The 56,109-nt window shown below is 41.0% G+C and overlaps 1 protein-coding gene across 1 annotated transcript; it reads right to left on the bottom strand.

Annotated features, from left to right (window-relative positions):
• Positions 1-15,747: 15,747 nt before the first annotated feature.
• On the bottom strand, positions 15,748-55,054 carry IPMK (inositol polyphosphate multikinase). The gene is made up of 7 exons (XM_010164839.2): positions 54,921-55,054; positions 54,743-54,747; positions 50,921-51,006; positions 34,292-34,388; positions 27,649-27,821; positions 18,148-18,229; positions 15,748-17,126 (listed from the first exon to the last, which is right to left on the bottom strand). The coding sequence occupies exons 1-7, from the start codon at positions 55,052-55,054 to the stop codon at positions 16,492-16,494; spliced, it is 1,212 nt and encodes a 403-aa protein (XP_010163141.2). The 3' UTR covers positions 15,748-16,491.
• Positions 55,055-56,109: the final 1,055 nt, after the last annotated feature.

The raw sequence follows: 56,109 nt of genomic DNA, 5'->3' as shown, positions 1-56,109 counted from the left end.
AAATAAAATAAAATAAAATAAAATAAACCCCACAGCAACCACACAACGACAAAATATCCAAATTTCCATTTGTTTTAGTGGTAAATATAGCACTTGAGAGCCACGAGCGGGTCGTTCAGCCGGGGGCCCCGGGGGCACAGCAAGGGGAGTGTAATGTCCGCCAATAGCACCGCCCTCCCGGGCTTCGCCACTCCTGAGGGTGCAAAAACCCTGCCTCAAACGCGTATTTTCATCTGAAAAATACGGTCGCAATTTTTACTGAAAAGGTCTTTGGTGAAAACGAGCACTACTTCACCAGGAGAAACAGCACATTTCTTACCATGAGGCATTTCTGATGCAAACCGGGGCCCCTAGACCCAGTCCACCTCACACAGCCTCAAGCGTGATGAACAACCTAAATTACTCTGTCGCTCATGAGGGAAGAAGAACCTTCCTGAGGGCACAGGATGCTTTGGAAGAAACAGAGCTGTCTCAAAAACGACAAAAAAATAGGAGTTGCTGGTCAGTCTCTCTGAGGTATCAGCAGCACAGGAGGATGAGGCAGCAGCCTCCAGGGCCACAGGTAACTCCCACGGGTAAGGAAAAACACCCAGGCGCCAGCTCAGCCTCTGACAAGGCTTTTTTTAATGCTTCTCACCCCACATTTGAGGTTGTATAGCTTCTCAGCAGTCATCTGCCAACAAGAGTCCTCCCAGTAGTTTATAATCATCACACAGCTAAGTGCTGTCTTTTGTCAGCTTTATTTTTAAACATACATCTCAGAGGTTTGTGTCTAAATTTACCTGTCTCCCTTAATCCCAATCTCAAAAACAACTATAAGACTCAAAAGCTGTGAAAATCCACACCTGCTGTCTATATTTTGTAGTTTTACCTACCTTTTTGTTTCTCTCTTCCAGAGAAAGTTAATAGCACAGAAAACAGAGCTAGCCTAGATTAAAACCACTTAAATCTGACCAGCAAAGACTTCAGGAACTATTTGCAGTTTACAGAAGCAGGGGTAAGTGAAACAATTAATTTCCTTATCACTCAAAAATACATCCACTTTCGAATGCTCAACACATCACCCCTTTCAAGCTCAGTTTTGGCTGAGAGGAGAGAAAAAAAAAAAACCACCTCTGAAGCTGTGCTGAAACACTGCACTTACAGCTCCCTCCAGAGCTTCTGTCGCTGTAGCCAACTTGGAAATCATGCTGCAAGCACTAGCAGAGCGGTAGGTAGCTCCCTCCACTTTTCACTGGGAAGCAGAAGCTTCTCTCAACAATTCCTAGCTTTACTGATCCCTTACTCTATTCTTATATTTAATCCTCAAGGCCAACACTGGCTCCTTCAACCTCCCTCGTACAAGAAGCAGACCAAGGCAATGCATTTTGCAAGGGAGGACCCACACCAGCTTTTCACCCATGCACCATCCAATCCCCACAGATTTCCTCTGGGTAGATTTTAAAGAGAAATCCCCATGATAAATGCTTAAATAAAATAAGAACACCTTGTAAGCATTTATCACCCTGATGTTTCCAACTCCATCAGGAAAGCCAACAGAAAATTGTATTTGTCACTAGATGAAAAATAAATAACATTAAATAGAAAAGGAAATACTTTGCTTTAGAGCTTTTCTTTTGTGCTTTGCTGTTTCCCAACAAAAACAAACACAAGGAAAACTGATGACGCATCTGGACTGTGAAGGGGAGATAGGCAGGATGTGGGAAGATCTCACCTCTGCCAGACAGCCCACATCTGTGCCAGGGCACTTTCTTATTTCAGCATTGCATTTTGTGCATTACTGATCTGCTTTCCCAATGAACTTGAGCACTCCACTGCAACATGTCCCCTGCACAGGACTTGGTCAGAGAAGATGGCTGACCAACAACAGGGCATGCTCAGGCCCTCTGTAAACCAATGTAAGGGGGCAAAGCAAAGATAGGAACTTACTTCATATTTTCCACAGACTTCCAGCAACTTCTTCCCAATAGACTAATAAACACCAAAAAGCCAAACTGCAAAACCTGATAGGTTGAGGGCTCTGGGGCTTTTAAAGGAGGGGGATTGCTGCTGGTTGGTGGATGACCATTTGTAGCTGGACCTGAAGCAGCTGTAGCCTATATTTCTGCCAAAATCAACAGAACCACCCTTATCCTAGCTGGGAGAGCAGCTGGTATTGCATCCCCAGCGAAGGCACTTACTGCCTAACAGGTTGTTCAGCTGCTTCCAGAATAATCCCAGACATCAGTGCATTTGTGTACAAAGATAGGAAGAGGCTCTCCTGTCATCGGGAGCTGTATGTGTCCTGGCACTGACACAGAATGGTGTTCTGGAGAGTTTTTGCCTCTCCTCTCTTTAGTGATAAATACATGTTGTGGCTATTTCAAGACCAGTCAGGAAGGAGTGGTGGGAGGGGAAATAAGAGGATCAAAGGAGGAAAGAAAATCAGAATGACTTTCAACAGTCTCATTTTTTTCCACAAATAGTTGTTTTATTTTGCACCTTTCTTAATGATCCTAAGTACTGCAAGCAGCCAGAAGGCTTACAATTGCATTACTATTTTTCCTCCTTTTACAACCTTGTGGATTTCTTTAAAATACAAGCCACTTTCCTTCTACAGTCAGGTGTTTCAGCAGCCTTGTGCCTATGTGAGCTGACATGAGCTAGGGATGACCAGCCCCAGAAACCTTCCAGGCACCTGCTTGTTGGTGGGTGCGGGAAGCATTGTATCCAGAGTCAGGACCCACCTGAAGAGATCACAGAAACTTGAGCAGCTTCATTTTAAGCTCTAGGTGTCTGTAAGTGAACTGTCTCAAAGCTGAGACTGTGCCCAGCCCAGAGGAGATGAGGATGGGCTCTTCTGGCCACCTTACCTCTGTCTGTGCAGCGCCTTGTTGTTGTGATTAATCACTTGTAGGTACCCTGGGGAGGAAAATGCTTTCTCCTCAAGTGGTGGTAGGGGTAGGAAGCTCTCTGCAAGCCCATCCACTGTGAGTGATGGTGACAGGGTCTCTACTAGAGGGGAAAAAGGCAGAAAGCCCCCTCAAGCCTCACTCTGTCTTTCAAACCTCTGTCCTTTCTCAGGAGCTCTCTTGTAGCCAAAACTCAGTCTTTGGTGGTGCAAACCTACAGTGTACTGCATCCTGCATACAAGATGGCCAGGCAAGTGCTGCATGCCAGAGCCCTTCACATCTGTGCTGCTACACAGACATGTAATGGCTTTAAGGCAGCATTGTCAACAGAGAACATGCAAAGAGCTACAAAAGCAATGATTTTGTGAAATACACTGTTCCTAACACAAAATGCAAACCATCTGCAAAAGGGTAAAACCCGGAGCAACTCCCTAAATGAGCTGTCCTAGAACAAGAAGGAAAATTATTCCAAAGCTGCTTCCAAAAGTGGCCGTAAGCCCACCCAGGCTGCTGTAAAGAAAGAAAATAATCAATCCTGTTATTTCAGCTTCCACTGACTATTACACACTAAATAAACAGAGGATTTTCCTTCTTTTTCCTTAATTCAGCAGGTTAACATGATGCTCTCAGGCACTCTGGCCAGGTTTCTGGTCAAAGTCACTACACAGCCAGGCTGCTGTGCCTGCTGCTGGCAAAGATCATGGCCACTGTCCTCGGGGCAAGAGAAGCCATCACAGGGAGCAGCTGGTGCCCTTCTGCTCAAAGCCCTCTCTCTCCACCCTGGCAGGGCTGCTGGCTATAAGCTCATCTCTAACCTGCTTTTGAGGGCCAATTTGTTAAGGAAACTGTGATTAAGGAGCTTTAACTGGGGAGGTGAGAGGATGAAGGCTCAACCAGAGGCAAAAACTAGCATCTCTCCCATATCCCAGCTGCAAGCCATGTCCCCCTGCCTCATCATTGTCCCCTCATTGCCTCACACCTCATGAGGCTGCACAGAGGACTTTGGGATTTTATTCTCATTCATTTCTCATTCAAAACTAGCAGCCTTTCCTCCTGGAGGAACTAGGATTTCCTGTATACATACCTTTATCTTCCAGAGGGTCTCTTTTTTAGTTATGTTATTTTGCAAGGTAGTATAACCCTCGCAGATTTTCATTTAAAAATATATATCTATTACAACCACACAGCTGAGGGAATCATAGACTGATGTCCCTAAAACCACATTTTTTAAGAAAACACATCGATATTTGTCAGTAACACATTTCACTAAGTATGTGCAACAGCTTCTCTTGGGAAAGTGCTCCTGCTTATTATCAGTAATTAATAATTAGTCCTAAGACTATTTACCACAACTTCACTGATGTAAGAGCTCTATTGCTTCTCTATATCTTGTGAAATAATCCTATTAATGTATAGAATGGTTTCTCTAATATACATTTATAAAGTCAAGAGATATGCAGTAGTAAACCTGTCTTGGTCAGGTTCAATGCACTGTCTCCAGCATTTTATTGGGGTAGAGCAGCTCTCTTTATTGTCGGCAGTATCTCAGCTGCTACCGCTGAAGAAAATAGTTGTAGGGGAGAGAAATTCAGGGAGGTTTTAGCAGCCCAGCTTCCCAGCCCCTCCTCATCCTGACCTGCCTCGGGCACAAGACACAGAGCATCTCTAGCACATGGGAACTCTGGTCCTCCACAAAATACTCTCACAATTGACAGCCCCAAAATTTTAGCCTTATTTAACCAAATCTCTACTTTAACCCAAATGCTGTGCACAGAACTGACAAGTGTTGTCACTCCCTTCCCAGGTAACGGGAACACTGATTTTGGGATGTCTCACTCGGCAGCTAAAGATATCGCACAGCTGAAAGACAAATACACAGCATTTTCCAAAGGCTCCTGAAGTACGCTGAGCCCAGCTCATGCTGTCTGCATCTGAATAAAAATAATAACAAAAAGTAATTATCACCAGCAGATGATCCTGGTGTGGAACAAAAATCAAGTCTAATCAGATTTTGATGATGAAAAATGCCTTAAAATTCTTTTCAATTAAAAGAATTGCAGGTCAAAAGCTAAAAGCCCCATGGGGAGTAGCCGTCTCTGCCAGGAGTTTCACAGATATTAATCAGAAACCATCCCAGGGTTTATCTTCCCATGCTGGTGAGATATTCACACCCTCAGTGAGAACAGGGCCACAACAGTGCCTGGAAGTGCAGGGGGACCTGAGAAGCTCTGGGGACTTCCCACCGTGACAGGAATCTGCAGCCAGAGAAAATGCAAAAGATGCTATCTGTCAAAAAAACCCCAATCTTCTCCACATGTAAGAAAGCTGCATGGGATATTTGTTATGTTTAAGATACATGGTGGTGCACGAGCCAGAATTAGTTACATGTTTTGGAAAAAAATGTGCCAATGGTGGAATTAAACACTGTCTGTCAGTGGTGGGTTTATCTCCTGCTACAGAAAAGGCACACAAAGCAGAAAAAAACCCTGAAGCAATGAAAGAGTCTCAGGAGGGTCTCTAGAAACTCTGGAACCAGACAAGTTGAGGAGTATGGTGCCAAAATAGGACAAGAATTCAGCCTAAAAAGGCTTCAGCTCTGAGAAATAGGAAAAGTGTGTGCAAAGCTGAGCTGTGGCCTTTGGAGGTCCATGCAGGTACCACCAAAACTAGTGACAGGGACCCACGCCAGGCTGCCAGCACAGAGCACAGGAGTCACATGAATCAGCCTCCCTGTTCACCCCCACCCTCATCACAGGAGCCCCAGGGTCCCCACGGGGGAAACCTGAAGGCTCATTTCTGGTCTGACCCCCCCTGCAAAGTCCTAATGGGAAGAAGGACACAGAGAATACATCAGCAGTGTGGCCTAATGCCAAATGCCACCGTCCCTGCTGGGTACAAGGGGAACATCCCAAGTCAGCACCCAGCATCACCCAGATAAGCAGCTGGTTTAGGAGGATGCTGCAAACCATTGCACCAACCTCCAAATTCTCAGGATACTTGGCAGTTCTCTGTAGTCAGGGGTGCAGTGTGCAACTGGAAATGGCACAGAATTCAATCAGAGGAGCAAAAAGGTCTTTTCCAAACATACTCCAAGACAAAAGCTCCTACTGACATCCTTGAGAAAAGCAGACCCAAACATTCTTCGTTCAGTAACACCAACCAAAATGCAACAGCTCAAGTTTTTGGTACCAAATGATAGAGCCACTTAAAGGCAAAAACTAAACTCAGTTTTCCACTTTATCAAGAGTCACACGGAATAAATGCAGTGGGCCCCAGGGGGAGAGCCAGCATTGGGATTCAAGGATAACATAGATGAGGTTAAGGGAACCCTTCTGCAATTCCCAGGCTCTACTTTAGTGTGAATAAATCAATGATTTCTATTACTAGCCCATTACACTGCTATGCTTCACCAGAAACAAACCCTTATTTTCACTAAACTTCTTTTATTTCAAGGTACTTAAGAAAAAACTTCCAGTTCCCTGCAAATGCATTCCTCCTCTTGTGCCTGGTTCTCTCCTCCTCTCTTTTCTTTAATCAGTTGTCCATTCTGCTTTGATTTCTGTACTCAGGGAGCTACTTTCATTTAGACAAAGCTAATGTAACTGAGGACTAAAAGCAGCACCTTCCTTTCCTGCTGGTAAAAAACTTTTGCATTATAAAGACATTCTGATTCATTCCTCAGACTTCCCACGCTGGCTGTCCTGCTGACTGTTCCAACACACGGCGCAGTTGCTTTTGTATTGGCAACTACCAGGTGAGATGGAAGCTTTGAAAATGAAAAAGGGTCAATAAAGAAGCGTAAATCAAGGGCATACTCAGGACTTCTGTGTCTTCACTATTCTTCTAGAAGCACACTGGCTTTTACGGATCAAGTGATTTCATCATTTTATTTCTCTGGACAGAGTTTTAATAGTGTTAAAACACTAGTGCTTGTAGTCATGCTGCAAGCAGGTACCAGAGATGAGTCTTGACAGAGCCTGTCTGGTTATCGGCCCTTCCAAGGCACCATCATGGCAGGAGAGAGACCTGGAGCCTCCTTGCTCCAGATATTGGGGTTAAACGGACCTGAAAAGCTACCAGGCTAGGGAAGAAGTCATCAATTCAAGCTGATTAACTGCCAATGTGTGGTTACAGTCATTGGGCTAAATTCTGTAAAAGCCCTGATTGAGGAGGGATGCAGGGGGTGCAGCAGTGGAGATTTGCCTTCTTTCCCTCCTTTCCTTTTTTACAATCGTATTTTCCTCTGTACAATTAATTTGAAAAAGGCCACTGAACAAAAAGTTGCCAGCCCTGGAAAGAAGTGTATTTTACATTCCTCAAGGATACCTCTCCTTCAGTGGCTGCATGAAGGTCTAACACCAATAACAGCTTCACAGTTGTACTACTCTCAGCTATGAGTAAGCAAATGCTAAAGTTAGGTCAAACTTAGGAGCTGCCATTAGCACTGAGATTACTTATATCAGATCCAAGATTTCAGAAAGAGCTAAATCTAAGCTGCTGAAAACCTTCAGGTTGTTTCAGAGGCACCTCCCACAAACCTGTGTGAGCTGCTAGGCTTTAATGAGACCAAAAAATCCAGTTACACGCATTTTGATTAGCTTTAAGATAACTGTAATTTAACAAAAAGGATGTGGATGGGCTGTGATTTTAGTTTAATTTGTTTAACAACAAAAAGCAAAGAAAAGCCCTAGTGCAAACTGCCCAGTTCATGAGTCTCTTTGTAATACAGGACATTTTTCTAATTTGCAATGATAATTACAAACTCATGAAAATACAGCTGTTGACCCAGACAGATTGTAACTGTTGCTTTCAGCTGGATTGCTCTTTTTCCATTTTATTGATTCAATTTCCCTCATACAAACCACAAAAACAGCTTAACTGATAAAAGCAATTATGATATGTCTCAGTTCATTCAAAAACTATGGGTTTAATACCCAAATTTAGTAAAAATCAGATTTAAAAGAAAAGAAAGGAGGCAGGCTGAGGCCATGCTTCCTATTCACAAGAACATTATTTTTCTTTACAAAGAAGGTTGCAAAACACAGTATTAATAATTATTACTTAAGCCTGTAGCAACAGCTGTAGTTTAATGGGTTATTCCAGACTTTTGCTATATGCTAAGGAGCGCAGTGTACTGCTGGAAGAGGGCTCTGATAACCAACCCAGCTGCCCATGATCCAGAGCAACACATTGCACTTTACAGGCTAAAAATAGTGTTGGGTTTGTTTTTTTCCTTTTCCCAGATGGATTTTAGCAGATAAAAAAGAAACAGTAAAGAACTTGGAATAAAACCTAGAAAGAGGATAGGGAGTTCCTGAGCTCAGCACGGCATAAGCAGAGGAGAAAGGCGGAAGATGCTCTGACCACCAGAGCTGGAGAGGAGAAATGCTCGGGATGACCTGAGCGAGGTCCTGGGAGATGCATCATCCCTGTGGCAAAGTGAGACCACAGTGACTTTAAGCAGGGTAAGACCTAACAAAAGGCTGTGTGACTCTGCATGAGGGGCCATCCAGTTCTGCTCCCCATCGATGTTTTGAAAACCGCACAGAGTGTTCAAGCTATAGGAGGACCATTGCTTTGCTTTTATGGCCTTACACAGCAGCACAACACTGTCTTCTGCTTGGATCGAGCAGAGATCCGATACAAAATCCCAAAGTCTTTTGACTGCTACTGAACATGATGTTTTTCCAGAATTACCTCTCCTACCCACAAACTTGCATGAACACGTATTGGAGAAGCCTGAGGGCATATCCTAGAAGAGCCACTACTCCAATTTCGGACTCGTGGTATTTACGAACAAAAGGTTTATGTTGACCAAAGTCTAAGAAGTCAGTATTTTCTTTGTAGCTGTTCCTGGTTTGTTTCTGGCTTTTCTTTTAAAAAGTAATTTTGCAAAATTAGTACTTTGGCACACTATCTATTGGATAGCTTCCTGTCTGCTTGCCCACTTTATATCCACTGAATTTGCTAACCAAATCAAGTTTTTATTGCTCACCACGTTGCAAAGCTTATATAGCTGTGGGAAAATGGGCTGCACACAATTTCTCCACACACTTCATCAACCAAAGTGTGCGCTGATGCCAATTTTTTACTGCCAGTGGTGAGGACATGCAGTGCAGCAGGCTACAGGCTGCCCTACAGGTATGCTGCACAACACGCAGGTAGATTTATTTGCTCTGCTGAGGGTCAAAGTAAGGGTAGAGATGACCAGAGGAAAACGTGTACTGACTGCAGGTATTGTAGTTTCTATTCCAGATTACATTTATCTTCAAATCTTGTGATGACTTAATTCACAAACTAACGTAAGTTAAATTTAGTGCAAGTCTACGTTTGGGGATGGCAGGAAGGACAAAAAATACAAGCAAAGATAGCAAAGCAGCAACAGATAAAGAGAAATGTCTGATATTAAAGGTAAGCCTTCTTAATGTCTAGCAATCCCATTCCCTTTCCACAACCACAATCATTCACAGCTTCCACTGTGCCCAGAAGAGGCACTCGTCCTCTCCAAAATGAGCCAAATCAAGGAGTCAAGACAGCATAAAATTAGTAATTGATGTGTCAGATTTGTTTCCAGCGAAACCCACTCACTGCAGAAAGCCTCAGCTGAGCTGGAAAGGGTGCGGGAACAGATTGCTCAGGGCAAGGTGAGAGCTGGACCATAATGTTTAGCATCCGTTAGCCATTAGTCACGCTTTGTGCAACAGAGAGGGGAAAAAATAAACCCAGTAGCTGTGCTAGCGATGCCCTGCAAGCAGGTCTTTATGATAAAAGAGTAGTAGCTTCACTCTTCACACAGAGCTGTACCAAACAGCCTAAACTCCACGTCCATCCTGGATGGGATTTCCTTGCAGGGGGGCTCTGTGTGGTTCCCCAGTTCCCCTCTGCACCTCCCCACGTGTCATTTTCTTTGTCTGAGTGGTTTCAGCCACATCAGCTCCCCGATACGCATTTCATTGTGCAGCCGTTCAAACCCTCACGTTGGCACAAGGAAGGAGACAGCAGAGAGATGGGGTGACCCCCAACTGGGCGATACCCCACTGACAAGTGATTTGAGCAGGTCACAAAGGAGCATGGTTGTTCCTTCTCTCTAAAACAACAAGGAAATAGGTTGGGTTTTTTTAAGAGGATTCTTCAATGCATAGCCACCATTCAGACTTTTTAAATTTAAAACCCAATAAAAACTAGATCCTCACAAAACTATGTTTCTTGCCACAGTAGTAGCCTCACCCCATTTTTTAATCATTCCTTCTATTCTGGAGCATGGGAAGGAAGGCGGACCCACAGGACAATACTAAGACTACTGAACACATTTAGAAAGCTTTTGGTGTACAAGCAAGAACACATTTCAAAAACAAGCAAACAAAACCAAACAGATTTACAATGAAACCGGCAGGCTGTTCCAGCAGGCTTTCAGAATTAGGGACCTGATTGTGGATGCAGAAGGGCTTGTAATCAACAACATACACAGCCTCTCATAGACCTGTTAAGTGTTTTCCAGGATGAATTTAAAGGATTACAGAAATTTTAGATATACATGTCCTGTATAAACAATTTAACTTATTTACTCAAAGGTGTGGTGTGAAATAAGACTGTGATGCTCTATATTCCAAAATAACTGCAGGCATTGTCTGCAGTACCCCTGAGCTGGAAACTGCTAGTCACTGACACCAACTGTGCCAATGTAATTACAACCATGATGCCCATCAGTTGATTAATTTAGTTTCGTTTTTGCACCTGCAAAGCAGTAACTCTGTTGCCTGCTTTAAAATAGGCAGCAAATTCTTTCATGTACAACTCAAATTATGTCCTCTTTGAGGACAACTTGCAGGATTCTGCTTTACAACACAGAGCACAAAGTGCCACTTTTCCACATTTTCATCTCTGTTTTCCTTTTACTGCCCAACTATTCAGCCTCTGAAAGGCCAAGGAGAGAAATCAAGTCGGCTTTAACACTCTTAAGCTGTGATTTTCACAGCTTTCTATCAAACATTAAAGGCAATCTTGAGGTTTGATTCTTCTAGAGTAAAATAGCCATTTTCTAGTTGCTCATCAAGGCCTGAATTGTCCCATATTTACGAAAAAAACCTTCCCTCCCCCCCCACCCCCCATGTCTCAATTAAGGGGATGGCTTCTTTTCCAATCCTCTTTCCATTTAGAAAATCACTTCCTAGCAGAGAAGGTTTTAGGCAAAAGACTGGTGGACTACTATGGAGATGGAATACAACACTGACCAACAATCCACATGCAACCCAACAACACACAGACTTTTGTTGAAAAAACAAGTTCTACCTCGTGTTTTTGCACGTGGAGTTGGATTTTTTTTTTTTTTTTCATTTTATAGAGGTGACTCTTGTGTACCAAGGCAGGTATTCCCAACAAACAATAGCAATGGATACCATGACAAAAATATGGTGCTAAAGCAAAACTGGTAAATCCAAGGTAAACACCCATTACATAGCTCACAGAAAAGAGGAAAAAGGGATTAATCAGTGCAGGTACCTTCAAGAAAACTTCTTCTCAACAATCTTCCTGTATTAAAAAGAAAGCAACTATACTTGCAAGTCACTTGCAGAAAATTTTAATAGTTTGCCAAATATACAGCTATTAGGATTACCCTAAATATCACTTATAATTAAGTTACAAAAGTTGGTAGATAGCATAGTACAATGTTCTATAAAATAAACACATGTAATATTAACAATACCCCCTGCAGTCCAATAATGGCAAAAAATAGCAAATGAAATTACAAACACATACAAATTAGAAGAAACTGAATTACGGCTTTAGACACTTGAGTCAAAAACTTGAGACTAGACTAGATACATTCATCCATCAAGCATAATTAATGTAGAATTTTAGATTTTAAAAACAATTAACAACGCTACATCAGGTGCAATTTCACATGCTTTCATTTATCTTCCAGTACAGTTCCCAGAGTATTAAAGTGCCTTTGTGCACTCTAGTTTAATTTATAGTCAGGTGCAATACACATCATATTTGGAAGTTACTTCATAGGTCAGGTTTTTTTTAAAAAATATGGTAACTACTTGAACCAATGCACACTATTCAAACTAAGGTGTTTTTAAAGTACCTTTGTTCTGACTATTTGCTGTTGAGTATCATATAACAAATTAAACAAGTCCACGGGGCCCATCTCCACTAAACAAGACTACAGTGAAAGCTATTTCCTTCTCTGCAGTGTTCATTTACAGAGTGCCATGAACACGGAAAACAGGCAGTATTTGGCCTGTGGCTGCGGAGGGGAATGCCCGTCACAGCAACATCCTACAGCTCGATGAATATGCACAGCATATTCTCCCTGCAAGGTACTTGAAGACTTGTAGCCTTCGGATCTTATCTGTAGCCATTACCTGCACTGCAGAACTCACCAGGTGTCCCACTCAGGGCTCCTTATCAACTTTTACCTCTTCCCACTATGCTACCTTCTGAAACCCAAAGCTCAGTATTAGTTGCAGTAAAAAAGGAAAAAAAAGGAAAACCTGATGCGGTTTGGGTGTCACTCACCTTACCCCCACCACAATGTCCTCTTCAAAACACAGAAAAAAAGTTTCATAAAACCTACTATCCAGTCTCCCACCAAAGCATATTCTCCACTAACATTCCACTCTTACTCTTCCATGTGAAAGAGCACAAAAGGGAAATTGCATTTCCCACAGCATTTGAGGCATTTTGACGGTGTTTTTCAATAGCTGCACTTTAAGAGCAGTTATGGGGCAAGTTTTTTAGGAAATAAAAATTTCATTTTAAAATCATTCCACAATGATGCTACAGAAGGTTACCAGTGGCAAGGGTTGAAGAAGGCACTCAGGAGGAAAGCTTACTTGGAGAAAAAATAAATAAAAATAGGAGGGAGGATGAACAACTAATTGCAACTTTGAACAGCAGATGTGGATGTGAGTCTCTGCCCTTCCACTGTCTTCCTATACTTGATAGTATTTCACATCACGAAGTGAGAAAACAATGACTAACCTGCAAACACCCCTGCCTGACACGGCCAGCGCAGGTGATGCCTGTGCCCCTTCGCCTCTGCTGCTGCTGCTGTTACATGGGAAAAGGCCCATTTTAAACACCACGCAATCCAGGCTCAGATCAGCAGGAGCTCTCTGAGGTGAGGAAGTTTTACTGGGGCTCTAGATGTATAATCCACTAACATTACTTAAAACATCACGTGCACTGAAGTATTTCAAGAAAGTACACACTCTGTTAATCAAACTAAAGGGAATTTGCGATTTCCTATCTATTGAGTACTTTAAAACTTCTCCATTAAACTGTAGGGTTATGGACAAGAATGGTCTGGCTATGCATTATAGCCGAAAAAAATGGAAAAAAATACAAGTTTCACGTGAATCACAACTATAAGTAGAGTCTCTGGTTCATAAAATGATTTGGTTAAAATATTTTAAACATCTCATAATGGTATAATAATTTTCAGTGTAATTTATGCAACAAATTCCACCGATATCCAAAAATACTTTATAAAACTTTATACAATTTGAAGTCTCATTAGGTAAGCCTATACACAATTCTCACAATCACCTAGGTAAAAAGTCTTCAGAAAAATCAGTTCGCAGAGAGTACATGAATGACAATGCTTCCATGACTCTTCCCTTTTGACAAGTGATTCTGCTAAATCAAATTCTTATTGCTTAAAATCAAAACAGACAGGCTTCATCAGTGACAGATACACCACACCAGTCTGGGGAAGGGACCTGCTTTCAGTTTTACAGGACAGAAATACCTAGAAGCCTTGTTACCATTTCCATAAAGATTTCCACGTAACTGCCGCCTGTCCTGTACGCTTTGTACAGAGAGCAAAAGCAGCATCACTGCGAGAGAGGGAGATCGGCGGCAGTGCACACCTTTAGTGACCAGTGTCTCCTTCTTCAATTTCTAATTAATTCTGTAACCTGTTTAATGATTTCTGTGACTACATCTCCAACTATAACTGCAAACAATCTGATCAGGTACAAGACACTAGAAACACCAAATCTCAAGTGTGCAAGAACAATGTGAATATAACGCCTCTGCAGGCTCAAATTCACAGCTGGTACTATGCCCAAACACCTCTACAGCAAGCTTTATTTACACAGCTTCCAATTAAAAATACTGTTATCTCTCAAGCTACATTTTAAATTAACAGAAATGCATCCATAATAACTACTGGTAAAAAAACATGATAAAGTTATTTTATTTTCTTTTTATTTTCAAAATATTCTGACAGTTTAACAATATTCCAGGTGCATTACAAACACTGCCATAGTCAACACAACAATCAATACTTAAGAGCATTCAAACACTGAAGACGTGTATCTTAAAGCAGACAGGAGAATGCACTTATACTAAGAGCATACAGATCATTTTCCAATAACTGACTCTGAGGCAGATGTCTGATTTCTCCAGCACAACCTGGATTAAAATCCAGAAGAGATGAATTACAGAGGATAAAATTTCAGATGTATTTTCTATAAAACATTGTGAATTTAGCATACAAGGCCACTAGCAGCTTAGTCTACTCTAGTGTTGACTATTTATGGGATAGAACAACAAAATCCTAACAGAGAAACCAGCGTCAAAGCAAACAAAACCACAAACACTTCCTAGAATATGGCTTAAATTAGTTCACAGAGTTGGGAATATATTAACTATACGGTGCAATGTAAATGTCAGGTAGGAAAATATACTTCATCTTCCTGTTATCTTCCCCTCAGCCTTCACCATAATTTGTATACAATATTCAACAAAATTATACTGCCCCTCCTGCAGGCATCTTTTTCTCACGCTTCAAAAACATTATATTACTGACGGATTGGTTTCATTCCTGAATGTATTGGCCAATATTAGCTCTACGGTTTAGACAACGTAGTTCTACACATTACATATACCCTGTTTCTTCCAATTAACCCAGGTTCTCAAAGAGCTAAAATTTCAGCTTTATTTAAAACAGCATATTTGTTTGAAAAAGTATTTCTCTCTTTCTGATATAGAAAAAATGTCAAATCAAGAACTTGCAAAGATGTGTACACAAATGAGTGCATAGTGCAGAAGATCATACAGAGAGAGGAGCAAGGCCACGGTGTCATGTTAAGTCCACATGTAAAAGATGTATGTTCCCAATGACCAAATCCATTCTAAAAAGTTTTACTTCTGCGACTTGCTTAAACCCTTAAAATCTTGCGCTATGGATGGCAAGACTCCTCTGTCCCAACTTTTCATGTAGCTGACTACATAGGCATGGTAGGACAGCCACGTACACAGCATACAGAAGAGACACCAAAAATGCTTTGGGTACATCATCCTGATCTCAAATATTCCATATGAAAGCTTGCATTTTTCCTGTGAAAAGGAAGGAAGTGGGACAACTTTCAAATTACACTGCTTGCCTGCATGGCATTTAAAAAAAAACAAAACAAAACAAAAAACCACCTCAAAAACCAGAGCCAGCTTTAGCCCAGGGTGAGTGCCACAACTCTACTGCAACAAACAGGGGTACGTCTGGTTGCTCCAGGGCTGAACTCAGTCTTCCCAGTAAAGGGTCCTTCACCTGTATTGCTTGTCGCTTCCAGTGGCTGCTCCCCAGCAGTGGAAATGTGGAACACTTGTTGCAAAAATACAAGTGGCAAATGGCTAGAGGAAATCTCTGTATGCTTACTCAAAATGCTTTGCTTCCCCATTCAATTAGTTTGCTTTTAAAAGCAATGTTTTTGGAGAAGGGCCATTAGAACAAAGGAGCGAGGCATTTCCCTTAGTCACAACATCAGACACTCCATTAACAGATTGACTTAATCTCCTAAACCAAATTAGTTCCTGGAACATCTCCCGTTTGCATTCCTTTACTCTTTCTTAGGAACAAACTGTTTCTCTAGGAGTTGTGCAGTTTAAGCCCGTTACGATATTTTACTCCAGCATTTTCTTAGCACCTCAACCCAAATTACGTTGTAGCTTGTCTGCGCTGAACATCGGCTACGGACAACCACCAAGAGGGGAAGTGCCCACAGCAGGGTTGAAAGAACAGCAATATCATCCCGTGACATCGAAAAGCACTTTTTTGATACACTGGCTTCCAGGTTAGACTACCGACTCAAAATGGGATTTCTCTCCAAGTAGGGTTAACTCCAGTTTTTCAAATACAGTAAACACAAGAGGGCAGTACTGAGGACATCAATCCTGCACGTTAGCATTTTCAGTCCATTTTCTAAAAACCTGTTAATGGAGATACGGCTCAGTGTCAAGGCTAAGTGGGCAAATGTTGTCTACGCTAAAGTCCTTATGGGAACTAATATAACCCTTGCTTATTGTACAGCTGTAGTCCTTGGATTAAAGCCAACCATATACATTTCATTCTACTAATTTACCTAGCTTGCTTAATCTCCAGTATCCTCATCCTTTCACACTCCCTAATTAACTATCAATTATTTTCCTGAGTGAGATTATAAAAAGTTAAACCCTTCTACCAAAAGTACAAAGACAAATAAAATATAGAACAATACAAACCCAGTTATACAGCATTACAAGTGCAGAAATTCTTCATGTTGTTGCTCTTCTTTATCATTGGCCCCCAGTAAAAACCATAGCAAAGAATTTAGTTATCCAAAATATTTTGAAGTACTGTGATTAAATTCTTCAGACCATAAATGTAGCCCTCATCCTTTGTGTAGCTAGGAAACACATGCGCAAAATCTATCATTCGGACTTCAACGTTTGCGCTTTCCTTGATCTCTGCTGGCATGTGACAGAAAACTTTTTCCAGTTGGGGTATAACGTTTCCGTTCAGATGCTCCTGTGCAATGCACGTGCTGCTTTTCCACATGTTGTCTTGCTCCAAGTTTTCAACTTTTAGTGAGAGCTGACTGTGGTGCCTCTTAGAGTATGCCTTTTTGTGAAGTGCATAAAATTTGGACAAGCCTTTACTTACAGAGGCCTCAATTTTTCCATTCTCTGTAGAATTTATTACATGAATATTATTATTATACTCCAGTATGTCTCCACCTGATAACAGTCCTCTGGGCACTCCTCTCTTCTCTGCCAAAGTGACATCGCTCAACCGCATGGTTGCTGCCGGACACAAACCTTCATAGACAAACAGTAATGAGCTTGCATAAAAGTTGAGTTGCTTCTGGCCCTCAAACCACTTCAAAATTTTTTCAATCTTCAGAATGCTGGCAGCTATCGCATCTTTTCTCAAGCAGTATCCATTGTGAAAAAACTTTGAGATGCCTGCAAGGAACAGATACATTTTGGGATTATTTTCACCTCTGAAAAGATATCAAACATTTTTAATTTCTTTCAAGATGAGAATAGTTCTTGATATGAAGAAATAAGACAGTATTTGCATAGTTTCCTTTCAGGCAATTATTAACTAGATCAGAAGTGAAACAAGGAGCTCGCATACCTTCTGTCACCTCACCTGTATAAGGCTGGCTCTATAATACTACAGATTGGGCTTGGATTGTAAGTAAAATTAACTAATCAACCTATCGATCAAACAGTAGATGAACATGGTTCCTGCTCCCCATGTGATTTCAGCAAGCATCTGGACAGTTTTGGGCAGGGATCCATTACATTCTCCAGGGATAAAGAAGCTCAAGCAGCTCTTTATCATCAGTGACAGAGCTGACAAGTTAGTTCCAGCTCTGGAGAGGGGTGTGTTTGTGCATGTGTCCTTCTATCTCTCAGTGGGGGAGAGATGAACAGACATCAATTAATAACTAGTTTGAAATAGTTATCAGCACCAAACAGCTGTACGATGGTAGCATTTTTATTTACTGTTAATGTAGAGCAACGTATGGATTGACTTCAACAAAGAAGGTCACTTTAACTGAAAGATGCATTTACAGTAGCTTTCTAATAGAAAAGACGGGATATATTCACAGAAGGCAACCAGAGATAAAAATATATCTAATATAAAAACATCTACTACTTCTGAAAGTTTTCTATTTCATTATAGTCCCAAAGCTGCAAAGAAACTGCATTCTACTCCCTTATTAGTAGTAAAAGACACATGATGAGGCAATTCCTCTAGACTACTGCTGTTCAAGCCAACTGCAAACTTAATTTAGGATTGACACGTAGATCAAATGATACAGGGAACTGCTAAAGACCCATCTGGCAAGGGGAGAAAAAGGGACTTTTAAAATGGGAACACACAGACTACTTTCTTCTATACGGTTTTACAAAAAAAAGGAAATAAATGAAAGATATCTGAGAACACCAAATTCTGACACACAAATCCCCTTACCATCCTTTACTGTTTCCTTTGTCAAGCTCCTTCCATAGTGCTGGTTTTGCGTCTCATAGCTGTCAGAAGAGACATGGTAAACCTGCAAGAAACAAGGAGGTAACTCTGTATTCCTTTTGAACAACCAATATTTCTGCAGAGCTCCGAGACACCTTACAGACAGGCTACAAAACCTTTGGTACCATTTACCCCCCACCGCAGATATTGAAGCTATTTGCAGCGGTCAGGACTGCCCTCTAGTGCTCTCATCTGCAAAACCCTCCCCTTCACATCTTGGGCTCCAAGCTACAGATTTCCTGCATCTGAAAGGCGTAATTCTCTTGGCAAAAACAACATATCCATTACAGGAAAACATTTTATATGGCACCTGCCTTGCAAATCAATGCTATGAATATTAAATCACTAAGACATAACAAGCTCAAAAATTCAGTGTAATTTTACAGTTTTGAAAACTATAAAAATATTAAGCGCAGCAGCAAAACAATACGAAATACTTTGATGTGGCCAGGGAGGCTCAGCTCCATGAGACTCTTCTGAAACAATAATTGTTGGCACAAATAAGGTTATACTAAATAAATGACAGCAGTCGAGTGAAAGCTCGGCTCCAGCACTGATAGTGGTACATCATCAACTCTTGCCTGAAAGGGAGGCAACTCATACGGGTACAGTTTTGTCCATATCAGGAATTGTACAAGCTTAACAACTTAGTTCAAAAATGTTTTACACAAAGACACATTTTCTCTCTAACTGAAATAATTTCCACAGCAGAAACATGCCAGCCAGCCAGGCCCAAGTATAATTTGTTTATGAGAGTGCAGACAATTCTTATTTGCAGAAATAATGGTGTTACCAAGCAGGCAGCTGTCTCTGGCAGAAACTCTTGTGCTTGGCACTTGTTCAGACCACCCAACCCTGCAGCACCCATTGCGGCTGCAGCGCTCTGCCCTCCCTTCACCCTCCATAAAGAGAGAGGATCCCACGGAAAACAAGTCAGGGCGCATCGGTAAGAAACGCCCACCCCCATTCCCTCCTTTGGGAGTCTTTTTCTTGCTGTAGCCCACAGAGGCAGACCAGGACAGTGAAATATCAGCACAGAAAGAGGAGAGGTATCTGAGCAATAATTCAAAAGTAAATAAATAAATAAATAAATAAACAAAAATTTCCCTGTTTTCACTGTAGCCCCCCACCCCAAAATATCTCTCCCCCATCCAAACCACAACAAGTCCAATATGAAAACACAGGTCCATAACTCCTGCTTGGCAAAGCAGCTGTGAAGGGAAGTCTCAAATAGCTCTTATCTTGACAAAAAGATAGAAGTAATTAAATTCAGGGTCTCCAAGGAATTAAATCATAGTGTGTAGGAATTGATTTAAACCACCAACCATGAATTGAAGGGGCAGTAAATAATTCTGGTTATTCTAAAGAAATAACAGTTGTAAGCCTGAATGTTTAAACACACTTGGTAGCAGAGACACTTCCCAACTGCTACGATAGCTACAGAAACTGAGGCCCTGGTGTGTGGAAATTGCAGAAGAGCATAGCAGAGGTGAGTTATTCTAAAACAGCATCAAGTATGATCTTGGTTTCACAAAACCAGTCATTTTTTTGCCCCCTCTTTTTTGTTTTCCAAAGCACATAAGAGGTACAGCGTACAACCTAGGAAACCAAAGATTACTTATGTAAATGCTTCAGGTACCAAAGTTACTTTCAATAACATACAAAAAGTTTCAAAAACTTTTTTAAATTTAAAGACCCACAAGACAAAGGTAATTAAATAAAGCAAGAATAGAAAAACCCATATTGCTTAGGAAGAGGATCAAGAGTCTGATGATTACATCTAAGTTTTCACTAGCTCTGTCTTCATTTTAATAACATTAAATACGCTTGTCTAGTTGAGGTCTAGGGGCAGCTTCCTCCATGTACCGGCACTGCAGCACGCTCCTGAACGAATCATCTTGTTTACCAGAACCTTATCTCTCCCCCTACGAGCTAACAGTTTTTGTGACATGGGCACTTGCTCAAAAATGCCGATTAAGATCTGCAAGCTCATTTTGTTTTCCAAAGAAACACTGGAGCAGCACATAAACCCCCTGTGCTTCTGAGCTGGAGCCACCCTACCTGTAATAATCTGCACAAAACCATTCCCCTCAAACAGCTTTCGATATAGTTTTAAAATACCCAGGCAGACGTGCATGTCCTGCATTAACAGTGTGTTTTTAACTAGACAAAATGGCTGACGACAAACTACCCAGTCCCACACCCCAGCAGTGTCATGCATACACTTAACTATCTCGTGAAGACTCAGAACACCCTTGGTTACCAATAGCGTTGAAGGGCAACGTATGCAGGGAATCATTAAAGTGTTCTCCATGTCAGCCAGAGCTGTCTCTGAGCACTGCTTCAAGCCTTTCACAACCACAATGAAGTGACTAATCTTGGCCATTCAGTGATAGCTGGACCAGCTGGAGAGCTGGGCAGAGAGGAACCTGATGAAGTTCAAAGGCAAGTGTAGGGTCCTGCACCTGGGGAGGAATAACCCCAGGCACCAGCACAGGTTGGGGCTGACCTGCTGAAAAGCAGCTCTGCAGAGAAGGACCTGGGAGTGCTGGTGCACAGCAGGTTCACCATGAGCCAGCAGTGGTGTGCCCTCGTGGCCAAGAAGGCCAATGGTCTCCTGGGATGCATTCAGAAGAGTGTGGTGAACAGGTTGAGGGGAGTTCTCCTCCTTCTCTACTGTGCCCTGGGGACTCCACAGCTGGAGTCCTGTGTCCAGTTCTGGGCTCCTTAGTTCAAGAAAGACCAGGAACTACTGGAGAGAGCCCAGCGGAGGCTACCAAGATGATGAGAGGATTGGAACATTTCCCGTATGAGGAAAGGCTGAGAGAGCTGGGACTCTTCAGCCTGGAGAAGAGCAGACTGAGAGGGGATCTGATCAATCCTTATCAATACCTAAAGGGTAGGTGTTGAGACAATGGGGCCAGACTCTTCTCAGTGGTGCCCAACACCAGGACAAGGGGCAACAGGCACAAAAGGGAACACAGGAAGTTCCATCTGAAGATTAGGAAAAACTTCTTTACTGTGTGGGTGCCAGAGCCCTGGGACAGGCTGCCCAGAGAGGGTGTGGAGTCTCCTTCTCTGGAGAGATTCCAAACACCCCTGGATGCCATCCTGTGCAACCTGCTCGAGATGGACCTGCTTTGGCAGCGGGGTTGGACCAGATGATTTCCAGAGGGCCCTTCCAACCCCCACCATTCTGTGATTCTGTGACTATTTGAAACATTCCTGGAAAACCTCAATCCAAATCCAAATATATTAAGCCCCATACTGAAAGCAGAGGAACAGAGACCCAAGTTCAATCAGAAAGACTCTTTCACCAGTTCTTGCTTCACCCTCACCTATCCCCAAACGCAGAGATGGCTGTGCTGTAGTAGCAGAATTTCCTAGTCTACAAGCCTCTTGCTTCACTCTGCTTTTGTTCCCACCTTCACAGCTACTAATGTGCTACTAACCCTTCCCAAAAGCATATTTGCCTTTGAACCAACCTTTTTCCGTATCCCTGTTGTTGCAGCTGTCTGTACTAGCCCATTTCTGCCAAAACAATTACAAGTCAAATAAGTCAAATCTGTAACCTTAACAACAGCCACAAAATTATTAGATAGGAAAATCTCATTTCTTGTCCACCTGCTGCAGCTTGTTATGTGTTTGCTCTTGATTCACACGGAGTTCCACTGTATAGTGCAACATAAAGAACATTCCTTGTATGATCTGCAAAGCATTGCCTTCAAGAAGGCTCCTGCTTAGTCAGTGATTTTTATACGTTCTTACTACACAAAATCAGAGCTGTTTTGGCTGACAATACAGAGGCTCCTCCTTGTGTCTACACGCAGCTCCCATTCGGTGAGGTTTCTGCATAAAGCAAACTGGAATCCAGCATGCTAACAGGTACAGTTTTTTAACTACTAGTAGTAGGGACTCTGTATGTGCAACACAACAAAAAAAATCAAGATGATTAACCGTCGAGGGAAAATCTCTTTGAACTTTCTCAAGCTGCACCTGGCTTTAGTTTCCCCACAAGGTGTTAAGTTATTGCTCCTTGCATCCCCACACATATTTTTGTACCCTTTTTTCAATTACTGTTAGTTCATTTGGCTTTCTTGAACTGTGGGAAACCTTGAGCTAAAATAAAAAGTTGGTCCAATGTGCTCTTTAAAAAAGTGCAACCCTCACAAGATCTCAACAGTGAGATACACAATTTGGCTTTAGGACACTAAGCTGAAGACTGGATTCAAGAAAACAAATATCAAATTTTATGTAACGTTATTTACAGTAATTCAGTATTGACTTCCATGGCGAGGCAGAAAAATACACACACTGTTCAAATACTTATCTGTGGCAACTCCCTAACTTCCAGAAAGTATAATTTAAATGCATATTAATTAAGACTAGCCTGTTTGGTGGAGATACTGCTATCACAAATAAAAATCTCTATTTAATAACTTGCAGACCTCCTTCACATCTGCAAAAAATATTAACTAATCCACTCCATCAAAACTGGAAAAAAATATCTGGAGCAGGCTCGTACAGAACTACAGTGGGGTACCTGCAGAGCGATGGTTAATGCGACTGCAGGAGTGATACGGACTCACTCCTGCGCCGCTGACATTCCCATGCACCGGCCAGTGTCTGGGAAGTGGTTTCCCACAGAGCTCCCAGTGCTCACCCCTGCTCTCTGCATGCCCTGCCAAGGCAGCCCAGGACCTGCTCTTCTAAGCAAGGACACGGGGATTAGAGATACACGCTCTGATGCTGAGAAGTCCAGACTTCAAAGTGCAAAAGGCTGAGCTGTCCACCCCTCGTATTTTTTCCGTAAATATACTTAACTCACCCCTATTTTACACTTACGCAGGTAAAAGCAAGTGACTGTTTAAATATGACACAGTTTCCTGTTTACAGCAAGGCACCTCTGTACTCGTAACTGGCATCTCAAGGTCAGTACCCAGCCTGCACCCAAAACTAGAGCCAAGCGGGAAGCCGGGGGCAAGCAGGCAGCACCCTGGCTAACCCCAGGACATCTGACAGCAGCAACAGGCCAACAACTTCACAGGGGTAACTTCAGCACCAGGCCAAGACCCACACCCACAACTGGGTACCTTTTACCCAGGCCTGATGATTGTCCCTATATAAATATACAGGTTTCCTTCATGCCTGAAGAACCAAGGTTTCTCCACAGTCTCTCAGAGACTGATCCTGCACAGGGAAAGTCTTAACCATGGAGTTTTAACAAGCCTTTCCCCACCCCCCCAAAAGAAAGTAAAGCAAGGATTTGAAGAAAAAAAGAACAAGGGGAAAAATTTTTTAAAATACATTATCTAATTTGACACTACTGCTTTATAGTAATGCTACCCCACTATCACTGCTGCTCAGAACATTTCTTTAATGTGATGGAAGTACACACATCTCTGTTTGCTGCTGGTTTGATAATTCAGTGCAGGAAGGATGCACCCCTGCTCCCCTGTTTCTAAGACTACACTTACATAATATTCTATCTGTTTTGCTTCTTTGTTCTTCTGGTATTTGACAGAGTGCTTTATACTATTCAGTATACCACCAAATGACAGCCTAACAATCAACATAAAGTTTTAATAAGACCCTTACATAAACAAGTTGTAGAATGAAATTATGTTGAAACTAATTCAGTGAAAAAGCAGAGTAATAATCTCCTAAATAAAAGAAACAATGACACTGCAGTTTAAACCATCAACCATCTTAAAAATAGCTTAATATATATGGACTCCCAGAATTTCCTCAGAGCATCTCATCAGAAAAAATTTCTTTTATGCCTCCTTTTTATAAAATGGGAGCGGGGGGAAGGCGATCTCTCATCTACCATCATCAGCTTCTTCCTAACATACAGGAAATCTTATCAGCTGTAAGGATAGAAGCGAACCAGCCATCACATACATGATGAGTCTTTCATGGAAAGAAAAAATTGATGGAAAAAAAAAATACCAGAAGAAAACCCCGTCTGCTAGAACTCGCCCAAGGGGATGACAGATGAATCTCCTGAACTCTACAAGTGAAGTACTTCTGAAACGTACCCTTCAATCCACTAGCAGATACCAGACTCGGAGGAACTGCTGCACCAGTTCCGCAGCACGGATTCAGCACCCTCAGACTGAGAAACAAATGAGCTGAACTCAGCTGCAAGAACTGGGGAGTGAAAGTGGACAGAGAGAAAAGCGGAGGAGATAGCAGTGGTGGCAGCACACAGAGGTAACAAAGCCAGCACAGAGAACCACCCAGAGCCTTGGTTTCCTGCTCACTTCAGCCACTGCAGACACTTATTTCCAGACTCTCGGCGGGGCTTGCTTGTTTGGAGGGGTTTTTTTCAGGGCTTTTGGTTGGTTTCTTTGGATTGCTCTGGGGTTTTTTTGTTTTGTTTGGGTTTTTTGTAGTTTGGTGGTGGGGTTTTGTTTTGTCTTTCTGTTTTCTTAAACATCAAAGCTTGAGTTAGACTTACAAATTTAAAAAAACCCAGTTCTGGTCATTTTTTACTGTGGAAGAGTATGAACCCTAGATGCAGGATTTAATAGCTTTATTATTCCTCCCTTCCTAAATCTTGTTATTAACACACAGAGCTTATGAAAATTACCATGATACTACATAGGGTTCATAAAGAACTCATAGAATGGACTCAGCAACAGTCAGTTTTAAAATATCTTGCAGGAACACGTGCTGTAGATTAGGAAATTCATTTGTAAAAAGAGCTTTGATGAGGTATCTGCATTTCTGCATGCAATAGTTCATAGGCACAAACAATAAAAGTAAATGATGGATTATACTGGTAAAGTTACATAATCACTAGTTTGTGCTTTAAAAACATGTTTCAGAAATATTAGGGATATTTCAATCAAAAGGTTCTGGAAGGAAAAAGAAAACCTGCAATCAGGAACTGTGGATTCTGAACAGACTGTGAATCCAAAATGACATCACAACCCACACATTCAGCTTGTATTCAGCCCCACACAAAATACTCTATTTTTAACACTGCATGCACTGTGAAGACATTTCTGATATTTTTATATGTCTACCACTGAAACCATATTGCAATTTGTATTTTTGCTATTGGAACTGCACCTTAGTTTTCCAACTTACATTTAAGCTCTCACTATTTTCATAACAAAGCTATGTCCTCATCTGTTAAAGAAAGGAACCTCTCCAGTAAAGATGAATTTTTTTTCATTTTTTAAGTGATGCTATTTAAGTGACTGTATGTTCAGTGCATTAAGATGGATATAGTTTAGCATGTGCCAAATGCCAGAACTATGTACATGAACCAAAGCTCTGCTCTACTCACTTCTTTAAAGGACAAACCATACATATTTTGTATATAAGCAGATGACTGCTTATTTATCAGTGCACTAAAAAAGCTGTATCAATGGCTTTTGGGGTAAAAAACAACCTATAACACATTTTTGCTTGTGTCTCTTCATGACAGCTTCTATGATGTGTGCTTTAAAAAACACAGATAACTACATTTTCTACTTTTCATGGCCTTCTCTTTCTTCCTTTTTAAAATAGTAACAGAAACTTAATAGGCAAGCCCACCCCCATGTTAAAAATAACACTGAAGAGAGAGATTAAAACCAAACCCCTCTGCTTTCTGAATTGTGTCATACCATGTTTTGTCCAGCAAACACTAGCAACTTCTGTCAAGCACGGTAGCTGTTAGAGGCAGTAAATGCCTGTACCAGAGAGCATTTTACATTATGGCCAGAATCTTGCAAAAATAAAGCAAGTAGAAAGGCAGAGAACACCCCATCATCAAGAGGTGGCAAGCTGAGCAGAGAAAACGCCTTGTGGATTTAGACTTTTCTAAGCGTTGTGTGAGGGGAGGAGGAACCTTTTGAATTATTTTTGGAAAAAAATTTCCAACGTACAATTTGGTACCAAAGGCGCAAAACAAATCTTATCTAGTTAAATACCAGATAGGAAACAGCAATGCTTGGGGGAACCATCATTATACACACAGCCTGAATTAGGGAATCAAAAGAATTTCTGCACCAGGATAAAGATACCAACAAATGACAATGCTAGAAGCAATAGTCACAAGCAAAAATACACAGAAGCAAGCATTTGTTCCATTTGCACTGTCATGAAACAAAGGATGTGAAGTACATTGTTTTCCACATGAGATAAGAAAGGTTACATAACGACGTAAGCCAAATCCAAAGCTATAATAATCTCCAGCCTTCCTTCTCCATCTGAACTGTTGGACTGGCTTTTGACTCGACTCCCACCTTCTTTCTCATAGGCTTACATAATTACTACTCATGACCACTAAAATTTATAGCTGTAAAAGCTTATCTCAAGACAGAGTTAAGGCTGAGAGCCTAGGCAATTAAGTACAAAACATTACAGAGACATTAGAATTATTTCAAACAATGGTGCAATCTGTGTGCTGTTGCTATCTAACAGCAAAGAGGAAGCTTATCAAAGTCTTCAGCCATTTGCGCTTGTTGATGCAGAGCCTGAGAAGCCCTGGCTTTGTGTATGCGAGAAGGAAAACAAAAATCTCGTATCAAAAAGAAAATTATTCCCGCACCAATCACAGCAGAAAAAAGTACTTTAAAGGTATTGCATCAGGAATTCATCACTGACATCAACATTTATGTTACTGATCCATAAACATTCTGTACAACTTCTCTTTACATTGAAATTTTAGAGTAGTAGCCAATACACAATTATTGAATCTTCATCTTTCTCCTCACCTAAGATAAGGAGATGTAATAGTGGTTGAATGGATTTAATAGTGGTAGCATGGATATCTGAAGGGCCTTATTCATATCAAACTAACCTTCAAATGACAGCTGTTCCTCAAGCATGTAAGCATCAAAGTTTTCTTCTTGTCTTGCCTTTTTAAGTGCAGAATGTAAGCAGCTATTTATAATTACATGCATCACCTCTGAGAGCTAACTTACTCTTCCCTAAACAGAAAAATTACATTTAAATTATTTTGATTTAAAAAACAAACCCCCCCCCAAAAAAAAAATAAAGAAAAATCTGGAGAGAGGAAAGCTCATTATTAAATTATTACAAAGACTGGTTCAGTATGTAAATCTCTGATATAAGCCTAAAAGTAAAAAAAATACTTTGATAATTTGAAATAGCTGCTATGCAAGAAGAGTTAATTGCAATTAAATTTAGTTTCAAATAACTATGTTCTGTCCCAGCCCCTTTCTTGTATACATACACAGAACCCAAGTTGCAAACTGATTCCCAGAAGGGACATGGCCAAGTTAAACACTTGTGAATGAGAGCAGTGTTTTGGAACATATTTCACACAACAGTTGATACCAGTACTACCAACATATTCAGATAACACTTTATTTACATAAAACTCAAGAGGACTGTAATTTGCTAGAAAAACTAGCTGCTGTAACTGGTGTGGGACAACAGGCCAGAGCATAAGTTGAATTTGAAAACAAAACAAGTTCTTACCCTCATGCCAAGTACCAAAAAGCCAATCTCTTCCATCAGCGGGTACTTGCTGACCTGCTGCTGTATCTTCTCAGCTGAAGCATACGGATCGTAACTTTTCTGACCTATTTTTACATCCATTATGCAAGGCTTATTAAACTTACGGGTCACATCTTCCAGTTTCAGATACATATCTGTTAAAAAGATAAAACTTTCATAAACAATAGGTCAGAGCAAAATAGTTATATAATTTCTGCTGAGCTTCTGTGGAGGAAGGAGACTAGTTTAAGGCTTAATATCACGTGAGTACTTTAAGAGTCAAATTTGTCTCTGAACACAGACTAAATCCTGGTCATTGACACCCACGGATTCTGTTGGCATTAAATTCTAAATGCCTTATTGTTCAGAAAATTGTATACAATTAAAGTGTGCTAACTTAGCACTCAAATTCAAATTATTACCCAGATGAAATTCACAAGTAGCTTTTATTAAGCCATTAACATACTTCAAATAGCACATACAAATGCAGGTTACTACATGGCTGGTTTTGCAATGGAGATGGTGCTTTCTTTCTCTGTGTCAAAGGGCTAGAATTAAAAGGAGAGTTTTTTCTTGTGTCATTTTAAAAATGAAATTAACATTTCAGAGTCCTACCCTACAGGGGCCAAAATGTATTTCATTTTTCTTCTTTTTATCCCACTCCCATCTGTACTCATTTCTCATGACACACCTTTTGGTGAAAACACTCCTCAAATCCTAGGCTGCCTTTCATCCATTTCCAAAAGTCCCTTTGGGAAGGTGGGTGGAACAAAAAAAACCCCAAGCCCTTGGAGTGCCTGAAGATGTAAAGGAGCAACTAAAACCTGGTCAAACTGGTTTATGCTTTTCTCCAGTGCAGGTAAGAGACTATTGCCAACATGATCTCCAGCATGGATTGTCAGAATACAAGAAGAAAAACTTAAGTAACCACTTGACTGGCAGGACTCTGCTTGGAGGAAGCGCACACAGATCTCCAGCCCTTGCCAGGGCAGGACACGCACCAAGACAGCACGCAGCATTAACACACATCTCCTTCGCACCAGCTTCTGCAAATCCACCATCCAAAAACAGGAAAGTCTTTCTTTCAAGCACAGCCTATTCCATGAGTGTATTTCTTTGGCTTTAAAGAAATCTGAATACACATAAACATTGTATTACTCCCCATTCCTTCAGCATAATCTAAAATGGGATTGCCAAAAAGAGCAAAACCAGTGCAAGTTTAAAGAGAGAAGAGGGACAAAGGGCCTTGCTTTGACAGCTGTACAGAGAGCTAACAAAACCAGCTGGAGTGAAGATAAGGGAAGAAGCAATGTTCCATTTCCACTTAATAAGTAGAAACAGTTTCTTAAGGGTAAGAAATGAAAGGGACTTCTATTCCTTTAATAAGTCCTACTTAGAGCTTCAATTTTCACACCATCATATTCAAAGGCCCTGATTCAAAAAAGTATGTATGTACCAATCTCAAAGAGGTTTGATTTAATACTTAGATGCCTGCTTTATCTATAAATGGGACTAAACATATTGTTAATGTAAACTCATTCTCAGGAAAGCATGTCAAACCAATACACCATTTAAAAAAAAAATCCAGTCTCTTACTAACTCACTGTCTCAGCTTGCAGTACTTTTCAACGTCCTTTGGGCTACTGAACCAATCTAGTTACAGCAAAAAGAGTTTCGTTATAGACTAGCTCACCCATAAATCAGGTTTGTTAGCTACAACTGCAGGAATAGCCAAGCTAAAATAACTCATACTTAACTTTGAGAAGCCACAGGTAGCAAACATACTCTGTATTTGCTCACTAGATATCCCCTAAAGAAAAGTGAGACAAATAGTCTCCTTACCAGGAGGTGTATTCTGTATCACCTGAACTGCAGGTGCCACTTCTTCTATTCAAAGTTTTTATACACAGCTCTAATTCAGTCAGATATTAGCACAGCTTTTGTGGGGCTTTGGTGAACCACTACTGAATCCAGGGGAGTCCATATAACCTGTCAGCTATCTGTTATTAAAACAAAAGTTCTAAAAATCTAAGCATTATCCTTCACACCTATCTTTTTGCATAACCACTGTAATCAACAGATTCGTGTCATCACTCTAAAACAATCCAGAAAACAAAAACTAAATGAAATTCAAGGTTTTCAGTACTTAGCTCTCAAAAGTATTGAGCCAGAGGTATGCCATGGGAGGTGGGGAAAGAAAAGAAATACAAAAAGGTCTCAGAAAATAGCTGCAGTCCATCACCACCAACTCCAAAATGCTCTGGATTATGTTGTGAGCACCTATGGGCTCAAACTGTTACAAATACAAAAATTGTACAAATTACCACGAAGTATACAAATTGTTTAGATGCAATGTTTTTATCAACCCTAAAATATAAATGAATATAAAGTAGTGTAAAACACCTATTTCCATAATGCAATAAAAAATGAGCCCATAAAAATAACTAACCTAAAAAGCAGAACTTAAATCTCCCCAAACCTAGCATACTTCCCTTCAGACAACATGCAGGCAAGAGAGTTGTGCTCTTTCAATCAAAGGCACTTGTAGAGTACCCATGGTCATCCGCTGTCCTCTACTCCACTGGTCCAAACCCCTCTTTTTAACCAACATCCAGTACCTCCAAAATATTTAAAAGCTCTAAATATCTGTCACTTTTTAGTTCCACATCCATTTCACATCTGTTCAGCTAGAATATCTCCCTTACTGACCTCCTAGAAATGTAACAATTATTATTTTTTAATAATTAAGCATTAAAATAACTTAGGAGCTAAAACTAAGCTTGGGAAATACTAGTTTCTTGGCAAAGCCTCTGAATTATTCAGAAATTGCTCCTCTCACATTTTTTTGAATTATTATTTAAGTTTTCATCACTAGCTAACTGTTAGGTCAAAATTAAGACTATGTTACATCTGTTCAGTGCGCACTCCCACTCTCCAAGAAGCTTTTTGTCCTTGTGGGGAGAGCAATGCCACCACAGATAAAGCATTATACCCAGTTATTTTTTTCTCATTGCAGCTTCAGAAAAAGGCATCAAGTGTTCACCTTTTGTTTTTCCTGGCACTGTTCGGTTCTTATTTGCATTGTGTTCAAGTTCTATGGTCTCCTGAAGCAGACCCCAAAACCACACTATCAGAACGTAGCACAACTTTCAACAGTTACCCCCACAATACCTCACAGCATTACCACTAAGGCAAAGTAAGTTTCAGATTCAGACATTGGTAGGTATCACTGTTCTACCTTTTCAAGCCAGGTGCTCTCATAGTCTTTGAGGATCTGACCCCAAGTGTCCTTCTCAAGGTCATCAACAAGTCTGCGGCTGAGCAAAGATAACCACAACACTCTCCTTCCTCTCTTTGTTTTGTTAAACAAAAAAATGCAGATTTTTCAAGCAGTTCAGATCTTCTAAATTATTATGTAGTACGCTGCTAATCCAACATGCTTCTGAAAGTCACACATGTGCCATCTAAAAAGAGGTTAAATTAAAATCCCCTGCAGAGGAAAGAATTCGTAAGGATTTTTCTGTCCTAGCTTTGGTAGATAATCCTGACTATACATTTCAAGCAACAATTTCATGGTTTCAAGCAAATCTTTCCTTTCTATTTTTCAGTGGCAGGGCAGGAGGCAGGAAGACATGGCTTGACATTATTTACATATTTCATTACAGTCTCAAAGGAGACAAACTGAAAGATCACCAAAATTCAGTGAGTATGCATGGCATGAACCACTGCAGACTTCAACACGTACATGCTGATGCATTCAGTCCTCACTGGAATCAGAAGTGACAAAATAACTTCAGGCATCTGACTTCTTCGCATAACTTACAAGACATCTCTCAAAACATATGAATGAGCAGGGAAAAGCCTCAGTTGCTCCCAGCAACAAGGAAAGAAAAGAAAGGTTTGAAGCTTGCTTATATTTATCTACCCTGTTCTCAGTTTAGGCAACAAAAATTAAGAGCACAGTATGAAATGAGCAACACTAAAGTTATTTAAAAAAAATTATGCAGGGGCAACAAGTAGGCAGCAAAACCTGGATTTGTTAGCAGGAGATATAAAAAGCTTAACGTGGCTCCTACATCTCTATGACAACTTTTCCATTTCTTTATTAATAAACTCCAAATGCCTACAATGCCAGTGAACCCAAAGTTCTAATCAAATTGTCTCACTCATATTTTAGTTCAGCTTCAGGAGATGGAGTGTCACCCACCTCCAACTCCATCTCCTGCACAGCAGTACCAGGCATGTGATTTCGGCATAACAGGACAGTTATTTTACAATTTTTATTGATATTGTGAATATCAGTCCATCTTTTCTGCCACATTTCCCATATTCTCATTTACACTTAATACATTTCATCTCTTTTAGCTAGCAATTTCATACACTCATCTACGCTTGTAGCATAAAAGACTGATGCTTTTCCCTAAATATTTCTCTAAAATAATAAACTCTCTGTTCTCCACCTTATCCACCGCAGTTCCGGCTTACCTGTCACATGGAAACTCAGAGACGGTCACAGATCAAGTTCAGACTGGTCCTAAATCAAGTTACTCTGGGTTTTGTCCAACTACAAGCCTACAATTCATGTCTGTATGAACCTACGCAAACTCTCAACCCCCTGCCCAAGATAACAACTATGATGCTACACTACAAGACATCATTCACCAGAGAGCCCCTCTTCTTCCTTATCTCATAAATAAAAGAACTTTATATGAAACAAGGACACCAATGGCCAACTTTTCTCTGCCCTGGCAAACCAGGCAAGCCATTGTTCCTCTACACAAACACTCTTAAAAATAGATACATAGTTCAGAACATGCAGCAAGCACCATTTGGTAACTGATAAGATTGCTTCATTTAATTTTTTGTTTTTTAGAAGCTGCCTATGCCAAATTTAGCAACAATAAGGAATTACTGGGTTCACTACTCAAAGGTTGTCTGGAGCTGTTCCCCCAGAGTCTGTAGAGTAGTGACTGCCAAAGGAAAGGTCAGGCTTCCAGAGTCAAGACTGTGAAAACCTACAAATACAACCTCAATCTACATTTAAGAACCAGATACCTTTCTAGCAGCTAGATTCCCTCATCTAACGTCACTGGGACACATCACAGCAGCTAAGCACATTGTTCAGTCTTTTGAACCAGAGCTTAATCCACAGTTAATTTAGGGGAACAGGTAACAAACCCATCCCTGATTTCCTCCAAAATAGCCTTGTCCCTCCTCTGTGTGGTTACTTTCCTCTTCCTATTTTTTGTAAACTTGTTTTCCTACTTTTTATGCAGTCTAAATGCAACACTGCTGATTCTTTCACCGATGCACACACACAAATGCATCACAGAGGTCTCCCCTCACATCTGGCATGAGCAAAACTGCATTTGCAAATACCTGCTAAACAACAGATGACTTCCAACGTGAATGGCTACCCCCTTAGCTTTGGATGTATCCAGCACACGTGCGTTCTGTTAAGCTCTATCATCTCCAACGTATTTGATTTCTATCAAGACTACACAAAACTCATTAATACGACAGATAACAGAGTTGGCAATGGAGTGTTTTGTTTGAATGCCTGCCATAGGTGTCTATGAAGAGGGCTCCTGATAGCACACAGTCTTCAAGAAGCAAAACAAACAAAATCAAAAGTTATTCTTCCTTTAAACAGTTATTCCTACTGGCTATGTCTTGACTACTGGTGGAGACCTGCCAAAATTCAGCCCCATGGTGCACAGCGCTAGTGAATTCCCAAAATAAACTAGGGATGTGTTGAATTACTGTATCTTGGCTAGACCACACATTTTTACATCTTAAGATCCTACTGTGAATAGAAAAGAATTGATTTGCAATTTGGAGGGGACATTAAGTGAGCTCCATGACACACATAAAATTATGAGGGAAGGAAAAAGACAGCTCTGGTAGAGCTATGTGAGTTAGTGCCAAATATGAAAATGTGAAGGCAAATCTGAGCCAAGAAAGTTCTGGGCACTACCACAATCCTTCTTGCATTTCTTTTTGCAGAGTTTAAACAGTGCCTTTGGACACCATCTTAATACTCTTTTTGGAAAACACGTTTATCAAGTGACAGCATATAAGCAAAAGAAGACAGTTCTATTAAAGGAGCACAGCACCTAGTTTTGGTGCCCGTGTATTTAAACGGACTCAACGGCATCATCATGGTTTGTTCCAGAAGCTCCATTTCTCCAGTGTGGATAAGAAAAGGCCCCAGAAAAAAAAAAAAAAACAAAACCAAAACAAAACAAAAACACAACAACAAACAAAAAACTGTTTCTGTTTTAAATACACCAATAATATCTATTTTCTCTTGAAGAGCCAATCTTCCAATGGTCCTTTTTCTTCCTCACTCCTAACAAGTTATACAAACAAAAAATTAAGGTGTCGGAGCTTTGTTCTATTCAAACCAGTAAGAGAGGATGATGAGCCTTCCTTCCTTTGGGAGGAAGACCTCAAAGACCCAATCCAGCCAGAGGACTGCAAACTACAATCTGTTGTTAGAGGGAACATTAGTGGGCTACAAAACCAAAGCAAAAAAACCCTATGGAGCTCGCAACTGACAAAAATCAGTCTCCAGAGGATCTTTCCAGGAGGTTTGGATTAACAGATAAAATTAGAACAGTACCATTTGGTGCAGTAGGTGGTGACCAGACACCGAAGTATTTTGGCAGATATTCCCGCAGCTCCAGAAGAATGCTGTCGCAACAGTCAGAGTCATAAACCTGAAATAAATTAGGGAGGGGTAGGGAGATCATAAGTTTAAAACATTCATTTCATACTTCCAATTGTCCCACAATTATAATTTCTTACAGTTTTTGTTTTCATATGTTTGAGATTTCTACTCTGCATTTTGAAAAAGTACAAGATGAAGATGACAATTATCATAGTCCAAAATAAATTAATGCTATCCTTTCTTTCAAATTTTAAAGTGTAAAAGATGAATCAACACTAAGTAAGAGTAATGTATGGTTAACTTGAATAAAAATCTAAACTATGATTGTTAGCACTGAAGCTTATTTAGCAAAAAGGGTGTTCTCCCATCCTGGATCTAAGACTGTAGAGGATTACTACATTGTACCATATATCCAAAGTTTTTATAGCTATATCAGGTAAAGTATACAAGCTCAGACTGGACAGTATTTTCTCTTCTACCAAAACAACTCATCCCGTAACTACATCACACAGACAATACACAGTTCAAATATATTTCTTTTCATTTGCTTTAACGCTTTCAACGTTTTTTTCAACTTCTGTAAGAAAAACAAGAACACTTTGGGAACAGCAGCTGGCTCATATTCCTGAAGGAGTGATTCTTTGCAGAGTTAAGATGAAGCCTTGGATACTATCTGCTACGGACTTGCACAACTGTCACCAGTTTCCAGGGTTGTTGTCAAGAGGGTTCCAAAACTGTTCCCTTGACCAGTTTCCCTCGCCCTGCCCAAAGATCCAGTGACAGACACAAGGGATAGCCCACAGCAGGGTTCAACATGCTTTGCAGACTAAAAGATCTATAACCACGCCACGATGGGTTACAATGATTATTACTGCATTTTGGAACCACCTCATCCCAATCCCCTCGCAGCTCTACCAGCCCTGATGCTATCAGGGTCGTGTCCGGCCCTGCAACCCTGCAGCAGCCGCGCAGCGATACCCACAGACACTGCGTACGAGCGACCGGGGCAAGGTAACAATTCTGCTTTTGCGGCAGTACGTGATGCACAGGAGCGCAGGCAGAGCCCGCTGCAAAGTTTGAAGCAATGCAAAACGTTATTTAAGGTGTTAACAGAGCTCTGCAGAGTTGGCTCAGCTCACTGCTTTGAGATCCACATTTAGCGACGGTGGGAGAGTATCTTGCAGTGGAAACTACAAAGGGTAGGTGTTGCAAAATACATGCCTTTAGCGTCGTAATATTAATACATCTAGGGAGGAAAAAAACCCCAGACCTGAAGTCCAGCTACTATTTTAGAGCACCAAGGCAAGCCTCAGCTATGATCACCAATGCCGTGTAACTCTAGACGGAGCCTCATGAAGCAGCAGAACTTTAAAATTAGTCAGTGCGGGTTCAGCTAAATTTAGGTTTCATTGCAGAAACCTCAAACTGGCAAAACTCAAATCACCAGTGTGCTTCACACATACCAGCCACAATTTTGACACCTTTACGCCAGCACTGTTACTGGACAATGACTGAGAAGGTTATACAACCAAATCCACACCGACTTCAAGCTAGAGGATTTAGTTTGACCCATTCTTTAACCAGCTCATGGTATAAACCCCATTTTAAAGACCTTAAGGAGGGCACCAAATCCTCAAAGTTCAAAACACACAAGTATGTGCATGATGCAAAAGACTGACATATGCCTACTGCCACACCCTCTACCACTAACTGTTGCTACCTTAAGCATACAAAAGTTGCTGGGTGTGTATCTGACAAGTCACAGTGTCATATCCCCAGGCACTGATCACTTTTCCCATGTCCTGGTTTGACAAGCTGGGATCACCTCTGAGGACTACAGGTAATCAATTGTACGTCTAGGCCTATTTTTCCTCCATGTTAACATAAGCTGGTATGCTGATATTCTTGTGTTCTAAGACAAAAAGCTTTGCTTGTCCCTGGGATCAGTGGCTGCTGTTTATTTTTGTTTATGCAGCATTTCTTTGCTGAGCCTCAGATGTTGCCAGCAGAAGACAGTGCTTTCTCCAGAAGACTGCAATGTAGCTTGATCTTACTAGCTTAAGGAGGAAAAAAAAAGAGTGGGAGACAAGACAGAGAGAAAGATTAGCACCACACAGATGCTGAGGCACAGACTTGTCCAGGGCTATCTTTTATAAGAGAAATCACTGTTCTCCACCGTACAGACGGCTGTTTCTGGGCTAGGACTCCAAGCACTGACGGGTGGAATCATTTCACCCTGTGGGTGTTTTCAGACAAGTAGTACAAACCCAATTTTTGTTTACTGTGGTAGTTTATTATCATAGCATCTCAGCCAAGACAATGAACTGCATTGCACACAGAACAAATACTGTTGTCTCAGGTGAATTTAAGGAGATCTGAGAGGTAGTGACCATCACGCAGTATCACAGCCTTTACATGGGAGCAAGTATATATGTTTAGGAAAGGATAAAGAGGGGAGAGATGAAAGCAAAAAGTGCAGCAGACAAGCAGGAGAAATACTCAATGCAATTGAAAAAAAAACAAAACAGGAAAACATAATGAGAACTCATTTGCTTAATTTACTGGCAAAAAGATTGGGAGAAAGTGACATGTCAGGAGACTATTTCCATTTTTTAAAGAGGGACAGTACTCTTGCTTTGACTTACCTTTTAATCACTGACATTAGGTGATTAAATTTAGCAACTTAGCAAGTAACCACAAGTATGCTCCTGTGTATTTCAAATAGTATGATACAATAAAGATATTCAGATAATTTATAATGGGTTGTAATAGCCCAAAGTCAAGGCCAAATGGGGAAAAGAGCTCCAGGAGTGATATCTTCCAAGTAGTCTACCCTTTAATATACTGATATAAGATATTTTAAATGAAGACAAAACTTACAGTAATGCATTGTTCAGTATCATTACTTCAGCATAGCAGAACTAAGAGCATTATTTTTGTCTCTCAAGAAGTTATCTCATCCCAGAAACAGTAATAAACTCCCCTCATAAGTCTGACGTAACATATACAAAGCACTCATTTGACCTTAATATAGACCTCAATCTCAGCCTATAATGTATTTGCATGTCAAACAAGAATAAGCACTCAGTTAATAAAGATCAGAGGAAGTCATTTGGTGTGGGCAAAGCAACAAAACCTGACATTTCAGGAATTGTTCTCATTGCTATGCAGGAGAGAACCACTTCTGCTCATTAGAGAGGGGCTTTGTAAACAGCACTCATGCCATGGGCATTTCTTCTCATTTCATACAACCTGGTGGCAAGCTACACATTTAGATGTCATTCAGAATGCCAAATATAAATGTATACAGAACAAAACCATCCCTAAAATTAAACTGGAAACAAACGGTGCATCTCATGCTCCAAAAGGTATCGCTGCCAATACTGCTGGAAAACTCATGGAAGAGACAGGTTGTCACTTGCCCCAGAACAACCTTTAGAAATGAACCATCATCTTTTTACTTATATCAGCGATATTCCAACTTCAGATCAAGCAGCTGCACTCTTTTTTTTTTTTTTTAAAATAAAAAAGGTAACAACAGGTCCATTCATCCAGCATACACTGACAAATCCAAGTTATTTCTGCTTTACCAGTAAGCCTATATAACATCTTCATCCAACACATCAAGAACCACAAAACAATTCAGTGTCAGCTCGGCCAGGGGAGGTAGCCATTCTACATATCACAGGCTACATTCTTCCAACAGGACAAACTGGAGACATAAAATGTAGTAACTGTTGGGCTTAAAAACAAGTAAACAGGATGCTGACATTTGGAGGGCTCACAACACAACCATTACAAATTACAGCAACTAACTCATAGGAAGACTATGCCCCAGATATGTCCTGTGGCAGCTCAGATAGTCTAATAGACACCATGAAGTCATAATTTCCAGTTATTCAGGATTTTTTAATTCCGAGGCAAATTTACCATCCCTTAGTTTTTAATCCAAAGTACATTCTGTTTGTTTTGATAAGCCTGATCCAAATAGATTCATCTGTTTTTTAATGCAACCAGGGGCTGTTTGGGAGAACGGGAATGTTCTTTTCCTTATTTAAAAGCAGCATGACGTTCATGGTTTTTTGTTTTCTAAAGACTAGCTAATCACATAAATGACAGAGGGAGGGTAAAAACAAATGTTTAAATTGCAACAGGAAACTAGTTTTGGCAGTACAGACCCATCTTCAATTGTCCTGATGAAAAAATATAACTTTGACAGAAACGTAGTCTAAAGAGAATCTTCTAGAGTACATAAAAGAGCTGCTTTTAAATAATATATATATATATATATATATTAAATTAGCATTTATTTTAAAGCCATTTGAATAGGAAACTTTAAATGCCATCAGCCTGAAGCATCACATTTTCTTGTCTCCAGCTATCACAAATTGTCCCTAAGACAGCAGCACTGTAGCTTGCAGAGCTGCAGGACACACACCCAGCTGCCAACATCAGGTAGACTTCAGTTTCCAAAGTAGTTTTTGGGGGGTTCCTGAGTGGTGGGAGCAGCTAATAAGTCAAACACGCCAAAGAGCAAATACAGGATTTACAGATGATAGTGCAACCTTAACTCTGTCGCCCACTGTGTATGCACTATATAACTGACTTTATTTACCTGGGTGCACACTGCATTTCCCTCTGGACGCCGACATCACCCAGTTACCAGGCAAGTGCAAGCGCCAAAAAACTGAGGTTGAAACAGCAGCTGTGATTTTAGCAATTCCTAACTGCTTGGCTTCACAACTCAGCCCTCTCTTCTTTTTCAAAGCAGTACCATCGTGTTTTGTCTTCTGAGTGTCCGCAGTGTTTCCACAAGTATGACTGGAATTGAGCCAGCTCTGCTTATATTCAAAATATCTGACACCAGAGTAATTAAAGTTAAATACTTGTGAATGCTATCATATTAAACACTATTACACTGAATTGCTTATTTTACTATCCAATATATAGCCACACTATACATCAGATTGTAATCATTATTCTCACTGAAGATACCTACAAAAAGACAAAAAAGCTTAAAACAAATCAGGATATATTCCCACAATCTGATCATGTGAATAGATTTTCAAATAAGAATGGCGCACACTTAAGACAATCATATCCCTCTTCCAGAGTCAGGAAAAATAAGCTTCAAAAATCTCCAAAAGAGATACTTATTTGGTCATGTTTATCAACCAGTCATTCTCTAACAATGCCAAAAAAACAGTAGGTCTTACTTTATCCACTTCCACATGTTTTATATAGTCAAATTTAGGCTGATCCTAGCAAGATTTGCAGCCCCAGGCATGGAATCATCTTTACAGGAGGCAAAGCAAACCCTGACCTATTTCTAAGGATGTGACAGAGCTTCAAAACATCTGCAGACGTAAGAAGAAACCCAAAGGCAGCAGTCAGGCACAGCCACCAGCAGCAATGCTGAACAAATACCACGGTGGAGCTCTGAAAGAAGAGCTGCAGACACCATAGGCAGCAAGGTGCTCTGAAATGGTCAGAGGTAATTTGGATAGAGAAGACAGATCATCCAGTCCCTCTTTCTTTCCAATAATCACTTACTACAGAGGCAAGGCAGTAAAGTACTTTGAAAGACATAAGCAGGCACCAGACACTACCACATCACAAGCAGAAAAGGGTTGTTTGCCTCTTCATAAGACAGCAAACACTCATCTTTCAAACCACAAGATTCTGGGGCAACTAAAAATTAACAACAAAGCAAATTTTAATTAATTAATTTACCCACACACCCCTACAACTGCTGCAAGCCACCAAGCTGAGCATGGAGCAGGGTAGTGGGCAACAGGGCCACCTTGCTCAAAATTGCACATCATGTTTCATCATAAATCTCTTGCCACAGAACTGAGCTTCCTCTTGCCCTTCAGTCTCTCCTAGCTTCACAACTCACTAGCACTATCAGATGTTACATTCAGCTTCAGCTGCGTAGGAGCTAGAGTCTTCAGTGAACTTGAGAGCTCTCTGAAGTCAAGGATAATTCTTCTTTCAAGGTGTGCAACAAAACTTGATCCCTCAGGTACCACGACCTGATTCATCTTTTTCTTAAAAAAAAAAACAAACAAAAAAACAACAAACAAACAAACAAACAAAAAAAACCCCAAACCAAAAACAAACCCAAAACCAACAACAAAAAACCCCTCTAAAGAAGATGTCCAGGAAAGGATAGGTGATTGTATTTACATTAACAGCACAAACACCTGTTAAGTAGCCTCCTAAGTAGGTTACAAGACTCCTAGGTGAATATAGTCCAAGAGTACATGGCAAATTGCACATCAAGTCCTCTGCTCCAGAAACTACATTCCTTTGGTTTACTTATGTCAACGTGCACATACGACAGACTGGAGCAGAGCTCACACCAGGTACTCTCCACTAGAGGCCAAAATAAAGAGAACACAGCATAAAAAAAATGGTTAAAACTGTTGGTCGTCTGATAAGGAAGTTTCAGTTTTAACACACTAAATACTTCTCCCATTTTTACTTACTCTTCCTTCTTAGCTTGACACCACTTACCATTCACCCAACAGAGCCATAGTGACGCTGTCCTGAAGTTACCCACTACAAAAACAAGCTACCAGCAGCCAGAGAGATCCAGCAAATCTCAAGGCAAAAAGTCAAGTCGCTTTGCCAATTCACACCTCCTGTGAAGAAGTACGGTACAACCAGTTTTCTCATCTATCTTTACAACTCTTGTGCCAAAAGACAGCTCTGTTACTGCAGTGCACGAAGCGGTGCAACATGGATACTGCTTCACATTATAGGGAAGACACAGACCTGGTCAGAAACCACCAACTTAACAGATCCAAATCTTCACAGATGCAAAAGCAAGTTGAACAAAGACAGCAGCCAGAGTGTCTTCATACAAACTTTCTGCTCCAAGATTATTTTTTTAAGCAACTCCAGCTATTGAAGAGTTCAAGATAAAATTATCACTGAAATTACTGAAAGAAAAGTGAAATGGTAGAACAATAGGACAAAAGGGAAAATAAGCCAGTATGGCTGTCCCACTTTTGGAGAACATTAATAAGTATTACCCTTTGTTTCAGGAAAGCTATCTGATCACAGCTGAAGAGTCAAGCTAGGCAGTGAGAGAGAACAAGGGGCAGGAGGAACCCTGAAGCAGTTATACTTAAGCAAAATTTAATTTAAATTTCAAAGTGCAGACAAGTCCTGACAGATGTAAGCTGGGTTTTTTTTCCTAATACTGCGAGAGGCAGCCCTCACAAAGAACTGACTGCAACATTACCCTGAAGGTGCAGTTTCACCCTAGTTTAAATCAGTCCGAGCCTCGCTCCCGCACACATTTTCATCCCATTCCCTGCAGCAATGTCAGCATGGTCCTCCCCCCTGCTGGTGGGAGCCAACCTTGAGTTGGCTCCCACCATAAATGCCATACCATGGCACTCTGAACTGCTGAATCTACCATCAATACCTCTGAAATGCTCAAGATTACGTCTTTACTTTCTTTTAAAAACACCTGTTTGCATTCCCCTTAATTTTGACAATTTTATTCACCTAAATTATTTGTATTTTACCAGCAACTATGTATTTTACCATCTTTACCATCTACCCTACCCCTTATTCCAGATTACTGAACTGCCATCTGCAGCTGCATGTCCAAATTGATCATTTCAAGGGCTACCCTGCAAGTGTTAGGTCAGATTTATCATCTCAGTTACTACATCAAAAGCTTCCCTGCCAGCAACAGGCTTTACTTTGTAATGAGAACATTTGCCAAGACAGAGGCAGTTGGTAATAATACTTTTATTGTATTATTTTTATTATTTTTAATGGACAAAGAATGGCACCTACTAGCAGGAATTTAGTTGATAGCTTATGATTCTGGGGAAGTATGCAATGGCTCCTTCCATCGGCACTAAAAGTAACAGCCCAAAAGCTATTCTGACATTTTCTACCCAAGTAGAGAGAGGGGTTTTCAGTTGTTAGAGATGTATTTTATATATGAAATAGAGAGTTATTGCTAACATCAAAATAGCTGGTTTGTAATAACCAGAAGTATTTTTTTGCTTGCTTTGAATAACTAACTCTTTGGAGTCCCACCTACATGTGGCCTGTGCAAAAGTGTAAGTTACAGAACGAGCTATGAGCCCACATCTTCTTTTCACTCACCAGTCTGCTGGACAAGCACATCAGCAGTTGTTTCCCAAACCTGCAAGGAACCTCCTTGCTCACCATTGGCAAGAAAGGAAAAAAACATTGCTAACTTGTGCTAGAACACAGGGGGGGAAAACAAAAAAGAACAACAGTAATAATAATACTAAGAAACCTTGGGAAGCCTTTGGTCAGAGTCTGTTCCAGTAAAGCAGAAAAAAAGAAAAATCTGGGTAAGTGGATTCTGTTACAGTTAGGCCTGGTGAGCCAAGTCATTTGTTTTGCTTTGTCTTCAAGAAGACGTGTATATATATATATAGATAGATATATAGATATATATATATAAAATAGGCACACACATTCAGAAAAAATAAATACTCGGACTGAAAAATAATTGCTACCAAATTGCTCCCTAAGTCTTGGATATTACAGGAATTTTAACAAGCACAGTGGGACATTCTTTAATTTTCTTATGGTTAATCCAGTACCTGAATGACCAAGAACATACCTGTCCTGGTTTTTAGCTGGAAGAGACAGCTGCTGAAGACAAACCAGGACAATACCAAAACGTTACATTATATTCCACCATATGCACTGGTGATTCACATCTCTTTCCACACATACACAGTCCTGGATTTAAGCAATATTCTCTTATGACAAGCTTTTCCTTTTTTTCTTTTTCTTTTCTTTTTAAAAAAAAAAAATCTTGAAACTAGAATTCTTATTTTCAGAGACTGAATTTATTTTCCTTTTCTTTCAAGGAGACAACTGACACTTTCCTCAATCCCATAATGGCAGGGCACTGACCATATCTTATTTTTAAATAAGCTTACAATACACAATGTGCTGTATTTTCTGTATAACACCAACATACCTTTAGTAAGTTTATCCATATTCTAAAACATTCATAACTGAATTGAAGTTTAAACAATATATGATCCAGTCTGAAAAAGTCAGTGTTAGCATGACCCTCTAGCACAGCAGGAGCACTGTACTGTAACTTCATCCAATTTAACATACTATGGATATGCACATTAAACCTATGCATTTTTGCTTTATTTTCAGCCAGACCTACTCTCGGGAAGGAATCTTCCTCAAAATCAGATTGGTAAGAGAACGGAATTTTTTTTCCCTACTTACACAGCAGGGACTGTAGACTACTCAGTCTGTTCCCAACTTTACCCAGTAGATCCCTGATAGCATCAAATTGCAATAATGGCTTTTTACTGTCTCCTTTTATGAGGTTTTCTTAGATTTATTAATGCAGGCTGTAGTTTATTCTGTGGCACACAATATACAAGGAGCACGGCAAACAGATGTGCACCAGACCCTTCTAGGTTAACCTTCTACTGCATGGTACGTTCCTTCCAAACTAGTTTTTGCTACAGAGTGCACGAATCACAAAAATCTGCCATACTTTTAAAGCCTGACTGCCCTGGTACAGTAGGCTTTCCGTCATTTAATAGTGATCTGAAGTGCAAAAAATGTGAGTGTTTATAGGACAGTAGTAGGAACTCAGCAGATTCTCAGACCTACACTTCATCTCTCTCAGACAGCTCCAAATATGAAAAAGATCTGAATACAAACTGCCAGTATTTCACAATTTGGTGAAAAAGCCATTTTCTTCTCATTAGCTGAGAAGTACTGCATGTCCTTCTTTTTATTACAGCACTTCTGTCCAGGCTTGTGGTTTAAAGTAGAGAGTGTGAGGCAGTTTCCCACACTGGTTTGGGAACTTAAATTTGCTTATTTCCCCAGCAAAACAGAATCCCTCCAGACAGTTTCTCAGCAGAAGGAGCGATGCCAAGGGCAGAAATGGACTGTATCAGAATGTGCTTGCTATGTTTGCAAACAGGTAATTTGTACACTTCAGTACCGCTACCTCTTCTGGAGATGCAGTAGATCTGGACGTACCAGAATGAGATATGGCCAAAGATAACCTTGGAGGATTCTGAGCTACAGCTCTGAATGTGGTAGCAATGAAGGGTTCGGGCAAGGCATTGCATCCCCAAAATAAGATGTTAAGAGAACCGTACATCCTACTCCTCCAAGCTTTGTCCATACAAGACTGAAAATCAGGACCTCAGCTAGAGAGTTGATCAAGGGATAAGGATATTTTAGTACACAATAGCAGCATGATGGTCATCATCCACTCCTTTTTCAGTCAAGGATAATCATCTAAATCAAGACTATAAAACCAGTTATCTGAGTTTACAAAACAGGGTAATACATCCTGAAGCAAGACATACTCTGCCTCCCCAATCCCCTTCCTTTTCCGTCACTAGCAGAGCACAGTTTACAGAACACAGGCTGCCTTATCGTGATTTGTGCTATATAGGCTGAAAGGGGGCTGAGCCTTATGAGTCAGTTCTTGCAACTCCATGCAAAAGCTTCCAGGCCAAAACACATCTTTCAGGCTGCTGGCTTGATTTTATGCCATGGAGGGGGAGGGAAGTCACCAGAAGTCTTCTGCACTGCCTGAAGCTGCTTGAATACTAATTAAAATTAGACAGTGCAAAAAAGAAGAAAGCACCAAGCAGCAATGAAAAGCCATGGCATAGGAGTAGCAGCAGGTTATTGAGAATGAAATAGAAAACAGTATGGAGAAGATTACTGACAATGGTCCAAATGGGCATACTTCCTGCTTGTTTCTCCTCTGTAACCACGTAAGCACGAGGAATATATGGTTTCAGGAATATTAATGCAATTGGGTCTTCAGTAACACGTTATCCTCTGGTCACAAACTCAAAGATTAACTGCTACAAGAGAGACGGCAAAAGTCGCACAAATGATACCAATTCTGCCTTATGTCAGGTTGTAAAATGAGTTAGTAAGTTCTTTAGGGGAAACAAAACAGAAAGACAGGTCATTGCCCTACTGAGAGCTGCATTCTAATGCATCCAACAAAAGTTCAGAACAACAATTGTGCAGGCAAGCATGAAACCATTACTTCCTAGCTTTCAAATGCCTGACTCTCACCTAACTAATGTAAATCTCTTTTACATGCTGGAGCTATTTGTGTCTCTTACATCCTGGCTTTGTTCTCAGGACATGTAACAAGAGTAAAAAACAATTTCTATTATCTACAGTGGTAACAGCTTCCTTGCATTCATATTATATGTCAGCAGGGCTTGAACCCTGAACTTTCAGACTACTGCTACAGCAGTTAACAGAGCCGTCATTAATTGGCAATGGGTGGAAGATCTGTTATCCAGAAGGGCCAGATGACTAGCTCAATTATCTCTCCCCAATGGTACGTGGGGTCAATCAGCCCTCTCAGTTCCCGAGCACTGGGGCAGAGGTAGAAGTTGGCTGGAGCTGAGCTATGACTGGGAGAACCCCCAACTGCCTTTTCATTCCAACCCCCCAAAAATTACCCTTGCCCTCTGGGACAAGGGTATCTGAGAATTAGCGCAAGTCTCACATTACAACAGCCTTCCAAACCTTATAGTATTGCAGGTATACTATTTGGAGCCATGATTTGGCAACATCATGAGAACCAGCTATGACAATTCTGATATGGAGCCACTAGCAAGAGGGGGTGGGGGGTGGGGAAGATATGCGCTGGAAGTTGTCCATGCTGCAAAAGCATTCTCAGGAGAGTTTTTGGCAGGCAGGGTGAGAGAAGAAGGTGTACTACTCATACCCCGAGCATCACGCAGTCATCGTAGTAGAGCAGAAAGACAATTCAAAGAAAAGTTTACAGGAACATTTATTGATGTCTAAAGCATAAAATCCCAATTTATTAGCTACTGCTTTAGCAACCTCTAAAACTTCAGTCAGTATGCCATGCTGAGAACATGTACACACAGCAGAGGTTTACAGCCCCACCAAGTGAATGCTAGAAATCAGAAGTGAAAGAGCTGCCATTTCAAAATAGTCCAGTGACTTTCTCTTGTTCTGTTGAACGTAAGAAACACTGTCTCCTACTGCTAAAAACCCAGCTTGTAGGAAACTGTAGTCATGACGTAACCTCAACAAGTGTCAATTCTCTCTTCCTCAGTTTTAAGTACTTGCAGCCCAAGTTCTATCTTTTAGTGCCCACAAAAGCAGCTGCCCTATTTAAAGCCTGGCATTCCAGCTTCCTCCTCCTCTTCAGGACGCCACCAGGACAGTATTTTCTGCAATGCTACATTCTTGACATGACAAATTAAGAAAATCTCTGTGCTGAAGAGGATAGCTCTTAAATAGGAAGAGAGAGTCATGCTAGCATACAGTGCTCTTGGGTACAGCCTGGCATGTTTGAGACAAGAGCTCTGTACCCAGCTGAGCAGGGAGGTTTTACCCATACAGCGACTGCACTAACCTTTTCAAAAGATGCTTTTCTCAGTTCCCAACTCATCTGCCAGAAGAGATCACTGTAGGAGGGCTGATAGGCTTCTTCCCTCTCCCAACACTGCTGAATTAAATCAAACTGTTTTCAGCATATATAAATACACCCTGGCATAAAGCAGGCTGAAGCCAAATACTAAAACACACCGAGTAGCAATCCACTTTTGGTGGATTTTTTAGTATGTGTGTGTAGGCAGCCTACCCTAAACAGACACTGCCTTTTACCAATTTGTTTTCTTTAATGGAAACAGGTCACTACTACATAATACATTACACTGCATTTTCAAACAACACTATTTTCCTGGTTCCACATCTCTGCATACTGCTCCTCCTGAAACTCCTTTAAAAGCAGCCTTTTACAGCGCCTCCACCTACATGTTCTCACAGAGTATTTCCATTAGATGGAAACAACTGATCATCAGTATAGATAGTCCTTAAAAACCCACAACCCTTCTACTCCAATTTCTTTTTCTTTTGCTGCACATAGCTATTGAAAAAGTATTTTGTACCTATTCAAGGTTAAAAAACCCCTGTCATTTAACGGGGTAAGGGTATCAGAAGACGTGGTAAAACAGTCCATGGTTATGCAGCCTATGTTAGGAAGAAGTTCATGCCCTCAGTTACAGGAAGGGAGTTTGCAAGAACAAAATTGAAACATTATTATTTTGACTTGATAATTACTCATATTTACAGAACTCAATAGAAAGTGGAAAGTCACACTCCAGTGATAAGTTAAGCAATACATAGTAAGTTATTAACAATGAGTACAAACAGCTCATTGTTCTACCACATTTTATTATAGAAGGTATTCACGATAATCTTGTCATACTCTTGTCATCCATACTTTTGCCCTCCCTCATTAACAGAACCATGGCAAGCCATTTCCCCATCTGTAGAGAATACCACATATTATTGTAGTAGAGGTATCATTTGGTTTACTTGGTAAAATACTCTTTTAAGAAAGACCACTAGTATTTAAAGGCTGTTAATTTTTTAAACTGCTGAACTCAACATATACTATCAGGAGAATAAAAAGGCAATCTAATGTCAGTCAAGAGAGGTTTTCCACTTTGACAAAGATCTGTGAAATTCTTCAAAACTTCAGTTGCCATCCACTTCTGGGCAGGCTGACATATAGATCCAAGATTTAGATCAGAGTCTTGCTTGAGTTTTCACTCCAAAATAGAAGCCCATTTTGTCTGGGCTCTCCTGGTCAGTACTCAGCTTTGTGCTCAACTGAAAATAACTATCAAAAAGAAAAAACTTATGGCAATTCACTGACACAGACTATGACCCTGTGTCATGTTCAAGCATCCAGCAGAAGGCAAACCCAGCAGTTTCAGAAGAGAAGATTGTCCTGTCCAGGCAGAAGACAGTAACTACCTGGTATGAGGTTAAATTTATCAAGGTTATATTCAAACTTGTCCATTAATGCCTCATTATCCTCTATCATGACACATTCCCTGCAACCTTCAGCTCACGAGAACTCAGACTGCATGATGAAATACCACTTCCCAGTCACTGCTGGTTATCTGAAGACATTTCTGCCTCAGATCTGTGATAGCTGCTCTCCAGCTGACTTGTACAGCTCAAACTGAGACATATTCACCTCCCTGCTACCATAAACTACAGAGGTTCCCAACTGCTTCAGCTGAGGAGGTTTGCTTCACCCGGAAGTAAAAAATCCCACTTGTTTCTGGCCCACATACTGGGGTACTAATCTTAATTCAGGTCAGGGTAAGGTAGCATGCAAAGGAAGTAATAACTGATCACTACAGACAGAACAGCTATAAGCACCTATGAAAAAACAGGTGTGGAAATAGAAAAAGTCATGATTAATCCACATATACTAATGGGTAACCATCTGGTTTGATCTTATAAACGGACTCACTGTCTAGTCCTGACAAAGTGACATTCTGGGATTCATCAGTCTTGCCTCACTTGTTTCATTTCTGCAGTGTTTCTCAACATCTCCTGTACCTGACTGCCTTGTAAACAAGCCCTTGTCTCAAGGGTTGGTAAAATTCTCCTTCCTCCATTCTCTGGAGGTTCATTAGCCTACTCCAAGGTGATAATGTCTCTCTGATTACAGACTACAAGATGTGTTGAGCTCAGTCTCCAAAACAGGGCAGACTTGCTGTTGTTCCCACTGCTTATCAGTCTAATCACTAAAACTGACAGAAGACTACCAACACAAGGAAGTTTTGTCATCTTTATATAAGTCAAATCAGTTCATCAGTGTACCAAAAGCACCAACACTGTACAAGGTAAATGGCAAGAAAGGCCTTTCCCCCTTGGCAGCAATGTGCAATTATCAGCTCAACCTGTACATGAAACTGTACCTTACACTGAACCTCACAATCCACAGTAATCCTCATCTTCTAACAACCATATGTAGTGCTTAGGAATCTATATCCTTCATCACGTGGTTCTTGCCTGAGAGCAAATGTGGTAGTAGTTAATCATTGAGAAGCGACAAATCCCTAAGATCTTTCTCTTGTACTTTTCACCTACATAACATACATGCATTGCTCTCCTTCCCTTCTCCCACAAAGGCATTTCAGTCCACACACAACTAATTGTGTATACATCTTTCCCCTTCTCCACTATTTTTCAAGAATTGCCCACTGCCTTTCCCATATGGCTTTTAACCAAAAAAAAATACCAGTATCAGAAGCAATTCAGCAAGGCCCTGGAAGATATAATTGACACTAAATTTGCAAGTTACTAGTACTGAGACCTGACTTCTTCCAGTATGACAGGGTATATGGCACCGATACAGACCTCTCTTCCTCAAAGACTTTGCCCAGGGACTTGCTCCGGGCTTGTCATGCGAGTCCAAGCAACAAGCAAAGTGATAAAGCCTGTGCTGTGAACAGTTAACATCTAAGCAATGTTTGAGCTCACCCCTCTTACCTGCTGGCTTTAGACAGCAATAGCACGTTACTGTCCATACCTCAGGATTTCACAGAAGAGTAAGTAGCCTGATACTCAAAGGAGTCTGCTCAATTTTCTCCTCCTACTGAAGAGTTACTGCTCAGGCTGAACTGCATCTTTCTTAATCTCATCTAAATTACAGTCACTGAGAAAACTCAGAAAAATATTTACATTTAGATTTAACTGGCTCCTGCTGAGCTCCTACTAACTCAAGAGCTGCTGTTTTGTCCAGCAGTCCCATAACAAGAATTGTCGAGTAACACTAGTATGCAAACACATCGTTCACTTAGAGCATGTTGCTTAGTCTGTTTTAATGTGAGACATTTCCAAAAAATATGTAAGGTCTTGTGGTAACTTAATACCCTTCCAGGGCAGGGGGGAAGAAAACAGAAAAACAAACTAAACAACACAACAAAAAGAAAGTCTCAAGACTCCTCTCTCATCCTGCATTAAGATTTCTACAGTTCTTCATACCTAAGAAGCCATGGAAAGGGATGACATATCAAGCGGATATAGAAAAAACACGCAACGGACTATCACAAGAAGGTAGGTCAGTAAAGGAAAAAGGCTCTAAAAAGAGTTTACCCTCATAAGACAACAAGCAATAGCGTTCCTGGTTTGTGTTATTCAAGTTACTGATAAAGCAAACTGAAGATAAGCAACAGGAAAAACATAGCAAACTAAAGTTAAAACAACTGGAGAGTTTCACTTTTTATTGACTTTTTAAAGAAGATGAGTTTTAACACAGTGAACAGAGCAATACTTCTAGCAATAAGCCAGACTAGATGGAGTGCAAGACATGCTAAATTTAGATGCAACCAATTCCGAGACACTCAGCAACATGAGAAAGATGGGATTAAACATACCACCCTTTAATCACAGATAAGATCATTCAAGGCTTTTCCATAAAATCTTAGATGCTATGAAAAGCCCGCTGTCCCATGAGCAAATAAGCAAGCTTAAATCCTGTGGGTGAAGTAGGTCTGGCACTGGGGTGGGGGGGACATTCAAAGAGGAAAATGTTGTAGATGCACAGAGATACCATGACAGGACTGTCACTCACCTGCCATTCAGATATTTGCACTTTCAGGCTGCACTTTCCGAACCACAACAATAAGGATGTACTTCTAGAGGAATCACACACATCATTTCACCTGCAGCAAGGCAGCTCCCTCCACACCACCAGACCCTCACCTTGTTGTAAAACTCCTGCTCCCTGGGACCACGAGGTGGTGGTTGCAACTGCTTCAGGACAGTCCCATCTGGATGCTGCAGTATACCTAGAAGAGAAGCACTTCCTTCAGAGCTTAGTTTTAAGAGAGACAGCTTTTAATTATTTCCCCTCCCTCCTTTTTTTTGCCAGAAATAGTAAAGAGGCTGTCCTGATGTGTATTTGCTCAGTTGTATTGCTGTCAGTACGTACACAAGAGTTGAAATTGGCAGCTCCTACACAAAACCCTTAGCAGAGGTTTGCTTGCATTCCTCTTTTTCTAGCCACCCGGCGATTTCCTGGGTCTAATTCTGCTCAAGGCCAACACAGTACTGGGATTTGACATTAAAAGTTACACCCAATAAACCAATCATTCAACTATGGAAGATTACATAGACACTCCCTTTCTAAATAACTGATAAGTCGTCTTTCCAACAATGCTAAGAAGTTAAAGTAGTTAGTACCAAGTTTATTGCATTTCTCACTAAAATAGAAATATATGTCCTGTTGATTCATTTCTATACTAGTGGCATAGAAAGAGCACGTCTCTATTATTAGAAGTAGCACCTCTGTAGCACTCCATGCTGATCAGATGCTACTATTTGTTCCACCCATAATTACAGCACAATACAGAATTTCACCTCAGACAGGCAACCACCTTCATCATGCCTGCACCAAAAAACTCCAAAATATCCTCCCAAAACAGCCTTCACGACCCTCCAGTCAGCAAGATTGCTGAGTGGTTGTTGCATAAGAAATGCAACTGAGTATCTGCCTGCAGTACTGCATCCAGCTTGGGAGTCCGCAGCACAAGAAAGACATGGACCTGTTGGAGAAGGTCCAGAGTCCACCGCAAAAGTGATCAGAGGGCTGGAACAGCTCTGCTGTGAGGACAGGCTGAGAGAGTTGGGGTTGCTCAGCCTGGAGAAGAGAAGGCTCCAGGGAGACTTTATTGCAGCCTTTCAATACTTAGAGGTGGCCTACAAGAAAGATCAGCACAGACTTTTCAGCAGAGCCTGCAGCAACAAGACAAAGGGTGGTAGTTTTAAACTAAAAGAGGGGAGATTTAGACTAGATACAGGGAAGAAATTTTTTACACTGGAGGGTGGTGAAACCCTGGCCCAGGCTGCCCAGAGAGGTGATAGAAGCCCCATCCCTGGAAACATTCAAGGCCAGGCTGGAGGGGGCTCTGAGCAACCTGATCTGGTTGAAGATGTCCCTGATGACTGCAGGGGGGTTGGACTAGATAGCCTTGAGGGGTCCCTTCCAACCCAAACTGTTCTGTGATTCTATGATCTGAAGGTACTCAAGAGACGGATATGGGCAAGAATGGATAAACCTAAGTGCATCCCTTTGAAATGCGCTCTAAAATTCAAAATCATGAGTTGCAAGGGAAAAAGAAAAATCCACTTCTGGAAAAGAAATTTTATCCTAGGATTTATTCACAGCTTTTCAGATAGCAATTTATTTTGTTTAGAAGGGAAGCAAAAATGTCAACTGTATCCAAAAGAGGTTCCATCTACCACTTGAAGAAACACAGTAAAATGAGCCAGGAGCTCTGTATCCTAAAAAGAGTTTGCAGTTGTAGCAGCAATTGTGTTTGTGTTTTCACCTTTTACAAAGCATTATCTCAGAATGGGCTCTGTTGTGCAGTCTCGGAAACTAAGCAAAATCTTTAGAGCCTAACATATTTATTTTAAAACAACCACCAGACTTAGAAAAGTTGTTTCATTAGTTGGCTGTGCCAATGAACAGAGTGGTTTTAAAAATTTGCATAAAACAACTCTCAAGCCATGTTGCTTGTTGAAAGTTAGATTTTGTATACTTTCCAGAACTAGAAAAATACTGCCACAGAACAATGCACAGATTATCACAACCTCTTCAAGACACAATAGTTTCTCCCCTCTCCCAGCCCCCCCCTGTACCTTTTTACATGTGCTGGAAATCCCTTTGCAAAGTGCACCAAGTATTTGAAGAACATGTGTTTCTAATGTGAATTGCTAACAATCACAACATTAAAAAAAGATTTTATAACATATACTCCTCAAAATGTGCATGTTGGCCTTGATGATAAGACAAGATGACAATCTATACAATAGAAAGACCAGGCAAATATTCCTGGAAGTAGAACCCATACACTACTGGACTGACAGGTAATACTTTAAGAGTTCAGTATAGCCTGACATCATCTAAAGTTCCCTCATCCTCTGGATTTCTTGACAGACTCAGAGCACCTACTCTGTAACTGACTGAGTCAGGCCTGGAAATCAAACACTCATGTTTCAACAGGCACCATGAAAATGAAGACTTTGTAACCTCCTCTCTTATCTACAAAAACAACCAGAGATATTATCACCTGCAGATCATACTAACATATGGACACTGGTCATGGTTTGTCCTAGGATTCCTGGGGTTTTTCAGCACAGAGAGGGAGCAGTATTGTTTTAATATATGAATAAGCAATTTCACATTTCTGAAGAGGCAGCAGAACTACACCAAAATTAAAATTCTGAAATATCTCACAAGCATTTTTCTACAGCTCTGCATGCAAAGCTTGCTAGCATTCTGAAACCCAAACCTACTGCAAAAATAACCAACACAATGTACATACTCTTCTCATCAAACAAACAAAAAAATCACATCCAATCCACATGCTGTTTTGCACAAACACGCTGAACATTTACTTTAGAAAAGACTCTCTGTCCTCTGAGGGTATCTAATAAGAGCTGAACAGTATCTACGTGCCACCTTAACTACTGCATCGGGAAAACAGCAGCCAGAGTTAGAAGTGTTGTGATTTGCATGACCAAGCAAGTCACACTAAAAGAGAATGGCTCCTTCAGCTACAGAATCCCACTAATAGCTCCAGCACTTCACAGGTACAGGCACCAAACCACTGCAAGAAGCTCTATAAGGTGGCATATCCCATCACCTGTCTCTCTCTACCTGCCTATGGAATTAAGCCACAAGTAAGGTAGTTCCCTTACTACACATGGTTTACTCTGTTCCAGGGGAAGCACTACTAACATAGAATTCAACAAGAAGTCAATTGTAATGCCCAGAAGCCAAAGGTCTATGCATGCATGCAGGGAGACTGCTACAGCCCCTTGAAATGTGGTAACAGACACAGGGAGCAAAGGGAAAATGGAAAGGTTATTCAGGAGGGAGGGAATCCTATGGCAAAGAAATTTTAAGCCATACTTTAACAAAAAAAAAAAAAAAAGTTAAAAAACTCTTTAAAAAACTCTGGATACCTTCACGTCTCCTGTGTGGTTGTACATGGGGATGGAAGGGAATTCAAATGCAGAGGAGATCACTGACGTGCAGGAGGAAGATGGGCAGAACAAGGAAGGCTCTGGGCTTGCATCAGTAAACAGCTCAGATTCTAACACCAGCTGGGTACAACCTCCAAGGCACGTTTGCCATGTTGTATGCATAGCAATACAGGTATCCCAACAAAGAAAGGCATACTGGTTTTATAGTTTTAGGCTTTTTAAAATGCTTAAGGTTAAATGAGGTAGAAAAGGACGAAATGGCAAATAGCAGGAAGGGGACTACTGTAGGAAAAGGAAGAGAAGGCAATGGAGAAGATAGAAGACACACTGGTCCCCTCACACATGCTTAAAGTTCTCACAGATTGTGGCATACAGATTGTCTGTGATATCCCTCACCAGTGCTATTAGCAACTACATCTATCCAAACATCTGGTCACGAGCTTCAGAACAAAGACACCATGGAGAGCAGCACTGCAGAATTATACATGACCCTGTATCTTTAGCATCTCGACCGCCTGCACTCCTACATACAACATCTGTAAAGAAATAAAACGAGAAAATTCAGTTACAAAAATCAGAGAGTGTCAGAGCTCTTTTGGTCTTCATTTAAATGTAAAACTCATTTCCGAGGATGAGATCATCAGCCACGGTGGTACCTCTGCAGGAAAATCTTGGTCTTGCTCACTAGATGTACTAGAGCTAGCTTTACCTAATCCATTTTAGCTGCACCCATGATATAGGTGGTGTATCACCCATGTTGTCTTGATCCAACTGTGATAAAACTGACGTGCCAGAGGTGAGGCACTCCTTGAATTGAGCCTTTTTAGCCCGATCCCACCCCATGTTATGATATATGAACAATGAGGAAGATGTACAACTCCAAGGACCCAACGCACCTCCCTCAACATTTTATTGCACCCGTTGCAGCAGGGCAAGGGCCAAGAATTACTTTTCTGTGGGGATTATCAGCAGCAAGACATGCCATGGATGCAGACTGTAGATAAGACAAACTCACAGCGCCATTAGTGCTGTAATTGCACTCGCTGACAGGGTTCTAAAGTTCAGCCCTTGGCCTGTTCGGCAAAGGCAGTTCCTACCGACACGGTTCAAAGGCAACATGACAGCAGATACTCATTACAACTACTCTCAAAGGGCACACTGAGAGCTGAATGGATGTATACCTTACATTTGGCTCAGAGGCAGGAGTGATACCAAATGTGATGTCCTGGAAGGGTGAGAAATTCCATTTGGCAACGTTAACTTGGTCACTTGCTCTGGCGCTGACCACTGCCTATGTTAAAAGGCACCTTCATCAGAAGGGCCAACACCTCAGTACTCATCCTGGAATTAAAACAGAAATGTAAAGCTAGCAGAGGCACGCTTCAAAAATGCTGTATCCTCATGGTATATGTATTATTAGACTGCTCACGAGCCATTGGTTTGGACTTACTCTTATCATCAAATAAACAAGCAATTAAGAATTTACCTCGGGTTGGTAAGTCGCTTACTAATATTTTGCTGAAGTTTCTGGTGGCCATAGGTTTGGGGGTTCCCTTTAGGTAAAGTATAGTTTCCACATACATTCTGAGGGTACCAGCATGCTGTTACCTGAAATCCCACTTTTTTCAAAGGTGCCTGTTAAAATGAAGCTGAACTGCAGAGGCCTTTTGGCGTAACGGTGCGTGTTAACCACCCTATTCTGGCTCTTTATCAATAAACCACCAGAATAAAGACTCTCGGCAGCGGCGGTACCGCTCCCTCCACAGCCTGCGCAGGCCGGGCGAGCTCTGCCGGCCCCTCCCGCCCGGGAGGGTCGGAGCAGACCCCGGCCAGGGAGACTGACCCCTCACACTGAGGTGACCACCAGCCCCCAGCGCTGACACCCGCCGCGGAGGCCG

This window comes from Antrostomus carolinensis, unplaced genomic scaffold, assembly GCF_000700745.2.
Source record: "Antrostomus carolinensis isolate BGI_N321 unplaced genomic scaffold, ASM70074v2 scaffold17310, whole genome shotgun sequence".
NCBI lineage: Eukaryota > Metazoa > Chordata > Aves > Caprimulgiformes > Caprimulgidae > Antrostomus > Antrostomus carolinensis.
This window is presented reverse-complemented; position numbering and strand designations above follow the sequence as displayed.

What these genes read in the sequence shown, in the direction of transcription:
- IPMK (XM_010164839.2), bottom strand. Translation starts at nt 55,054, where the DNA reads ATGGGGTGGGATCGGGCTAAAAAGGCTCAATTCAAGGAGTGCCTCACC. An exon ending in TTTTGGTACTTGGCATGAGG is followed by an intron (nt 18,230 to 27,648) that starts GTAAGAACTTGT and finishes TGTTTCTTGCAG; the next exon opens with GTTTACCATGTCTCTTCTGA. An exon ending in AAAGGAAACAGTAAAGGATG is followed by an intron (nt 17,127 to 18,147) that starts GTAAGGGGATTT and finishes TGTTCCTTGCAG; the next exon opens with GCATCTCAAAGTTTTTTCAC.